The sequence below is a fragment of the Panicum virgatum genome, chromosome 7K (assembly GCF_016808335.1).
Source record: "Panicum virgatum strain AP13 chromosome 7K, P.virgatum_v5, whole genome shotgun sequence".
NCBI lineage: Eukaryota > Viridiplantae > Streptophyta > Magnoliopsida > Poales > Poaceae > Panicum > Panicum virgatum.
The window spans coordinates 16,709,252-16,781,340 of record NC_053142.1 but is presented as its reverse complement, the minus strand read 5'-3'; the positions used below and the strand labels follow the sequence as shown (position 1 = coordinate 16,781,340).

The following is a 72,089-nucleotide window of genomic DNA, read 5'->3' as shown; positions in this document are numbered from 1 at the left end:
AGCCCCGAAGTATCTCTTTGCTTTGCTTAGCCCCGAAGTATCTTGATCTTATCTGGTGGGCTTTGTCTTTTGGGCTTCATTGGAGGGTGGATGTGCATGAATGGGCCTCTAATCATCATGGCCTTCGATCCTTTGTTCGGGCTTTGGTCTTCGTCTTTCTTCGTGTCATCAAGTGATTGTGGGCCTCGCAATTTCATGCTCTAAAATTGGTCAAAAACCTGCAAAAACCAAGTACCTCCAAAATATATGTGCAAACGTGAAAACAAGCAATAATTGGGCGAGGTTAGGATGGTTAGTGATTTTGATATTCAATTCATGCCATTATCAAAGTTAAACAGGGGATAAAATGGATACTTAAGGAGCACCAACACGACTCAATCCCGGCATTTCAGAATACTCCCAAGCAAAACAATTGATATATTCTTTTAATAACTTTATCAAATCGGCTTTAAACTCAATCGATAAATTCTTGTTTACAAAAGTTGGCCTAGGAATAGTACCATCATCTAGATCTACCTTTTCTAAAGGATCAGCTGACGTAAAACCTTGGCCCAGATTGTCCATGTCTTCTGATTCTTTAATAGTTTCGCACATCTCGTTCGTACGCGCCCGATAGTGCTCAATGCGTTGCTGGAGCCACTCTGCGTTGGACTTGTCAGACCGGTCGGCTCTGATGGCCGATCCGAAGAGGACCGGTCTAACCGGTCGTGGGACCCGGTCTGATCGGTTGCACCTGAGTCGCCTGCTGGACTCATCTTTACAGCATTATGTGATCTAGCCAATTTTCCATCGGCTTTAGAGTTGCAGGAACGAAACTCTCCTTGGTGCAACTGATAAGCTCATAATCGGACAGATCCAAGCCCAATAAGCACTTGACGTTGTCATTGGCACCAATGGAATTGGAATCGGCGGTAGCTATGAAGGAAGAAGTGTCACCAGGCACTATCTCAACCTCATCACCGATCCACTGAATAAGATATTGATGCAAGGTAGACGGAACACATTGATTGGCATGAATCCAATCACGCCCAAGTATTAAACTGAAGTTACCTTGCACTTACGAGACGAAGAAGGTTGTGGCAAGCGTCTTACTTCCAACGGTCAACTCCATGGATGCAACTCCCATGGCACCAATGGGATCACCTCCACCTACACCACTAACCGTCATGTTGGTCTTGATCAGCTCCTCGTCCTTCCCGCCAAGCTTCTTATACAATGAGTAGGGCATAAGATCTACAATAGCCCCACCATCCACCAACATGCGAGAAATCGGCTTTTCCATTAAGATGTCCCCTCATGTAGAGAGCTTTCAAGTGGTTATCCGATTCCTTGGGCTTCTGGAACACATCATCACATGGCCCAAATTGAAGATGAGCCACCTCCTCTTCTGGAATTATTAGATAATCCGAAGACATGTGCACAACGTTGATCTCCAAATTGTTGCGCTCCGGGGACGCCTCATAATCCACCAGTTCTTCTTCTTCCGTTACTGGAGGAGCTGGTTCCACTTCATCAACTCTAGAAACCGAAACAGGCACTGCTGATTCGGTTGTACTCTCTGCACTGGGCTCAACTGGTCTGACCGGTGGCTCAGGGCGGTCTGACCGGTTAGAAGCACCGGTCTGACCGTTCGCCAGGGTCTGTTTGACCGGTCCTTCTGCTAGCTGGTCAACTGTCTTGACCTGCCACACCTTGACTTGAGGGATCATGGGTCTATATTTGTTGAAGTACTCATCCCTCGCCTTCTCTGCCTCCTGCTCTCTCTTTTCCTTATTGCAAAGACGTTGGAGCTTCCTCTTCTGGGTATGTGTCAATCCCTCAGGACACCAATGAGGTTGATGGTATTTGTCCGCCACCTTGCTGCCACCATCCTCATGATTGTAAGCAGTAAAAGGTTTCTGGACAGGAGGAGCAGAAGAAGTAGCCAATTTATCAATCACCATCGGCTCCTTACCCTTATCTTGCACAACCACTTTAATCTCGCCGATCTGAACAATAGTATCAGCTTTAGCCTTCTCTGGAGTAGCCTCTAATTGCACCTCTAACTTCTTTTCCTTCACGCAGTATTCAACCCGTGGAGGAAAGAGACCGGTCTGACCGGTGGCTCCTGCTGAGCTGGACTAGATTGGTATGCTCCCAATCGGTCGTGTACTGGCGTCCTTGATCTTTCCTCCCTCTGATATGGTGGTGGATATGGCACTGGAAAACACTGGAGCCAAATCCCCTCATGTTCCCACACTGGATTAACTGCATTTGACACCGGTGGGGACCAAGGCATAGTAGCATACACCTTCTGTGGAGGAAACTGAGGATAATCACTCCTGTGCCTGATGAATTCTCTCCTTGGAGGCGAAGTATTGCCCCGACGCGGTGGTGAATGAGGTCTCTTTTTTAATGGCCGATCTTGATGAACGGCCTTAGTGTACTTGTTCAGTAACTACCCAAAGGTAGGTCCCTGATTTGTACGCCTACCCTACAGTTTTGGCACATTTGTTTTCCAAGTACCCTCTTCCAGACATTTTGGCTTGAAAGTTCGGAGCTGCTCCCTGGGCCGGTCTGACCGGTCGTTGTACCCGGTCGGACCGGTCGGACTGGTATGACCGGTTGATGCTACCAGTCTGACCGGTTGCGCCTGGACAACAGACTGATTGGAGGAACTTGCTTGCCTCCCGGGCTTAGGAGCATTAACAAAAATCCTCAAAGTCGGCTTCCCATCAAGAGTCTTCTCAGCAACGACTTCTCGGGCCAGAATCTTATCATTTTCATTTATCGGCCTTGGATCTCCAATCTCCACATTCTTCCCTTGAGCCCCTTCGGCTTGCTCCGGCCGAAGGAGAACCTTTGGATTATTCAGTTCCAAAGTATGGACAGCGAAGGGAGTTTTGTCTACTTGCATCTCAAAAAGCACCAATAGTCTTTCATCTACAGCCGATTGGATCTGTCGACGGAAAACATTACAATCATTAGTAGCATGTGAGAAAGAATTATGCTACTTACAATATGCATGCCTTTTTAGTTCTTCCGGCGACGGTATAGCATGAGACAAACGAATGTTTCCATGTTTAAGTAATTCATCAAAAATCCTATCGCACATGGAAACATCAAAAGTAAATTTCATCTCATTTTGCCGATTCTTTTGAACCGGCTTAAGCGAAGGACACATAGAAGGTTTGTCCTTTGACGGCCAAACAAATTCAGCGGCGTACACTCCCTTTTCCTCATCGTCCGAACAGTCGAAATCATTCTCAACAACATGCGTGTTAGACCGATGAGGCTTAAAGGAATCTTTAGAATTTTTATACTTAAATTCGACACCAACAGCTCGCATTTGCAAATGATTAACTGTAATGAAATCAAAACCTTCAAGTTTCTCTTTCAAATAAGAACGCAAGCCATTAAATGCCAAATGCGCCAAATCTTTTTCCGAAAGAGACGAATTGAAACAACGGTTTTTCAAAGCTTTAAACCTCTGGAAATAATCCAAAACCGATTCATCTCGGTTTTGTCTAACCGATGTTAAATCTAGCAATCTAACTTCTGCTTCCCCACTAAAGAAGTGATCATGAAATTTGCGCTCTAATTGATTCCAATTTAAAATCGATCCCGGCGCAAGCGAGGAAAACCAAGAGAAAGCGGTTCCAGTCAAAGATAAAGAAAATAAGCAAAAGCGCAAAGCATCGTTAAGACCCGCTTCTCCCAATTGCAAGACATATTGGCTAACATGCTCACAAGTCGTACGAGAATCTTCACCATTAAATTTCACAAACTCGGGAATGCACCAACTAGTAGGATATGAAACAAAATCGAACTCTGGAGGATATGGCTTTTGATACAAACGCGACCCACCCATATCAATCCCAAGTTTAGATTTAAGCACACCGGCCAAATCCTCTTTAAACCTGCTGAAATCGGCCTGATAAGTACCGCTGGCCGATGCATGCGAAGAGGACGAAAAATGATGCGTGGTAGGACCGGTGTAAGTCATGTTTGCGTTAGGAATCGGACCTCGGTGAGGTCCAGATCCCTACTGCAATGCAGTATGAGGCCCGACATGCATCACTATCTCATTGGTTCGGCTAGAGACGGCCGAACCGGAAATAGAAGCGTGCGGTGCAGAGGGCACTGGACACTGTCCCGTTGTACCGGTCGTGTAACCGGTCTGACCGCCCGCACCGGTCTGACCGATCGTGTAACCGGGTTGACCGCCCGCACCAGTCTGATCGGTTAAGGAGACCGGTGGGACCGGCGGCGCGTGGACAGTAGATGGCAACGGTGTTTGCCTTGGAAACGAGTTCGGCGGCATCCCAAAGAATTGATCCTGGGTAGCAGATGTGCCAGCCGAATTCGCGTCTGGAATATAAGTGCCACCCTCGACACTTTTGCCCTTTTTAAGTGCCTCAATCTAATCATTAAGCCCAGCAAAACTCTCTCCCGCGACTACTTGTGCAGCAGATATTTTCGAATCTACCATAAGAGAGAATTGCTTAACTAATTCAGAGGGATCATTAGGAAGTACCACGACCTTGTCTTGGTTCAGCTTGAACGATGGCATCACGAACTCCCCGACCCTCTTGAATAGGCCTCTGTGTTCCTTCTTGAATCCCTGAAGGAAGTGCTCCCTCAGGTGCTCTTCAACGATGAGGTAGGCCTTGCGCTCGTCTTCAGTGAGCTCCTCCATGGTCGCCTTGATGACGTTGTTGTTGTGGATTTCACCATGAGTACCCATCTTTCCGGAGAAGTTAGATTAGATCGGTTTTAAAAACCAGATTAATCTATTCCCCAGCGGAGTAGACAAAAAATATGTTGACACAGAATCGCGCCAACACACTCGAATGCGCTAGAATGCGCGACGATCGTCAGAACGATCAACACAACGAAAACCCTGGGCGGACCGGTCTGACCGGTTTCGCCGACCGGTCTGACCGGTGCAAGCAGGGAACTCGCGAAGACCTAGAACAGCGAGCTCGAGAGGGACCCCGTCGGAGCTCGTGAACGTAGGGTTGCTCTGAGGTCGGCAGGCCACTCAGAACATTTTCAAACGCCGTCGAGACGAAGGAAGAAAGTAATCTAGGGTTGGAAAAGGCTAGGGTTTGAGAGACAAAAACTAATGCGATATTTTGATTTGATTCGATTGGGAATAACCTCAATCGGCCTTAGGCTTTATATTTATAGGCCGGGGAAAACGTACCCTTTCACGAGTAGGATTACATGAGGACTTTTTACAAAAAATCTAATTCTACTCGGACTGTATAGACCAGACCGGTCTAACTTGTCGACCCAACCGATTAGACCGGTCGGCCTCGGCAGGTGCCAAATTTGGCTGTCAGTCAACAGGGCCCTGGAAGGATCCGCCGGTCCTAAAAGGACTTCCCCTGGCGCCTTCTCCAGCTTGCCACCAAGTCCTCGGTCGGCGCAGTGGCAGAACAGGTCGAGCATGACAGCTGCTGCCGTTCTGCCACGCGGGACTGACGGAAGAGCATGGGCACCACGATGGTCAAAGCGCCTGGTCAGGCTCAGAGTAGGCGTGCCACGATGGGCTTGCACCCCTTATCAAATCAAAGGGGGTGGCATGGAGTTCGCCGCTGACATCCCTGAGCCTTACTGGCGCAACGAAGGACACGCGATGCATGGACAAGAGCAGGAGCCTCAACATCAAGCAAACATGCAAGAGGGCTAAACTCCAGCAATCAAGTACTCTACGCTATGGAGAGGGATCATCCTCCAGATGAATTCAATACAAGATCAGCGCCCGAAGGCACCGCTACTTCACAAAAGACAAAAGAAAACAAAAAGGATCTACGGGCCGGCGTTCGATTCTTCCTCCGAGGATGCGGGCTGTGCTGCTGGGTCGCCGCCCCTAGCTGGGGGGCCGCCGCTGTCTTCAGGCGTGAACGTGCCCACCACCTCCACCGCCAGGTAGCGGACGTGGTCGCGTGTCGCGGTCTCCTCGCTCGGGATGATCCCCAACAGCACATCGTCTAGAGGCGCATTGGGGACTCGGCTCCACAGGCTCGCCAGCGTGAACTCCACTGCCTCCATGGCAAGCTCCTGCGAGCTGTGCTGTACGGCCTGCCGGACAGCGGCGTCGAGTCTCCCCATCCAGTCACCTAGGATGCGCATCCTCGGGAGAAGGTAGAGCTCGTCCGGGGCATCCCCCCGGACTAGGAGCTCCAAATCACCCAGCTGAGCCGACGTCCAAGCCACCATGAACCAGTGCTCGAGGACGCGCACTCCGTCGGTGAGCTGGTGGAGTTGGCCACAGAGCGTGGCCATCTCCGACTCGTGGTCGGCGCGAATGGCCTCTTGCAGCTCCTTCTCCAGGCTGGCGATCTTCTCCGCAACGGCCTGGGTGATCGCCAGCGCGTTCGTCGCCGCTGCCTCCGCGTCCGCCACATGACGGTCGGTGATGCACAGCTAGGATTCAAAGGTGGCATGGGCGTCCTTGATCTTCGCAGCAGCGTCCAGCGCTGCCGCTGAAGCCACCTCGCACGCATCCCGCTGAGCGGCCGCCACTCGCTCGTTGGCCGTTGAGTCGGCAGTAGCCTCCCGGCGAACGATCTCCTCGCGGCGAGACAGGTCTTGGGCGCGCTCCTCCAGCGCAGCCTCTCGGGAGACGATGTCCGTCTCCTTCGCCTTGAGAGACCTCTCCTTCTCCTGTGGCTCGGCCTCCCGTCGCTGGAGAAGGGCCCGGTGCTCCTCCAGCTCCTTGGAGCGGGTGGCGAGGTCCTGCTCGCGGCCAGGAATCGACCCCAGCTCCTCCTCCAAGCATCGCTCTTGCGCGACCATGGACTCCTCCTTCTTGGCGGCGTCGGCCAGAGCAAGCTGCACCTGCTCCTCTCGACGAAGAAGCTCCTCCTCGCGGGCCCGGAGATCGCGCTCCCAAGCCGCCTGCAAGGAGGACGGATCGCCGAGCATGGCGCCGCCCGCCTGGAGACAGTGCAGCCCCTGGAGGGCCGCCTCCATCCTAGCCAGGGTTTTTGCCATCGTCAGGGAGGGAGGCGCCTCCCCCTGGGCCAACACGTCGTCTGCACCCGCGACCTCCGGTGCCTCGACGCCCTCTGGCGACACTGCCGCCATCGGATGGGGGTCGATAGGCCCCATCCCGGCCGCAGTGTCGGAAGGCACCCCCGTGCGCTCAGGGAGGCGCGTCGACACTAGAGAAGCTGCCGTGACGGGTGGGGCCTGCGTCGCCACCCTGGCCGCCCCCGCGCCGGTCGCTGCCGGGGGCGGAGAAGGTGCGGCCGCCGGTGCCACCACTGCCTCCGCCTGCGTGCTAGCCTGCGGCATGGAGGATGGCTTGCCAATAGAAAGCCCACCACTGCTGGAGATGCTCCTGTCAGCAATGCAGGGCATCACAACACGACACTCAAGAAAAAGGAACAGCAATGGCAAATGACCAGGAACATACCTCGTCGCAGAGAGCGGCCTCTGCCGCCACTGCGGAGAGAGAATCGAGAGCCGCTTTGGGGCGGGCTGCTGGTCATTGCGGCTGACGGGTGATGTAGGGGGCGATGCGGTAGGGGAGTCCACCAGGATGGGTGAAATCGAGCGCGGACACTTGGTCCCCCCACCCCCCGGCTGGACTCTGGCGCGTCCTTCACTGCCTTGGGGCCGGCACCCCCTCCGGGGGCCCGTGCGCCACCATCACCACCGTCGCCATCGGGAGGAGGAGGAAGTCGAGTCAGACCCCGCACATCTGTTACCGGGTGCCGACTGACGATCGCCTCCCCCTCCTGATCGTTGCACAAGGGCGTGAGCTCCCAGGGAGGAAGGCGACGGCGGGATCTTTCTCTCCCATGACCGGGTCCAGCCACCCGGCCATGGTCCTGTCGTCGGGGTTGAACTCGGCACCGCAGACCAGGCGGCTGGCGTCGTCGTCGCCGGTGTACAACCATGCAGGGTGAGGACTGTCGGAGATCGCCGGAGTATCGACGCCGCGATTGCGCCGCCGGCGAGCTCCCTGGAACACCACGCACACGAACTCACGCGAACGCCTGGAAGAACACAGAGACAGTCGTTTTGGTGCAGCCCGACTTGCTGCTTTTCTGAACTGTATTGCTGAAAATATAGCAGATTACAACCGGCCCCTTGGCCGAGAAACGCGCCACGATCCCTTGACGAAGCCTGCCATCCCAAACTCCAGGATCGCGGCACGCAAGACGCGCTCCTGTGCGAACGTGCGCACGTCAGAGCCCCACGCACACAGCTGACTACTTCAACCATGCGCACACAACCGTGAAACAAGCTAACAGCTAACTGAATGCTAACTATCTGCACAAGAATTATTTAACAAATCTCCTCCTAAGTCTTGTGCAATAGAACTACACTAAGCTACTCACCACAATGCAGGCCAATCTTGGTGCAGATCTCTTGAAACTTGATCCTTCCGAGTGGCTTTGTGAGAATGTCACCCAGCTGCTCACTTGTTCCAATAAACTTCACTTCGATTTGCCCATTTTGTGCATAATCCTGGATGACATGAAACTTGACATCAATGTGCTTACTCCGGTCATGATGCACTGGATTTTTTATCAATGATATGGCAGACTTGTTGTCCACCCGCAGCAAAGGCCTGCTGACAACTGAATCAAGCATCTCAGCTAGCAGCCTTGCCAACCATACACCCTGATTTGCAGCAGCAGCAGCAGCAGCAATGTATTCAGCCTCACAACTTGATTGAGCCACTACCTTTTGCTTAGCTGACTGCCAACTCACAGGACTATCCCCAAGAAAGAACAGGACTCCAGTGGTGCTCTTTCTGCCATCCAAGTCCCCAGCTAGATCACTATCACTGAAGCCTCTGAGTTCAGCCTCTTCTCCCTTCTTCCTTGGATAAAACAGGGCCCAATTCTTACTACCAGCAAGATACCTGAGTATATGTTTCACTGCTGCTAAATGCTCTTCATGTGGCCCTTCCATAAACCTGCTCACATACCCAACTGAGAAAGCCAGATCAGGCCGGGTATTCACAAGATATCTCAAGCTCCCCACAAGGCTTCTAAATTCTGTTGCATCGACACTCATGCTGCTACTTTCCTTGGTCAGCTTCACCTTGGGATCCATAGGTACCAGACAGGGATTGCAGTCCAACATCCCACCTTTCTCAAGTATCTTCAGAGCATAGCTCCCTTGAGACAAGGTGATTCCCTCCTCCTTTTGCTTCACTTCTATGCCCAGATAGTAGGAGAGCAGCCCAAGATCACTCATCTTGAATACTGCAGTCATTTGTTCCTTGAACTTCTTAATGCTGCAGCTGTTGGTGCCTGTGATCACAAGATCATCCACATAGACACCCACCACGAGCCTTTCCACTCCACTTCCACGGCAATAGATAGCATGATCAGAGGTGCTCCTCACAAAACCCAGTAAACTAAGCTTCTCATCTAGTTTCTGATTCCAAGCACGAGGAGCTTGATGTAACCCATACAGAGCTTTGTGTAGCTTGAATACCTTGTGTTCTTGCCCGGGTTGAGTGAATCCCGGCGCTTGCTCCACAAACACCTCCTCTTGAAGGTCGCCATTCAAGAACGCCGTCTTGACGTCCATATGGTGCACCTCCCAGCCCTCATGAGCAGCAAGGGCTAGGAGCAACCGCACCGCTTCCATGTGCGCCACCGGAGCGAAGACTTCATCATAGTGGATGCCGTGGCGTTGCGCGTACCCTTTGACGACGAGCCGCGCCTTGTGCCTCACCACCGCACCGTGCTCGTCCTTCTTCGCCTTGAACACCCACTTGAGCCCTATGGCACGCCGGCCTTGAGGTAGCTCAGTGAGGGTCCAAGTGCGGTTCTCCTCAATCGACCGCAGCTCCTCCTCCATGGCGCGCCGCCAACACACCTCCTGCTTCGCCTGAGCCAGCGATGCCGGCTCCTCCGTGCTCACTGCTAGCAGCCGCTCGCTGCCCAGGTCACACACCGCAAGCCCCAGCGTCGTCGCCGGCCCGACGATGTTCTCCAGCTTCCTGAAACGTGGCGGCAAGTCGTCGTCGTGGTCGGCATCCAGCTCGTCCTCTCCCAGCACTACCGGGGGTGAGGCAAACTGGACAGCTGGAGCTGAACCAGAGCTCGGTGTAGTCATGTCCTCCAAGCCGGGCGATGCCCCCTGTGTCGCGGCCGCCATGGTCGTCGGAGTTGCTGGTGATGAGGGCCCAGCAGGTGTTGTAGGAGATGTGGCCGAGGCAGTAGGGGCAGCAGAGTCCTCCGATTCCGACGCTGATGAAGCCGGCGACACCATGTACTGGACGGTGAAGTCGTTCGCGTCGCTGCGTGCCATGTCGTCGTGCGCCGCATCTCCTGACCATTCCCACTAGCCACCTTCATCGAAAATCACATCCCGTGTCACATGGACACGGCCTGTGCGCGGGTCTTAGGCCCTGAACGCCTTGGAGCCGCGCTCGTACCGATGAAGATCATCTTCACCCCACGGTCATCCAGCTTCTTCAAGTGCGGCGCCATGTTTCGCACGTACACCAGGCAACCGAACATCCTCAGGTGATGGACAGTCGGCTTCTTCCCATACCATGCCTCAAACGGGGTCATGCCCTCCACGCTCTTCGTCGGCGCGTGGTTCAGCAGGTAGACTGCTGTCAGCACGGCCTCTCCCCAGAACCATCCCGGCAGCCCCTTTGCCTTGAGCAGGCTGCGCGTGGTTCCGACCACCATGCCATTCCGGTGCTCCACCACACCGTTTTGCTGTGGCGAGTACGGCGCCGTCAGCTGGCGCTGAACCCCATCGGCTGCGCAGTACTCCATGAACGCCTTCAAGGTGAATTCGCCGCCGCGATCCGTGTGGAATGCCCTCAATTTGCAGCTAGCCTCCGCTTCTGCTCGCGCTTGGAACTCCATGACAGCCGCTGCTGCACGGTCCTTGGACGGCAACAGGGTCGCCCACATGTACCGGCTTCTATCGTCCACCAGCAGCAGGAAGTAGGCGTTCCCGCTTGGTGTCGCCTGTGCCACCGGCCCACAGAGATCCCCATGGACCAGCTCCAATGTGTGCTTCGCCCGCCACAGCGCTTGGTCCGGGAACGGCGTCCTCCTCTGTTTCCCGGCGATGCAGCCCGCGCACCAACTCCTCGCATGCCATCCTGCGGAGCGCCGGCATGTTGATGTGGCCGAGCCTGGCGTGCCAACGCCAGGCATTCTCCTCGCCGCGAGTTGCCAGGCCAGCTGGCCGCGCAATGTCGATGTCGAGGACGTACAACCGGTTCGCCCCCCTTGGTACACGCGCCAGCAACCGGCCATTAGGCTCGCGGACCCGCATCACGCCGGACATGACGTGGATGTCGTAGTCGACCTCGTCGAGCTGCCCCACGCTCATGATGTTGGTTGTGAGCCGGGGAATGTAGTAGACGCCGGAGAAGGAGCGGTGCTCGCCGTTCTTGCACGTGAACACGACTGTGCCGCATACCTCGATCCGCACCACCGAGTCGTCGCCGAAGCGCACCGTGCCGCAGATCGCCGGGTCGAGCTCCGCGAACGCCGCGCGGCAGCCCGACATGTGGTTCGTGGCCCCCGTGTCGAGGACCCACGATGTCGCTTCGTGCTCCTCCTCGGCTCCAAGGTGCACGAGGACCTTCTGCTCCCGGAGATGGACAGAACCTCGTGGTCCCCCTTGCCCGGATCCCGCTCCGCCATCCGAGGAGAAACAGAGCGCCCGCGACTCCGGCTCGTCGAATCCGCTGCTCGAGCCTGCCGGGGTCGCCCGCCGCGCCTGGGACGGGCCCTCACCCGTGGCCGGACTGCCCGCAGAGTGCGACGCCGGCGGATCTGTTAGGGACAGCGATGAGGAGGAGATGCGTACGACAGGCGTTGACCGCACGAGGAGCAGGGAGGCCTCCTCTTCCTGGGCAACATGGGCCTCCTCCTTCTTGGGCTTTGTTGGGCAATCACGGGCCCAGTGCCCCTTGTCACCACAATGGCGGCGCTGGTCCTTGCCCAGCTTTCCCGGCCCAGAGGACGACGACGATCCGGAGTCGTTGCCGCGTCCGCGTCCACGCCCTCTGCCGCGGCGTCCCGAACTCCCACTCGCGCCGTTGTTCTGGTTCTCCGCCTCGCGTCGACGTCACCGCGCCTCCCACTCATCCTCCATGAGGTAGAGCTTGCCGCCGATGGTCTGCGCCGGTGCCGGCTCGTCGTCTGTGGCCGCCTTGAGCCGGCTGGTGACCTCCTCCACCGACAGCGTGTCGATGTCGAGGAGCGTCTCAATCGAGACGACCAGCTGCCGGTACCGCGGACGGGCGACGCGGAGGTACTTGGCCACCACCTTCGCCTCCGGCTCTGGATCACCGAGAATCGCCAGCCTCTGCACAATGTTGGACAGCCGCAAGGCGAAATCTTCGACGGACTCGTCGTCGCGGAAGGCGATTTGCTCGTACTCGGTGTGGAGGTTCTGTGCCGTCGACTTCCGCACTCGCTCGTCGCCGACGCGCATCGTCCGGATCGCCTTCCACGCTGCCTTGGCCGATGGCATGGTCGCCAGGGTGGGAACCAACTCCGGCGGGACGGCGCTGCAGATCGCCTCCAGTGCGGTGCGGTCATCGTGGAACTCCACGTCCCCGTCCTCGACCGCTTCCCAGAGGTGCCTCGCCTACAGCTTCAGCTTCATCAACAACGCCCACGAGTCGTAGTTGGTCTTCGTCAACTGGGGCCAGTTGCCTACGCCGCCGCTCCCCCGGATGACGCGCTCGACGAACGACCTCCCGGCGCGGACGTGCGTCTCGGGTGTGCGAGCGGCGTGGTGGAGAACGGCTCGGCGATGGAGTACGCAGCGGCGACTTCCCTTTTGGCGATGGCGTCTTGTCGCTGCCCGACGTCCCGACCTTGGTCGACGGCGGCGATCGCCCGCGGCGACCGCCCGAAGTCATCCCACGGCGCTAGTCCCTCTCAACCGGCTCTGATGCCACTTGTCGGAGATCGCCGGAGCATCGACGCCGCGATTGCGCTGCCGGCGAGCTCCCTGGAACACACACGCACACGAACTCACGCGAACGCCTGGAAGAACACAGAGATAGTCGTTTTGGTGCAGCCCGACTTGCTGCTTTTCTGAACTGTATTGCTGAAAATATAGCAGATTACAGCCGGCCCCTTGGCCGAGAAACGCGCCACGATCCCTTGACGAAGCCTGCCATCCCAAACTCCAGGATCGCGGCGCGCAAGACACGCTCCCATGCGAACGTGCGCACGTCAGAGCCCCACGCACACAGCTGACTACTTCAACCATGAGCACACAAACCGTGAAACAAGCTAACAGTTAACTGAATGCTAACTATCTGCACAAGAATTATTTAACAAGGTTGGGCCTGCAGCCGAGACAAACAACGGTGGAAGAAGTAGACGGCGACCTTGGCGGCCATGTGGCCATTACGCCGGAGCAACTCGAATCACGCCAGCATCGGCGCCCATGCCGCAGCCATCACCAGCGCCTCAGTCCACCGGGAGTTGGACGCTGGTGGTCCTTGGGGGAGGCGGAGGCACGCAGGGGCGTCATCCACCTCCATGTACAGCCACTGCCGCTCCCAGTTCTCCCACTTGTCCCTCGAGGCCATGGGAAGGAAGCTCGCGCCACGCCGCCTAAAGAATGCCCACGGTGCGGGATTAGCGAGCCGTGTCGGGGCGGTGGAGATCGACCCCAACCAGCAGGGAGCAAAGAAATGGTGGAATAATTCCACCAATGGCCGCAACCCCACGAACATCTCGCAGGCGTGGGCAAAGAGTGCCAGCGTAAGAATGGCCTTGGGGGTGAGATGCACCAGATGGAGGGCGAAGTCCTCCAGCACCGCCACCAAGAACAGCGACAATGGCGGCGCCAGCCCTGCCATGAGGAGCGGGCGGAAGACCACCACCTCCCGGCCATGGCGAGGAGCAGGGAAGGCCCCGCCGCAGCGAAGCACAGTGCCCGACAGCACCATCTTCCGGGTGACGGCCACCCCGTCGTCATCCACCACTGATGCTGTGAAGTCTAGAACACGGGGGCCGCTCGCTTGGGCGTTTCGGCGAGGCATGGCAAAAGCGGCGAGAAAGAAGAGAAGACGGAGGGGGGTAGCAAGCGAGCGTAGCCGCCAGCAAGACTCCCTCCCCCGCCTATATACCTATAGGGGGGAAGTTGAATCGACAAGAGGATCAACTAAGGCGATGCCTCGTCTCCCCCGACTGATTCAGTGCGACTCCTCACGATGGCGCAGTGGGGAACGCGGCCGCCTGATTGATGACGGTAACTTTGATTGGCCCCACCACCAATCCATTTTCCCCAGCGTGATGTCAGGCCCGGGGCCTACAGTCAGCGTAATGGGAACGGGGGTACCCATAGAGCCGGACAAAATGGGAGACTCCTCGGGAACCTGAAAATGCCCCACGCCCGGCGGTGGGCCGAGCCCATCTTCCCGGCCCCCGGTGGGGTTGGGGAGTCAGGGAGGACGAGCGTGTCATTGGTGCCGAAGGATCCTCCGCCTGTTCGACTTCACCATGGCAGCGGCATGGTAACTGCGCCTCCAGTGTGGTAACTGTGTCGTGTCCCATCATCACCCTATCCCCGTAAAACATCATGATTATGGGCGGCGTGCTGCGGGGAAGAGATAAGAGCTCCCCCCTCTCACAAGCATCACATCATGAACCCCATGGACAGGGGAGAAGGGGCCCATTGCCTACAGCGGGCTCCCTCTGGTCAAGACCTCAGGGTCCGCAGGCGACCCCGGGACCTGCTGAGCGGAAGGCCCGGGGGCCCACGGGACACCCCGGGGTCCAATGGCGTGACCCCGGGGGGGGGGGGTGGCGGCCGCGCGGTCAGACCTCGGGAGCATGCGACACATAGCGGTAGGAGGAGCAGTGCGGCGCCCACCTTCCCGAAGACGTGTTCACACCGTGAAGAAGTAAATATCAGTTAGTAAAAATGTAATAACAAGGGCCCTGATGCCTCTATAAATAGGAGGAAGAGGCAAAGTGTAAGGGCAGATAAAAAAAAGAAAGGAGGTCAAAAAAAAGAAAGGAAGTTAAAAAAAAGATCAAGAGGGGATAGGGTCAAAAGAAGAAAAGAACAATCACAATCCCTATACATGACGTAGGGTGTTATGCCTCTAGGCGAGGAAGTAAAAAAAAAGATCAAGAGGGGATAGGATCAAAAGAAGAAAAGAACAATCACAATCCCCATACAGGACGTAGGGTGTTATGCCTCCGGGCGGCTTGAACCTGTCTAAACCGCCTGTCTCACACTCTCATACTCTAGTAGCTTTTGTGTAGTACTCCCCTGGTCGAATCTCTAAACAGAGGTTCCCACGAATCCCTTCTCGCGGTACTCACCCACCGTCAATGTATGTCAAAACCATGGCAAATCAGCATATGCAAAAAGTTTCTCCTCCAAATAATTAAGGTTACACCAAACAACAAAGTCAATGTGGCCCAAAGTATTTAATTAAGACAACAATTTCAGCTCATCAACATCACTAGCAATGTGAAGAAAATGTCTATTTTCAGCACAAGTATTTGATTCCAGTACACATATGGCATGATCTTTCATTAATGGTTGCAGGGGTATAATTTAAGTATTATAATGCATGTCATCATTCTCACAAGGAACATCAAGAAAATCATCTTGTGACAAAGGTAAATCAAAAGAAGTTTCCACTAATAGTTGCTCTAGAATTGCACGCTTGGTGGAAAATTTCAGCACGTCAACATAATGCTCACCTTCTGTGAGTGTAGTAGAACAAAATTCAATACCTTTGGTCGCCTGCTCAGCTATGATATGTGTGACAGCAATGGATGGCTCTTGTATTAAATTTGGTGCAGCAACCATGTCGTCTCCTGTTATGCCATTTGTGTCTTTCTCATATACTTGGTTGGTATGCAAAATGTTAGACATAGAAGGGCGTACAACAAGGGAGGTATCCTCCAAAGAATGCACCTTATCTTCACAACTAGATACATAAATAAAAGTTTCTCGCATAAGGGTTTTCATGTCGTTTTCCATGTTCTAGGTTTATCAGATTGACACAACTTATCCCACCAAACTGATGCACTATCTGTTAAAATACTAGTGGCATTCTGAATTTTTCTCCATTCACAAATACAACATTGTGAAAAAATATTATCAATTGCAAGTTCCCACTCAATGTATTTTTCCGCACATATACCATCATAAGTAGGTGGGGGTGATCATTTAGAATGACCTGTTGGAGGAACTGTAGCTATAGTGGTGGTGCTGTCATGCAACTTTGTAGTCTCATAGCGATGAGTGCTATAACCTGCCATTATTAGTAGCAAACAAAAAAAACACAAATATATATTTTCCTATAATCTACTAGGATGTGGTCAAGGGGCAAAGTCACACACTCTCAACCATCTTACCACGCGCTCTTACAAGTGTTCTTACCAAAGCAACACAGGTGGTACAATCGGTGGCCGGTTCATGATACCTGTTGTAGCTTGAGTGTAACAATTGCAAGGTGAACCTGTACTGATCAGAACTATGTGGAGCTTGGATAGGCACAATATGGTAGCAAGGATGAGCAACATTTCAATTCAAAAATTGTATGACTGAAAAGTAATCCCAAGCTAGTCTACGTCACTGGCCTATACTCATATGAGACGTAGTTTAAGCAAGCAAAGGATACAACTCAGTAGAAGGACTAAAAAAGATGTAAGTACTTCGGAATTTTTTTTTCTTCCCTTCCCTTTTTTTGCTTTTGGGGTGCGGCTTTTTCTTTCATTTTCTTTTTGCACCTCTTTGCCTTTTTCTTACTGATTTTTTTAATAGAAGAAAGTGCCACAAGAATTGTACATGTACAGCCAACATAGACTCTTAAACTTTTCTCCACGTGCGTAGGTGGAAAATTTTGCTGCTGTTTTTGTTTTTTTTGGCACAACTTGGTACTAACTAGAAACAGCCCTTGGAACCTTTTTGTTCACATATTTGCATGAACGCACACAATAGAACCAAAGTGTGAGACACCACAACACAGAGACACAACTTGACTCAAGCTGGACTCAACAAACCTAGACACGGCAAACACAATGACAACGGAGGGACTAAAATTCAGTGAAGCAATCTGAAAATAAAAAATTGCAATGGCACAAAGGGTGATAGGACAGCGATAAACAATACTGTTTATGTATGGCTTTTCGTGGACTCTAGGTAAGTGAAACACAAAATGAATTTAAAGAGGGGAAAAACAATGTAATACCTCACGGCAAACCCAGAATCTGATACCAATTGATAGCGCCAAGCATGGCGATCTTCCGAGAGGTATGGTAATTTCGATTTGTGGAACACTCGACTCAGGATCAAGGCTTGTAACCAGCAAGGATTCGAAACCCACCACCGTTACACCGTTGCTCCAAACGTGATCAACCGAGCACAACCCAATTGAATTTTCTGCAAGCGAATCGATGTACACAAGCAAGAACGATAAGAACGCAATCTGAAATTGCAGATGTAAATAAGGAAAAATAGGATAATAAAAGGTTCATGCTCTAAACATGAAAGGACTAATCGCCACGGTCGAGTAGAACAAGAACAGGGCCCCGGATCACTTGAAAAGGACTAATCGACACAGTTACAATGAACAATTCAGTTTCTCGATGAAAACTAAACTCAAACAAAACCCCAAACCCTAATGATTCAGCGGCTCCTGATTATATGCGGTTTAGGGTGTGCATAACACACTGGACACGTCCCTAATGGACCCAAAAGATGGTGTCGCAACACCTTGACAAATTCTGGACGTCCACATGTTTTGACGATTCCTGTCGACTCTGATGGAATTTGGGCCTGAAACTAGTTCCATTGCAAGCTCTACGAAATTATCCTTCCATGCATATAAACAACGTCCAAATTAGACTCTGTATGCGGCCTGGGCATCATTTTTAGTGCGTGCTGCTACTGAACTCCGAGATGGACTCAAACATGATTTGGGCCTCCGCGACTCGAACTGGATAAGCTTCGGGCCTCCATCTCGATTTGAAAATCCATACTAGTCTCTTTGATCTCTATGCCATTCTCCAAGCATGGTCGTATGCACGGAGGTCATGTCCTCACATGCTACAAATAAGATTTCTAGCGTCACATGCATATCGTCAATTGCTTTCCCGCAGCTACAGATCATCTGGAGCCGACACTACACACGTGTACCTCTATTCCCTTTACATGCGTCGTGACTTCCAAAACTATAATAATCTAAATACAATATATGGTATGATGACCCAGCTGAATCAGTGTCTATACGAGTGACTCAAACATATCTGCAATCGTCATGAGTAATCATCATGTAGCAGACATATTAAATCAAATTGAAACAAGGAATAGGGACGAGGCACAGTCGCTTCTCTTATCTTTACCGTTATCTTTCTGTGTTCACAGTGGCCTATAATTTTGCCTATTTTTTCAGACTTGTAGGAGGACTCATAAATCATATTCAGAGTCACGTAGATACATCTACGACAGTGTGATCCGAATTAAAACTACAGACAATTTCTTTAGGTTCAGCCAAGTGCCCGTGACGGCTTATGTAGGAATAGATCTTTATTATATTATTACACGAGGTCCCACGAGTAGACAACCATAAAGCTAATTGAGCTTGTCATCGTCCGATGCGAAGAACTGCAGCAGCTTGGTTGACAACTCCGGGAACACACGAGTTGGACGGTAGTCTTTGTTGAGGCAAACGAAGCTGCCCACCGCTTTTAAAACTACCTGCATGACATGCATACGATGAATCAATGATCGAGGCGTGCATGGGGCGACTGATCCATATTACTCTCTTAAGCCATAAATAAATGTCGTTTTGGTCTTATCCGTAGTCAATCATACCATTCGTTCTAAGATTTTAAAGCAAATTATTTTTATATGCTGAGTTTAGATATTTAAAAATAATATGAGTAGATATATCTATGTTGTTTTATAAAATTATACATTTTGACCATTTATAATATTTTTTTGTAAAAAGTATTAGTCAAGATTATCATAGCTACAAAAATGGCACTAGTACCGGGCGGCAAGCGCCATTAGTACCGGCTGCCGCAACCGGTACCAACTGGACGTAGACGAATGCCTCTTTTTCTGGTAGTGTATGTTTTGACGATGGTGCATCAAAATCTACAATATCACTTATTTATGCCTCGAGGGAGCTTAAATATACTTACATTACGATTTGGCAGCGTTTCTATAAAATACTCTGCAAATATCCGTACACCCTTGATTTCGACTGGCCTCATCATTACCACAAACTTGTCTTTATCCTAGAAATTATGCACTTCAAATGTGTTAATCCGTTATGATCAAAATGGTAAAATATAATTGAACAGGCTAATCTCTCATCTACGAATAAACATACCTTCAGAGGTGCAAAATACTTGAGGTTTAACTCTGACGTTGCCAAAGCACAGCCCCTGGATGCTAGCGAATCTGTGCTGAAACCGAGGCCCGCAAGCAGCATTTCTCGGCCTGTTTTATGAAGATCAATCACGGTATATGAAGGAAGGAAAATGACAGAACTTGGGCTAGCACGGTATATACACTACCCTATGTTTGAGACTTATAAGTGCCAACCTTTATCGATGTAACTAGCATAGATGGCATTATTGACAACTCCATATTTGTCAAGATCACAATCACGTACAGTCATCTCCACTTCGAAATATTTGTCCAACCTATATTGCAATAAAAACCAAATATAAATAAGCAGAATTAGTGGTTTGGTTCGGAAGAAAACATGTAAGTGAAAATGGTATGTTACTATTGAAATGTATGCAATAGCCGGTTGACCTCAAAATCCAAAATCGATCAGGAAAGACGTAGAGTACACTTATACACCAATACCCACCTCACATGGAGGCTACCTCGTACTTTAGATATGAAATAGGAGTGGCCAATAACTGTTTTAATAAATTGTAGAATTCGAATTTGGGACCTTCAGCTTGGATTGCATATTAAAAGAATAAGCTAACGGAGGAAAAAGGCCTTGTTTGCGTTCTTATCTAGCGGATATCTGAGCACTATCCCCACTCCATTCGAGGGGTGGGTCGAATCCTACCAATGCAAGAGAAGTGGGAGAACCTTAATTTTCTCTCTGTATCTAGGATGGCATGAAGCGGACGACAGAGTTTGGGGGCAGCACGCAGGGCCCTCCGTCCACCAAGATGTGCCGTCTGGCCAGGAAAGGCGACCTGGCAGCGGCCGGAGCGAGGTAATGCTCGCGCTGTTATAACGCTCACCAAGTGAGGAATTGCCTGTTTGGCGTTTGCAGGTAGCTGATTACAAGTCTGAGGCATATTGAACTACTGCTATATTGTGCAGGACCAGCAGCTCGCTATTGCCTTTCTGCTGTGCTCACCTGTCCTAATATAGGCACAAGAGCGCGATCAGGCTCGTACAGCGCGGTGGTTAGCTGTGGCATCATGATTAGCAATGCTGACGCATGCATGAGCACCAGTCATTCGGTGGAAACAATATGTATGTCCAAACAAGTAAACAAAGCACTACATAACATAATGAAATGTGTAAGAGAAAAATATATACTGTACCATTTACTGTACTATAAACAAAGCTTCTTCATGGAAGAGATGTTCACGTGGTTTTGAGAGAATATCTAAACTACAGTTTTTGGCCAGACTGCAGTTTACATAACAATAAAATCTGTGTAACCAAACGATCAAAAGTGTTCAAGACCAAAGTATCCAATTGTCGATTCATGTATTCATGCACGCCCAATTTTGTGGAATGCTACAGTATATATAGAGAGAGAGAGTGACAACACAGCACTCAAATAAGGGCATATATCTGGTCCAAATGTGCTAAAAGTTGGAAATTTGAAAATTCTTTGAAAAAAAGTACTTTAAATTTTGTTTTTTTAAAAAACTTGGCACATCCACAGTCTATTCGTAGATATACTTTTTCAAATTCACAAAATTTAAGATTCAAATATTTCTAGATTAATTTATACAAAAATAACAAAATTTGGGTTCTTCTGCACGTACTAAATGAAAAATTGTGTCTTCTAGTACAAAAGAGACCAATATTTAACATTTTTGTACGAAATAACCTATAAAGATTCTGGATCTTAACTTTTGCAACTTGTCGTAACATGAACTATAGATGTGCCAACTTTCAACATTTTTTAAACTTTAAAGTACATTTTTGAATATCAAAACTATCTCAAATGAAAAAGTTGTCAGCTATGAAGTTGTAGATCCTATCAAATACTACAACTTTGATGTTGACATTGTTTCCATCTGACGTTATTTGATTGCAGAAATTATATTAAATATTTGGGCACCTAAACTGTCACAAATGAAAAAGTTGTCACCAATAAAGTATTAGATATCATTCACCTCTACAATTTTGATAAAAAGTTTGTCTTCTTCCCATTTCATATGTAAAAGATAAAGTTTTCCATGCGGATGGGCTTTCCAGTACTGCCGTTCATGTCATGAGTCTGCAAATTATCACTTCCAGCAAATGTTACATCCCGGTGGTGAAACCACCAGTTTGAATCACGAGCCAGTGGCGATAATCATTTTCATCACCAGTTCCAACATCCACTACACCCACATACTTTCGAACCAGCGGTGAAAACATTTAACAAGCAGTTTTTTATGAACCAGCAGTGGAAATGGCATTGCAAAAATGTTTCTGTAATAGTAAATACAATACTCAGCATAATAATGTATTCAAAACGCTACATGAGGCAAACATTAATTCCCCCCACAAATTTTTCATTGAAGCTTTCATATTAGTGTCTGGTGCATATCAAGAAGAAAGAAATGGCCAAATCTTTGAAGCGAAAGTCCCTAGAACATATATAGCTTCATGGAAGACCCTTTCCGAAGGAAATTATCCTGCACTTACACGTGATGAAGATAAAATCATCCTCCCCTTCATTTTTGTTTATATTAAATAATCACCCTTTGGGTTTTTTTTCTCGCAACGATTTGGTAACAAACTATATTAGGAAAAGACATATGATTAGATTAGTTATGAGGTCAAAGAAGTTAGTGTCAAGAGTTTCTGGATATAAATAGAGATGATGGACTGGTAAAGTGGTTGTGCGTTACGATAAATGATGATAATAGTACTTTGAATAAGGAAAATGGCTTAGACAAGGGAATCTTTTATCATTACAAAAAATGATGGCTAAGGTTACCAAACAAAGGTTTAATCGAAGCCTCGATGCCTATTTGTAAGGGAGATATCGTGTACCTTTAATATGCTGATGCTACGTTTTGTTTTCCCTACAGTGATATTGAGATAACTACTAACATTTAATGGAAGATGTCTTGTTTTGAACAGTTATGAAGTGTGACCATCAACCACAATAAAAGAGACCTCATGCCTATAGGGCTAGATTGGGAAGGGGCTCATTAGCCAGTTTCCTTTCAGGGGGTGCTCCTTTGCATTCTTGAAAACTTTGAAAAGATATTCAACAAATAGTCAACAAAATCATAAATGTGTAAACACAGTTATTTCTGATGTTGGTTGTCATACTATCAATGCGGCAGTAGAGAGAAGTAAAGGATAAATAGCCATTAATATATCTTATGTTATCACGGAAATGTCTGGCATTAGAAGAATCTGATCTTGACCAGGCCGCATGAGTTCAGGTGGTGTATTTTGGATGGGCAAACTAATCTTTCCCTCATGGCAACAGTTACCTTTGACTCATCCTCAATCTTCTTGGCATTGCAAAATTCACAATTTTTGACAATCTTCAGCATGCATGTGGGTACTTTGGTGTATGTTGCTATGGACATGGTCGTACAGATCTAGGAAGCTAGGACCCTTATCAAAGGCACTGTTGTCCTCTAAATTGATCTTGATGTCCATGCCACCTCCTCATTTGCACAATTTTATCTCCAAGGGGTCAGACAAAGATTTACAAGATGATGGAAACAGATGCAAACCAATAAAAGTTCCTTGACCAAACATTTAGTATTCCTCATTCACATTATCTATAAATTAATATGGTATCATCACCACCTTCATTGACTGTATTGCAGGTAGTGTAGTGGTGGCCTCTTGTGAGATAGAAGAAGGATTTTCAGACAATAAGCATGCTCGGTTTAAAATTAACTTTTGCAATTTGTCATAACACGAACTATGGATGTGCCAAATTTCAACATTTTTGAAATTTTAAAGTATGTTTTGAAAGAATTTTTAAATTTTCAACTTTTAGCCTATTTTCAATTTGCCATGTCCCCATCAAATAAAGGTCAATGCTATTCCTTGATCACCAGAAAACGGCCTCTTTTTCATGAGACGAAGAATAGCAATCAAATAATGGGAGGTTCATTTTGAAGAGTGTAGTGTCAGCTCATAAAATTATTCATGGGGCTACTAGCTAGAAGTAAAAGTAGGGCATTCGTGCAAAATTTGGGTTAAATATAAGGGGTGTGTTCGGTGTAGCTTGCTGCAGCTGCTGCACCAAACCAGGAAGAAGCAACTGTAACAAATACTTGGTCTTTTTGCCGCCACAGCCAAAGCTGCTGCAAAAAATGGGAATGAACAGGCTAAAGCATAGTTTGAGATGAAGCAATGCTGATCTAGAGCTCCAGTTATAACGTAAAAATTGATACTGAATTTGTTGCCCCTTTCATTATGTATGGCATGTGTGTCAATGGCACATGGGACCATTTGAATCAATGGCATGGGGGCCAGAGCATCAAATGAAGGAAGCACATTTTAATTAGGGAGAGCCAATATATATGCACAAGGCTCAATTATAAATGGTCAGTTGCTTGAATTAATGGGAATAAATGACATACTACATGTTTTTGAATGTTCAAACTGTGTCACAAGTTGGTTCTTTATTGGAATTCAATCATGTTCCCACACAAAGCTCACCGCCAGCTCGAAACCCCTATCACATTTCTTCAAAAAAAAAGAAACCCCCATCACCGTTGGTTTTGGGCTTTGCTAGTGAAAAGTCGGCAGAGATTTCCAGGGCCACGCGGTGTATTATGTATTATACCAAAAACTACATAGAAAATATACAATGATAGAAAAATATTTCATTTACCCAAGCAACCACTGCTTGATTAGCAATCGCAACATTGAATTGCCGTGTATTATGAATTATACCCAAAACCTACATACAAAATATATAATAATAGAAAATATTTCATTTACCTAAGCACCCACCGCTTGATTTGCAATCAAAACATTGAACCCCTGACCTCTTGGGTTGCGTTACACCCCCTGCAAACCACTACACCACACAATCATTTGACTAGTAAAGAGATATTGTCCTGTATTAACCTTTTAGAATCATATACTGATTTAATATTTGGATATCACAACTATCTCAAATGAAAAAGTTGTGAACTATGAAGTTGTAGATCCCGTTAAATACTATAACTTTGATGTTGACACTGTTTCCATCTAAGGTTATTTGATTGCAGAAATTAGATTAAGTATTTGGGGATCTAAACCATAAGAATTGAAAAAATTGTCACCAATAAAGTTTTAGATCTCATCCACCTCTACAATTTTGATAGAAAGTTTGTCTTCTTCCGATTTCATATGTAAAACATAAATTTTTCCATGTGGATGGGCTTTTTAGTACTGCCGTTCAAGTCATGAATCGGCAATGAAAATGAATGATCGCTTCCAGCTAAGGTTACATACTGGTGGTGAAACCACCGGTTTGAATCACGAGTCAGCGGTGATAATCATTTTCACAACAAGTTCCGACATCGACTACACCCACCTACATTTGAACTGGCGCTGAAAACATTTAACAAGTAGTTTATCATGACCAGTTGTGAAAATGGCATTGCAAAAATATTTTCTGTAGTACTGAATACAATACTCAGCATAATAATATATTCAAAACGCTGCATGAGGCAAACATTAATTCCCCCCACATATTTTTCATTGAAGTTTTCATATTACTATCTGGTGTATAGCAAAAGGAAAGAAATGGCCAAATCTTTGAAGTGAAAGTCCTAGAACTAATATAGCTTTGTGGAAAGCCCTTTCCAAAGGAAATTATCCTGCACTTACACATGACGAAAAAAATCATCCTCCCCTTCATTTTCTTGTTTATATTAAATGATCACCCTTTGGGTTTTTTTTTCCTCGCAATGATTTGGTAATAACAAGTGTATTAGGAAAAGACATATGATTAGGTTAGTTGGGAGGTCGAAGAAGTTAGTGTCAAGAGGTTCCGGTTATAAATAGAGAGGATGGATTGGTAAAGTGGTTGTACATTACGATAAATAATGGGAATAGTACTTTAAATAAGGAAAATGTCATAGACCTGGAGAATCTTTTATCACATCTTTTGCTTAACGTAGTTCCATAAGTGTTCACAAAAAATGATGGCTAAGGTTGCCAAATAATGGTTTAATCGAAGCCTGGATGCCTAATTGGGAGGGACACATTATATGCCGCCTTTGATATGCTCATGACACGATATGTTTCCCTACAGTGATATTGAGAAAACTGATTATTAATATATCTTATGTTATCACGGAATTGTAGCATCAAAAGAATCTGATCTTGACCAGAGCCTCATGAGTTCAGGTGGTGTATTTTGGATGGACAAACTAATGTTTCTCGCACGACAACAGTTACTTCTTTGCATCGCAAAATTCACAATTTTTTGACAATCTTCACCATGCATATGGGTACTTTGGTGTATGTTGCTATAGACATGGTTGTACAGATATGGGACGCTAGGACCCTATCAAAGGAACTGTCCTCCACTAATGCCAGACAGCCGTTCTGTTTCCCGTGCTTGTAGATGTCGCATCCGAAACAGTCCAGACTTAAAAAGCAAACACCAACATCAACGTTCCGCACAACCATAATACTTTTATCAAGTGAAAGGGAGTCCATTACTAAACCGCCAACCAAAAGAGGTGAACAACTCCATCGCCGCCGTGTCAAGCACATGGTACCCACATTGAATGAAGGGTCTTTCTTCCTCATTTTGCAATAGCGGCAAAAAATGGGTCCAATGCGTCCCTCTAAACACCACCTGCAAAGAAGAAAAAGCTTGTACTCTGTTAAAAACCTCAACATTTCAATTGAGCCAAATTGCCCAAAGGAAAGCACAAACACCAACTAAGGCCTGATAACGCTTCAAACGTGGTATTATAGGTGAGTACCATATGACCTTAGCATGAACGTTCTTCCTGGGACGCTCCCCCTCGACATCCTCAGAATCATCTTTTCTAATCTTGTAACGTAATGCACCACATACGGAGCATACATCCAAATTCTCGTACTCATCACCACGGTAGTGGATGCTGTCATTGAGACATGCATATATCTTCTGTACCTCCAATCCTAGAGGGCAAACATGTTGTTTGGCTTCGTATGTTGTGCTAGGCAATTCGTTGTTCTTAGAAATCATTTTTTTAAGTTTCAGCAATTCACCAAATCTCTTGTTGGATACACCATGGGTTGCATTCCATTGTAGCAACTCCAGGGTGGTGCCAAGCTTCTTCAATCCATCTTCGCAGCCTAGATATAACAACTTGCAATGGTCCTCTAACATCAGCTGGAACTTCATCCTCTCTTTTTCACTCTCACAATCTTCCCGGGCACCGCGCAATGCCTGCCAAAGATCGTCAGTGGGATCATTTTCTATCGCCTCTGCTTCAGGCTTTTCCATGGTAGTACATCGTCAAAGGTACCGAATCCAGCATGGCCAAAAAAGTGGATGTCACAATCAACTTCTTCATTGTCTTCCTTCCCTTTTTCTCTGTGCTTGGTCCAACAGATGTATTTGGGCATAAAACTATGAGAAAAATGTGCTATGAAGGGTTCTTACAAAGGAGTAATCCTTCTTGTTTTGGCAATTTACGCGCGGGCAGCATATGAAACCATTCTGCTAGTTTGCCTCGGCTACATCAAAAAATAATGCAGGCCATCAATAAACTCATGGGTATGTCAGTTAGCTTTGGACATCCATTGTCAGTCCATCTGCATTGTTTTCAAAAAATAAAACTAATTTCACAAATAAAATTCTCATATGCATATATAGTTCAAATGCATAGATTTCATTACACGTATCAATAAATTAAGCTTCACCAAATGAATAAATTCTCATAATTAAAATAACATGAATAATTAAAAGATCTACATAATCCATTACAGAACATGATAAAATTAAACAGTACAGATTAAATTACAGGATAATAGGATACATGCTAATACCAACTACTCACAGGGCCAAATACAAAGATATGAAATGCTTTCTTAATCTAACGATGAATGGTACTGCTAACAAGTGCAAGATGCTCCTCAGGGCGGAACTCAAGGGGTGCGCTTCAGATTATTGCGTATCGACGCCTGAGCGGACGCACGGCGCGCCAGGACCGTGGGGTTCGGCCGGCGGCACCGCCGCGTTTGCCCGCGCGCCGCTGAGCATGGGGAGCCAGTGACAAGCCTGTAGCGGCCGACCGCAGCTCGCCGCCGGGTGTCGGGAAGCAAGCAGCGAATCAGACGTTGGCCGTCCGGCCACATGGGCGGCGGTGGATCTGCACTTCGATTCCGCAAAGGGGCTTCATTCGGCTCGGCTCAGCGGCGCGTGGCTAGGTGCGGGGGAGCCGGCGCACGTGGGCAGCCGCGGCCGGCGGGCATCCTCTAGTGGCGGCGCGGGCGCTCTCCGGTGGGCAGCCTCCCGGTTGCCAGAGTGCATTCTCCGGTGGCGGCGCGGGCGTTCTCCGACCGGCGACGTGCGCAGGGGGAGGCGAAGTGGGGCCATCGGGGTTGGAGGCGGGGATCTGGATGTGGGGATGGAGACGGCGGCGGCGCGAGGGAGGGAGGGGTGGATTTGGGCGTGGGAAAAGAGAACGGGTGAAAAGAAAAAAGAAAAAAAAGGAGCGCCTAGTTCGAACCGCGGGCAATGGTCGGCATCGCGCGAGGGGAGCAGTGGGGTGGGTTGCGTTGAAGCCCGACGTGAGGCTTCAACGCGCTTTGAATGGTCTGATTTGATAGGGCTGCAATCTACACCGTTTATTTTGATGTGTGGGATTTTTTGGGTAACTTTTTTCAGTAGTCGTAGAATGGTTCTCTCAGCGGGTGACAGATCGCAGGTGGACGTAGCAAATTTTTCATCCATCCTTTGGTGGATGGATATATATATACCGTGCTAGCCAAGTTCTGTCGTTTTCCTTCCTTTACATACCGTGACTGATCTTCATAAATTAGGACGAGAAGTGCTGCTTGCGAGCCTTGGTATCAGCACAGATTTGATACTATCCAGGGGCTCTGCTTTGGCAACGTTATGGATAAACCTCAAGTATTTTCCACCTCAGAGGGTACGTTTATTTAGTTGTTGGTGAGAGATTAGCCCGTTCAATTATATTTTACCATTTTGATCATAACGGATTAACACATTTGAAGTGCATCATTTTTAGGATGAAGCCAAGTTTGTGGTAATGATAAGGGTAGTCGAATCAAGGGTGCACGGGTATTTGCAGAGCATTTCATAGAAAAGCTGCCAGATCGTAATGTAAGTATATTTAAGCTCCCTCGAGTCGTAAATAAGTGATATTGTTGATTTTGATGCACGATCGTCAAAACATAAACTTGAGTAATACTTTTTACTACAAAATATTATAAATAGTCAAAATGTACACTTTTATAAAACAACATAGATATATCTACTCATATTATTTTTAAATATCTAATCTCAACGAATGGTATGACTGACTACGGTTAAGACCAAAACGCCATTTATTTATGGCTTCGTCCGCCTCAACAAAGAGTACCGTCCAACTTGTGTGTTCCCGGAGATATATATCAACCAAGCTGCTGCAGTTTTTCTCATCGGACCATGACAAGCTCAATTAGCTTTATGGTATTCTATTCGTGGGATCTCATGTAATAATATAATAAAGATCTATTCCATATATAAGCCGTCACGGGCACTTGCTTGAACCTAAAGAACACTGCTAGAAAACTTGACATCAGTACCAAGCGGGAACCCCCGGTTATTACCGGTCACCCGCCCGGTACCATGCCATTTAGTACCGGTCAAAACGCTCGGTACTAAAGGGGCGATTTAGTACCGGTCAGTAACACCGACAGGTACTAAACGATTTTGTACCCAAAAAATAAAGAAAAAAATGAGGAACAGCTGGGAGCCTCCCGCACACACACATCATCGCAAGTCACAAGTCACGCAAATTTCAGGCGTAATTTGTGCGTGCGCGATTCCTGGGATTCGATCTCACGACCTCCAGCCTTGCGCAAATTTTTAAAACTAGTATCTCTCTATTTATTTCCCGGTATGTCGACATTGTTTCCAGCTAAGGTTATGTGATTGCAGAAATTATATTAAATATTTGGGCATCTAAACTGTCACAAATGAAAAGGTTGTCAATAATAAAGTTTTAGATCTGGTCAATCTCTACAATTTTGATAAAATATTTGTCTTCTTCTGATTTCATATGTAAAAGATAATTTTTTCCATGCGGTTTCAATGAAAATGAATTATCACTTCGAGCTAAGGTTACATACCGATGGTGTCGGTCTGAAACACGAGTCGGTGGTGATAATCATTTTCACCACCAGTTCCAACATCCACTACACCCCCACCTACCTTTGAACCGGCGGAGAAATCTTTTAACAAGTGGTTTTTGACGACCAGCGGTGAAAATGGCATTGCAAAAATATTTTCTATAATAATGAATAGAATACTCAGCATAATAATGTATTCAAAACCCTGCATGAGGCAAACAATAATCCCCCCCCCCCCACCAGATTTTTCATTGAAGTTTTCATATTACTGTCTCATGCATATCGAAAGGAAGAAATGGCCAAATCCTTGAAGTGAAAGTCCCTAGAACATATATAACTTCGTGGAGAGCCCTTTCCCAAGGAAATTATCCTGCACTTGCACATGGATGAAGAAAAAAATCATCCTCCCCTTGTTTTTCTTGTTTATATTAAATGATCACCCTTTGGGTGTTTTTTTTCTCACAACGTTTTGGTAAAAAAAAACTATATTATGAAAAGTTATACGATTAGGTTTGTTGGGCGGTCGAAGATGTTAGGGTCAAGAGGTTCCGGTTATAAATAGGGAGGATGGATTGAAAAAGTGGTTGTGCGTTATGATGAGATATATTAGTTAGCAGGTAGTCTAATGGTTTAATACGATGATATGTGCGTTATGATATGATGAGATATATTAGTTAGTTAGTAGGTGCCTACGGCTTCAAGGGGCACCAGGCACGGCCGCACGGGTGGAGAGGAAGGTTGGCCAGGCTTCGCTCGGGACCTCGACTTGCATGCTCACGTGTGCTATCTGGACTCAGGTCGGATGGTGCTGGGCACTGGTTGGGCCTAGAGACAGGTGGACCGGGTCGTGCACGAGCGTGGCCCACGAGGACTCGCGGAGCCCACCTGATTGGAGTGCTGTGCGGGGAGTCCGAGCTCTCCCCGTGCACGGTTGGGCCCTGAACAAAAAGAAAAGAGGGAAACAAGAAGATGACATGTGGGGCTATGACATCGGACAGGTTAGGAGAGGAGGGATAAGCTGGCCACTATGCTGAGGAAGAAAGAGGCAAACAAGAGGTGCAGAGAGAGAGGTGTAAAGAGTGAAGCAAAAAGATTGGCAGGGTAAGGGAGATTGGGTTGAGTCTAGGATTCGGAAAACGATAAAATCAAGTTACAGTCCTGTTTCGAACTGATTCGATTGTGAAGCGAGATTAAAGAAGAACTTGACGGGGCATAATAAGTTGAATCCAGTCCAGGAATATAAAGAGAATAGGATTTGAGTAGCTCAGAATATATTTTTAGATTTAAAACAAATCTAGATAAATCTTTTAATCTAAAAAAAGTACCCAAAAAGTTTGAAAGTAATTCCAAGGAAAATCTTGGAGATAGTTTGGGACACGAGGAGTCCAAATAAAATACTAGCTTCCACTAAATGGATTTAACTCTAAGGAAAAGTGAGAATAAATGACAAAAAATTCTGGAAAGTTCTCGAAATATTAAGAAGATGGATAATTTTATTCGAAAAGATATTCACAACCCAAAATTGAAATTTTGGGGTGTGACAAGTACTCTACAAAGGCCTCAGCCACCATGAACATCCACATTTCTATTTTGGGGTGTGACAAGTACTGTACAAAGGCCTCAGCCACCATGAACATCCACATTTCTATTGTCACCATGGTTCTTTCAGCCACCATAATCGTCATCGTAATATGCTCACGACCTCCAGCCTCGCGCAGCCCTTCCTTACCAGCCCACCTATGCACAACATGTGATTGGGTGGGAGATGCATTCCTTTTGAAGTAACCTGTGGATGACCATTTAGTACTGGGCCAAAACATCGGCCGGTACTAAATGTCGCATTTTAGTACCAGGCCACGCTACGGCCCGGTACTAAGTAGCAAAATTATATTACCTAACATTTTCTTTAAAAAATCAAATTTCAACAGGCCGGGCCGTCCGCCCCCACAGGCCGGATCATCGTCCGGTCAAGATGTTCGGACATCCGAAACATCTGCATGTATGTCCCAATGGCAGACGGGACATACATGCAGATGTTTCGGATGTCCGAACATCTTGATCGGCGGACGGTCCGGCCTATGGGGGCGGACAATCCGCCGGCTAACGTTCAAACGGGCAGCTCTTTTCGGACGTCCGAACTTACATGCAGACGTTTCGGATGTCTGAACGTCTTGACCGGTGGACGGTCCGCCCATTGGGAGCGGACGGTCTGCCACCTATGGGGGGTTCGGCCAGCCTACTTCTGGGCCGAAATTTGGTCAGTGATTCCCTGCCATGGTTAGTTCTCAAAATATATGGTGCAAGCTATTATTTGAACAAAATTTAAATTTAAATATTTAAAACAAGTATCTCTCTATTTATTTCCCGATATGTCGACATAGTTTCCATCTAAGGTTATTTGATTGCATAAATTATATTAAATATTTGGGCATCTAAACTGTCACAAATGAAAAGGTTGTCAACAATAAAGCTTTAGATCTGATCGATCTCTACAATTTTGATAAAATGTTTGTCTTCTTCCGATTTCATATGTAAAAGATAATTTTTTCCATGTGGTTTCAATGAAAATGAATTATCACTTCGAGCTAAGGTTACATACGGATGGTGAAACCATCGGTTTGAAACACGAGTCGGCGGTGATAATCATTTTCACCAGTGGTTTCAACATCCACTACACCCCCACCTACGTTTGAACCGGCAGAGAAATCTTTTAACAAGTCGGTTTTGACGAACCGGCGGTGAAAATGGCATTGCAAAAATATTTTCTGTAATAATGAATAGAATACTCAGCATAATAATGTATTCAAAACGCTGCATGAGGCAAACAATAATCCCCCCCCCCCCGATTTGTCATTGTAGTTTTCATATTACTGCAAAAGGAAGAAATGGCCAAATCCTTGAAGTGAAAGTCCCTAGAATATATAGCTTCGTGGAAGACCCTTTCCGAAGGAAATTATCCTGCACTTACACATGGATGAAGAAAAAAATCATCCTGTCCTTCTTTTTCTTGTTTATATTAAATGATCACCTTTTGGGTGTTTTTTTTCTCACAACGTTTTGCTAAAAAAACTATAGTATGAAAAGACATATGATTAGGTTTGTTGGGAGGTCGAAGATGTTAGTGTCAAGAGGTTCCGGTTATAAATAGAGAGGATGGATTGATAAAGTGGGTGTGCGTTATGATGAGATATAGTAGGTAGTAGGTAGTCTAATGGTTTAATACGATGATATGGCGAGAGAAAATGTTTGCTATCGTTCATGTACAGTTCTGCTGAGCCAAGGTTGCGGGTTGCCTTGTGTCTTTAAATATCGGAAACGATTGCTTGCTTTTCTCAGTGCCATTCATCTTCACTTCCACAGATATAGAGTTCAGCATATATTGTATATATTCGACACGCGGTGACCCATTATATCACTCAAAGTACTCTACAAAGGCCTCAACCACCATGAACATCCACGTTTCTATTGTCATCATGGTTCTTTCAGCCACCGTAATCGTCATCGTTACCAATACCGAGCATGCCACCCTGCCTATGACACTTGGCAGCCTCCAACCCATCCAACTCTTGCTGGTGGCATGTCTCCTTGCTGGTGTGGTCCTTCTTGCCGGTGTGGCCGGTGTATACATGAAGAACCACCCCGTAGCATATACCTCGTTGACTATGCCTGCTATTATGCCGGCCCAACCTGTCGTCTCCCCATTTCCAGTTTCATAGAGCATTGCAAGCTCATGCCATCATTCTATGATGATCGTCACTACTACAATAAAGGTTTGTAGGGGCGGGTAAAAACGTATTTTAGGGGCAGGTAGAAAATCCATGGCTAGTTCTCGCTGCTAAAAATACCCTTTTTTCAGGGACGGAAAACGAACCTGCCCCTAAAAATCCATTTCTAGGGGCGCGCCACCCCCTCAACCGCCTCTGGAAATGCATTTGTAGGGGCGGTCCACAAGCCCACCCGCCCCTACAAATGATTTTCCCGCCAATAATTTTTCAAATTTGAAAGTTTCAATTATGTTTTCCGCTATTTTTTGCAATTTGCCACCAAATCAATTCATTCAATGTAGTAGGCGATCCAAACATAGAATATATTCAGTAAATAAAAATTCTTAAGCATACAAAATTAAATTATATGAAAACTAAACATCATTACAGTACAAATTGTTAAAGTGTATATTGAATACATGTTTTTCTCCTAATCCTCCCTAGGACCGCTACTTGTGGTGGCACGGTGTTGTTGGTTCTCCCATTCACGAAGCCCAATGTATATATCTTCGATTGCCAAATCTTGTACTTCATGGAAAAATTTGCCCCTCGCATTGACCACTTCATGCATAATGAAACAACACAAATCGTCGACTACATTTAGAAGTTGTTTCTCGTGGAGCTGGCTACCGTATTCTTCAGGATGAATCTGCAATTATGGAAATTATGGTAAAATTATGCAAGTGTTAGTGATAGTAAAAAAAATGTGTAGACATATGTATATAACCCTAATAAAGAGTAGCCCCTTACACGTTCTGGATCTGTAGTATATCTCCCTTGCTACCTCATATTCTTGCACATGTAGTACCCAGAGTACACCGAACCTGTGGGTTGCTTGTGGCACGGGAATCTTGTGCGCAAAGTCATTTCAATAGGTTTGTCGGCAGGATGAGCTCCTCCTTTACGAATGTAGAACTTGTAAGCCCTGTTTTAAAATGAATGAAAAAATAAATGAAAGTTAATTTATATATGTATATTTCTTTAGAGAAATAAACATGATGTGCATGGGAAAGATAAAAAGAAATTCACTCACAATTATATAATTTTTAAGAATTCTTCGTAACGCTTGGTTGACCAATCCAAGGTGTCGAAAACTAGAATTTTTCCGAGCTTTGGTTGTATAAGGAAAGCAATCCAGTGATTTCTGAGGAAAAAATATTATGTACATTTTGTAGGCATGGATCGGAGCAATGGTTTATTATGAAGTGGTCGATATTAGACTTACTGGATGTGGTATGGAGCATATATGACATCCATGTCTTCCCATCGCGTCATCATAAGCGATATGTAGGCCGCAACATTTGTGATGGTCTCATCATGAAATTTTTTTCGTTCCTTTTGTTTTTCAATCTTGGTTGGAAATGACTTTAGGTAGTCATCAGTGTCCGGCATCCATTTTGGCGAGGCGTGCGCAGCCTCGCAAATCGTAGCAGGGTCAAGGTATCGAACCTTTTTATTTATAATAATGGCATCATATGTTTGCATCCTATAGATAATAATGTATGACAATTACATATTTATGCACATAACATAGTTCTTTATGCGGTAATACAAAATGAATTAGTATCATGAGCACTTACATGCACCAGAGTCGAACCATTTCAATACCAAGTTGTTGGTGATGGAACATGTGTTGTATATATGCAAAATCGAACATGATATCAAAGATTCCGGGCCCCTTAGGTCCGAAAACATCCGGATGGTGCAGAGCATATATGGTTTTAAGGCCAAGTATACATGCCCTCTTGTACCAATGATGAAGCCTCCGCATATAAGGAGGACAATCCCTTAGTGCCCAGTCCGGTAGCAAGTCCTTTCCATACACAAACTTTAAAGGAGCATCCTCCAAGTCTTGAATTTCATCAACCCCAATTGACAATTTGAATTCCGTGTCAGTGCATGGCGTAGAAAAGCCGGATAGTCTGCTGCCACTAGAACTTGCTAGATTATCCTTGGACTTAGCCTTCTTAGACTTTGCATCAGACTTTATATTTGTGGTGTGCCATCTATTAACGATCTCTGACCCTTCTTTGTCCTTTTGGTATGGTCGCAGCATTCGAGGCAGCAATGATCGAGCAATCGAAGTCAGGTTCAGTGATCGAGTCTGTGGTGCATGTAGTGATGGCTCTTGTGTTGGTGATACTCTGGCCTGTGGTGATGGCTCTCGTGGTTGTGGTGATACAGGGGCATGTGGGGATGGCTATCATGATTGTGGTGATACGGGGCTTGTGGGGATGGCTGTTGCGGTGGTGGTGATACGGGGCCTTGTGGGGATGGTTGTTGTGGTGTTGGTGACACGTCGGCCTGAGGGGATGGCTCTTGTTGTGGTGGCGATACGGGGCCTTTGTGGGGGTGGTTGTTGTGGTGGTGGTGATACGTCGGCCTGAGGGGATGAGTGTTGGGAAATTGGAGCCGCTGGTGATGGGGTGGGCCTGAGGTGTTGGCTCTCGTGAAAATGGAGCAGCTGGTGATGCCTCTTGTGGTTCTGTTGATGGCAGGGCCTGAGTAGCCAAAGGTACCTGATCAACCAGTAAGATATCTCGTTTATGTCATTGGATGGTGGTACCAACACATTCTCCAAGGCAACTCTTTCCATCTGCAGTGGGGAAATCTATCTCGTTATCCTCAAAGCTTGATTTTAAGAGTTGCTCTACTTGTACGCATGCATATCTGATGGGGATCGGTTTTCCCTCAAATAAACCCCTAGCCGGATGCACCTGGGCCTTGGCTACTTCCTTTGTCTTTCCAGCCCTACCGACCGGATATAGCAACAAGCAAGGAGTAATAGTCATTATGGTATCCACCGGGTACTGCTGAGCTGTGGGGGCACATGCCGACCGGATATAGCAACACTACTCTGTGCACATGCCGAACTTGGTTGGCCAAGTACTGGTGGGGGCATGACCACCATCTGTTGCTGCCCCACCTCTTGGGAGACAGGAATCATAAGTCGGCCCGACTGCTGCTGCTCCGCAAGAGTTGCAAAAAAATAAATCCTTGAACCTTGCTTCCATTGCACTCCCTGCTGCTGCCACAATTTCTTCGTTATAGTGGTCATGGCTCCTATACCTAGCCCTGTCCTTGTCGAACCCATCTCTGATGCTCAACTTAGAGGACATACCTCTAACACGGCCTCCATGCTCTTTAGACCCAATGGCTGTACTGAGCACATCCACCTCCCTATTGGGTTTGAACTCTCCTTTTTTTTTGTAGTTTGACAAGTTTTAACATTCTTTCTGCCACTACTTCCGTCTCGGGTTGATCAAATTTTGGTTTGCCTTCAACTATCTTTGGCTTTCTCGCTTCAAGCCACTGCCATCCATGGTCGTCCAATCCATCATAAGGGTCGGGTTGGCCGGCAGCTATTGCCGCCTCTCTTTGACGCCTCCACTGGTCGATCTTCCTTTGGTACCCACCTAGCCCAAGACAGACTTTATGTATGTTGCTCTTTGCTAATTTAGTCTGCTTCTGGCTTAGGGCTACAACTTCTTCTGTGGTCTTCTGCCGAACAAACTCTTCCATTGTGCTGGTGTGATGTCCCCATAATCTGCGAATGGCGTTCCACCCTTCTGGACATACCGTGTATTCAGTTCGCTCTTCCACCGGCGGAATGTTTCACCCAGCATCTTCAGAGCATAACGCCTAACTTGTTCTCTAGTTCCTCTAGGAAGAATAAAAGTTCTGCTCAACATTTGCCACATCGCTTCAACAAGGGGCCAACTTGGGATCGTTGGATCCAAAACCATCTTTGTCCTTATTATAGCACCGATAGCATTCCAAAACTTTGCAACAATCTACGGAGGTTCTATGGGCTCTCCTGCCATGCTAATTACATTAACAGTAAATTGCCTTTCGGGGTACTGGTTTCTGCCTCGCTGACCCTGTTTCCTTTTGTTTTGTACGTTAGAGGCTGTACTTGCATGTTCGGGGCCCGAGCTTTCATTGTCTTCCTCTATGGGGCTAGGGGCTTGGCGTCGGCACTTACCCCTTCCTATCCGCGCCTGCATGGTTCACGATTCATCAAGTCCTAATGCGTAGTCTATGAAAATGTATAGAATTGCTTCATTGTAATTTGTTGTGTTTTCATTACCTGCTTTTCTGGTTCATAATCCAGATCAAGCGCCTCCATTGAACGATGTTCTCTTTGCAGAAATGGGTGTGGATCGAGCGGATCCTGCCACCTGCCGTCCACCCAAGCCCCTTGTCTAACCCTAGGGCCACCCTCGTCCCCACTTTCAGACTTATCCGTCGCGGATTGGACATCGACGTCGGCTTGGGTCTCCAACTCCATTTGGGATGCAATTTTTCGAAGCTTGTTTTGCATCTCTACGTCATCCCTTCGAGGGGAGGATGACAACGCGGGATCCATCTATGACTTCTACACAGATCACGACGAACATTTCACATTTAATATATAATTGCTTGAATAGAAATGCTATAAATGCAGATTTCATAAGTACAATATGATTCAATATTACTACAAATATATATATATATATATATAAAGTACAATATGATTCAAATTACAATTAAACCATAAATGAGAAATGCAACAGAATATATATAAAGTATACGCCATTCAAATTACAATACTTGAAAAAAAAGAAATAAATAATATTAGAGTGTACATTACAATATCATGAGCATATGGCTTTCAAATTACAATTATCTTGAATAGAAATAATACAAATGCACATTATACAAATATCATGAATAGAAATAATTACAATTATTTCTGGAAAACCCTAAACCCTAAACAGGGGCTGCCAGCTGGGCCCCACTGGTCAGTGAGAGGCCCAGCCCAGCCCCAGCTCCCGCACACCATGGGCATGGCCATGGCCACAGCTAGGCACGACGACGGCGGAGTTCGGCCGGTGCAGGGCAGGGAGGCAAGGCGGCGGTGGGGCGGCGGTAGGGGCGGCCCGCGACGGGGGCGTGCGGCAGTGAGCAGCTGCGGCTGCGCCCTGATGGCGGCGGAGTAAGAACCCAGGGGGAATGGGTTGTGGAGGAAGAGGAGGTTACGGGGAAGCTCACTACGGGCTCGATTTGACGGAGGGCGGCCGGAGAACGTAGATCGACGAACGGGCGGCACTCCGGCGGAGGAGCACAGGTGGCTTCGGCGGCGCAAGCCCCGATTCGGCTGGGGTAGGGCTCGACCGAGTTCGGGGAGGGGAGGAGGACCCCGAGCGTGAGGAAGAAGAGCAGGCCCACGGTCGGTGAGGGGGCCGCTGCGCGGAAGGCGCTGCCGGTCGAGGAGGGGTCGCCACGGGTAGGCTCCAAGGCGCAGGGAGGGAGGTGCGGCCGCGGATGCTTCGGCGCCGGCGGGGATGCGTGGCGGCGGTGTAGGCAGCTGGCGCAGCGGTGGGGCGGGCAGGAGGCGCGGCGATGGGGGAGAGGCACGAAAAATTTCGGCAGCCTGGCGGCGTCCCGCTCGCTCGATCCGAAAATGTTTCTAAGTCCCGGCGGGGAGGGTATTTATATAGAACCATTTGTTGGGGCGGGCCGAGGCGCCACCTGCCCCTACAAATCAATTTCTAGGGGCGGGTGGCCCGCCCCTAAAAATTGTTTTCCATTTATGGCTGAAAATTGTAATAATACAAATAAAATAGTAAAATAAATAATAAAATTGTGAAAATTTTACTATAGAGTTATTGTCACTTGTGTAACATAAGAAAAATATCGAAGACACATTTCAGTGAATATATTAAATAGAAGTGTTGAAACAACAAAGTATGGCTATGTCATACTTACATCTCATATAACTTAAGGCAAAATTTGTGTTTTGAACACTAAACATGTTGAATTATATTGCTTATATTTTTCATGTGTTCTACAGCTCACTAATTGGCAATGGTAAAAATTTCAATTTTTTTTGAAATGTTTTGCAGCTCCTTTTGAATTAAAAGAATTACCCAAATTATTTTGAAAATAATTTGTAGGGGCGGGCCGGGGCGCCACCCGCCCCTACAAATTATTTTCTATTTATGGATGAAAATTGTAATAATGCAAATAAAATAGAAAAACAAATAAAAAAATTGTGAAAATTTTACTATAGAGTTATTGTCACTTGTGTAACATAAGAAAAATATCTAAAGCACATTTTAGTGAATATATTAAATAGAAGTGTTGAAACAACAAAGTATGGCAATGTCATACTTACATCCCATATAACTTAAGGCAAAATTTGTGTTTTGAACACCCTTGAACACTAAACATGTTGAATTATATTGATTATATTTTTCATGTGTTCTACAGCTCACTAATTGGCAATGGTAAAAATTTCAATTTTTTTTAAATGTTTTGAAGCTCCTTTTGAATTAAAAGAATTACCCGAATTATTTTGAAAACAATTTGTAGGGGCAGGCCGGGGCGCCACCCGCCCCTACAAATTGTTTTCTATTTATGGTTGAAAATTGTAATAATGTAAATAAAATAGTAAAACAAATAAAAAAATTGTGAAAAATTTACTATAGAGTTATTGTCACTTGTGTAACATAAGAAAAATATCTAAAACACATTTCAGTGAATATATTAAATAGAAGTGTTGAAACAACAAAGTATGGCTATGCCGTACTTACATCTCATATAACTTAAGGCAAACTTTGTGTTTTCAACACTAAACATGTTGAATTGTATTGATTATATTTTTCAAGTGTTCTACAGCTCACTAATTGGCAATGGTAAAAATTTCAAATTTTTTTGAAATGTTTTGCATCTCCTTTTGAATTAAAAGAATTACCGGAATTATTTTGAAAACAATTTGCAGGGGCGGACAGGGGCGCCACCCGCCCCTACAAATCGATTTCTAGGGATGGGTGTGGGGCTGGCCCGCCCCTACAAACTGTTTTCAAAAAATATTCCTGTAATTATTTTAATCCAAAGAAATAGCAAAACACATGATAAAATAGTCTTATGTCACACTACTATCCCATACATTTTAAGGCTAACTTTGATTCATAATTTCATAAACAACAATCTCAATATATAATACAAAACTAGGCTAATGTTTGAACAATTGTATTACCATAAACAAATTACAATCACTTTCACACATTAATACAAGAATGCACGATATATATAAGCGGTAACAATTCTCGATTCACCATCTTTGCGCACCCAAGGCTTCTCATCTTTTCTGATGCCCGCTTCTATAATTTTAATCTTCTGTGGAAGGTCTGTGAAGAGGTTCATTTGATCATACTGATTGTATTCTTCCACATCATCGATTCCCTCAACTCCTATGATATCTTGTTTTCCAGGGACAACAACATGTTTTGTCTTCTTTGCGGGATCAGCTACGTAGAGCACCTGTGCGACTTGTGAAGCAAGTACCCATTGGTCATCTTTATATCCAATATCGGTCGTCTTTATATCCAATATTGTGGAGGTCTACAACCGTGAGTCCATATCCATCCACCTCAACACCTTTCGGATGTCTGACCCAACGACACCGAAAGACCGAGATTTGTATAATGGAACTATAGTGCACTTCCCATATATCTTATATGACACCAAAATATGTTGCATTTTGTCCTGTTCTCTCGTCTAAGGCTTCAATACGAACACCACTGTTCTAGGATACGGTCTTCTTGTCCTTGGCTACAGTATAGAATAGATATCCATTAATATCGTACCCTTGCCATGATGTGACCTGGCTAGATGGACCCGCTGCCAATCTTTTGATTGTTTGTTCCTCCACGGACTCCCCATCTGGTAGATGCAGGTCCTTCAACCGTGCATGCAGTCAGTCTCTCATGATCCAATTAGCCGAGCGACCATTACTTTCTGCACGAATCATGCTCAAGTGTTGATTGACTAAAGGTGTCATTATCGTGAGGTGTTGCAATATGCTATAATGTGCTTGTTGCACACCTTTGAAATCTTTGTCAATGAAGATTTTTCTCCCAACCATGCCCACACCTTCCAACCTCCCCAAAAAACATGTAATTGACAAACCAAGGGACACGTTATCCTTTAGGTAACCTAGACAAGACTCGATGACTTCCTCAGTACTGTATCCCTCTATCATGGACCCCTCGGGATGAGCACGATTCAGTACGTATCGGTTGAGGATGGACATAAAACGCTCATACGTCCACATTTCATGAAGGTAAAGTGGGACAAGTGCCCGTATCTGGTCGACCATGTGAATCAATAGTTGTTCGGTTATGTCAAAAAACCCCGGAGGGAAGCACATCTCGAGCTGCGCCATAGTTTCCACAATGAATTCTTTGAGATCCTGCAACTCGTCTTCATTTATCACCTTTTGTGAAATCCTATTGAAGAAGTAACACAACCGAGTGATTACCATCCTCACATATACTGGCTTGATTGCTCTGATTGCAATCGGGAGGAACAACATCAGCAACACATGACAATCATGACCGTTATAGCCGCATAGTGACAAATCTTTCATCGACACTAGTTTCCTTATGTTGGACGTGAAACGACTAGGGACTCTGATCCCTCTTAAGCTCTCGCACATTGCCTTCTTCTCATCACGTGTCAAGTTGTAGCTAGCTGGGGGAAGTTCGTACCTACCATTCCCTTTTTCAACAGGGTGAAGATCTTTTCTTATCTTAATGGCTACCAAGTCCTGTCGTGACATGTACGTATCCCTTGTTTTGGCAGATGTCTCCAGGAGGAGCCCAATTGTGTTACCAAACACATTCTTCTTGAGGTGCATACCATCGATTGCATGGCGTACCTCAAGATCTGCCCAATATGGCAAGTACTTGTAGAAAATGGACAGTTTCTTGAATGGTACGCCTTCGATAGGTTCCTTATCTCACTTTCTCTTCTTCCCATCTTCCTTCTTCTTCCCATAAATAACCTTGATGTTTCGGACCATATTGAAAACATAATGCCCGTCTCGTCGTTCTGGAGTAGAACGGAATTCAGGGTTGCCATCAAAATGATTATAGAACTTCTTACTTCGGTACCTATGCCCCTCAACCAAGAAACATCTGTATCCAAGGTAAACTACCTTCCGAGAACCCTCAAGGAAAGACGATACGGTGTCATCCACGCACACCGTGCATCCCGTCCTTCCTTTGATCTGTCCTGACAGGACAAACAATGCTTTATAATCATGGATAGTGACGAATATAATAGCTCTAAGATTAAAGGGATGTCGTGCAAAACCATCATATATATCGATACCTTCCTTCCATAAAGTTTCCATCACTTGCATCAGAGGCTCAAGAAAAACGTCTATATCAATGCCAGGATGCTTGGGGCCCTGTATAAGCACGGATAGCAAAAGATATTTCCTCTTCTGACACAGCCATATAGGCAGGTTGTACATTGTTAGTATCACTGGCCATGTGCTGTGGGTGCTACTTCTTTCACCAAATGGATTCATTCCATCTGTACTCAATGCGAACCAAACATTTCGTGGGTCGTTCCCAAATTCTAGACAGTATTTGTCATCGAATTTCTTCCACTGCCGAGCATCAGCTGGATGTCGGAGTTTTCCGTCACCCTTTTTGTGCTTATCTGAATCCCACCATCGCATCAGCTCAGCATCCTTTGGGTTTGAGAAGAAACTCCTAAGGCGATCGGAAACTGGGAGGTACCACATAACGATGGCGGGAATTCTACTCTGCTTCTCAGAAATGCCTAAAGTAGAGTCATCTGGCTCAACGAAGGCCCCCTTATTCACATTGGTTGGATCTTGATTGCCATCATCACAGTATCCAGCATTGTTTTTGTACCGACTTGCGGAACATGCAGGGTATTTCTTCAGGTCTTTAAAAGTGTCCCCACGATACAATATACAGTGATTAGGACACGCATGGATTCTTTCCACACCCATGGTGAATGGGCTGACAAGCTTCTTTGCTTTGTATGTGTTGGCTGGCACTTTATTTGGCTTTGGAAGCAACCAAGCCAAGATAGGAAGCAGATCATTGAAACTACCATCTAACCAACTATGCTTAGCCTTCAGAGTCAACAGCTCAAGTATGAAACGAAGCACGGTCTAGTGTTTCGGGCATCCCTTCGAGCGGTCATAAATAAGTTCCTCATCTGATTTTTTCACCGTCTTGAAGTTTGCTAACCCCCGGGCACTAGCAACCAATACCTCCGCTTTGGTGTGGCGCAACAACTGGCCGAGAAAATCACCATCGTCAAGTTCATCATCACTACTATCACCATCCATGGGATAGTCGACGTCATCACCATGGGATCCACCAATACCACCACCATCATCATCATTGTCGTTGACATCGTCATCATCTCCGCCGCCATGAAATAAGAATAAACCAATCTGTTAAAATCCTCGTCTTGTACGATTTGAACAAGTGGATTATCTGCCTGAGGTGGAGCATCCGTCTCGCCATGTTTCTTCCAGACCGTGTAGTCCTTGACAAAACCTCTCACAATCACATGCGATCTGATTGTAGTTGGTTCACTGAATACTCTCAAATTCTGGCAGTCATTGCATGGGCAATGCATCAGCTGTGTCTTCTCATTTCTTGCATGGTTCTCGGCAACTTGAATGAATTTGTTAAGCTCTGCACAAAAATAGGCGTCTGTCCTTTTTATAGTGTACATCCATGTCCTATCCGTCTCTGAACAGTAACAAATAATTCAAATGAATTAAAAAAGCAACTACTTACGTAAATAATTAGGAAAACATAAATTCATTTCTCCAAAGTATAATAACCATAAATGACATTGCAAATATACATACTAATCTATAGGCGTAGATATTAATAAAATGTAATTTAGATAGTACTAAATAAGAAAATAAAACCAAACATATTATTGTAACACAATTTCTTGCAAAAAAAACTATCATGCATGTGAGTGAAAATATGGAAAAAAACAAATCTTCTTCTCTCTCCTCCATAGATCTAGTGAGTACTTTACTTAGAAATGAGGCTAAAATATGTAGATCCAATACTAATGATTAGATAATCTTGTTCTCCATCTAAAATAGCACAACTTCATCCAAAAGTTTGAGGTAAATGATGTCTAAAATGGCTAATCCACACCATGGAGATCTAGAGCTAGTTAGAGGGAAAGAGAGCACCATTTGAGTCACAAATCTAACAAAAGAGCTTAGGAATGACAAGATATTAGCGTCAACTTACCTCCTAGGGCCCCAAACATCAAGGAAATCGAGTTGAAAACCTCTCCTCCCTTTTTTCCTTTTTTTCGATCTTGGGGAGCACCTCTCCCAATCCAATAATGGAGGGCCAGGAGGAGGAAGAAGCACCCTGATTTTTATATACCTTTTTAGGGGCGGGTGGGGGTGTCAGCCGCCCCTACAAATAATCATTTTTAGGGGTGGCTGACCCCCTCAGCCGCCCCTAAAAATGCCCTGCTTTTTAGGGGCAGGTGAGGGGGGGTGGGCCGCCCCTAAAAATGATAGTTTGTAGGGGCGGCTGACCCCCCCCCCCCCCGCCGCCCCAGAAAATGTCTCCTATTTTCAGGGGCGGCAGAGCGGGCCAGCCGCCCCTACAAATGCCATCTTTAGGGGCAGACCGTTTCTACGGTACCCTCGCTCTATTTATAGGGACGGGCGACTTTTTGGTAGACCCCTAAAAAAATGAGGCGTTGCTACAAATCATTTTTGTAGTAGTGCGTGGTATCTAGTTCATAGAACGCACACTGCACCGTAGCGACATCGGGGAAGAGACAAGCCTTCCTCTGGCAGTCCGGTACATTCCACCCTCTAGCAGCTTAGATGACGCCCGTGCCGTGGCAGAGCTTGTCATTTTCTCGGCAATCGATGACCTACTAGAAAAAACAGGCATAGCTCCCAGCACCATCGATATACTAGTTGTCAACTGCAGTGTCTTTTCACCAGTTCCATCCTTGGGTGACATGATCCTGAACCGATATAAGCTTCGAGATGACATCCACAATGTGACCTTGTCTGGGGTGGGTTGCAGTGCTGGATTAATCTCGGTGGGGCTTGCAAGAGACCTCCTTCGAGTTCGACCAGCAGCACAGCATGGTGCTCACGCTCTGGTTGTGTCTACAGAGACCATAACGCCCAACTTCTACAAGGGAAAGAACACTAGCATGCAAGTTACCAACATCCTCTTCCGCATGGGCGGCACAGCTGTGCTGCTATCTACATCCAAGTCTATGGCGCGGTTTCGGATCGCACACCTGGTCCGGACCACCACATGTGCTGATGACAGTTCTTACCACTGCATCTTTCACGAAGAAGATGTTGATGGCACGCTAGGCATGAATATATCTAGAAACATCTTAGCTACCGCTGCATTGAAGGCCAACTTCACTGCCATTGGGCCACTAGTTCTTCCACATTCAGTTCAACTATTTTACAAACTGTTTCTCATCATGATAAAGTATTCCAATGGACGGGTCAAGCAATACCATCCAGACTTCCGAAAAGCAGTCCAGCACTGGTGTATCCACCCCGGGGGACGACCAATGATCGACAAGGTTCAGCACAGCCTTGGTTTGTCAGACGAGCAGATGGAGCCGACGCGTATGACACTCCATCGGTTTGGAAACATGTCTAGCAGCACAATTTGGTATGAGTTGGCTTACATCGAGGCTAAGGGTCGAATGCGCAAGGGTGACCGGGTGTGGATGCTTGGCATTAGCTCTGGCTTCAAGTCCAATAGCGCTGTTTGGGACTGCATCCGACCAGCAGAGGTGGACAAGGCGTGGGCTAGCTGCATCTATAGATACCCAGTGGCTACCCCCACAGAAGCTTTGAATACTGTCTCGTGAAAAAAAGGCAAGAAAATAAATAATGGAAGTGTTATTGCTACTATGGCAATATTAATAATCATAAGCACTGGTTCTAGCCTTCTAATGCATGCATGGCTTGCGTCATTTATGTAACTGTGTTAGGTGACTAGTATTCAAACTTGTACTCAGTTTGGTCTTTTATAGTGTCTGGCTTATATCTATACCTACGTAGCGTGTATGGTTGAGTATACAAAGGGCAGCCCCAAATATGTGAAAGGGAGCACCAATAGCACAACCAAAAGAATCAGCTAGCTGTTGTATGTTCTTCCAAAAGAAACGTTTATTGGAATCAGATTAGACTTTCTATAATTAATTTTCAGACTAGTGGATTTAGCAAACTTTTGTAGAAGATCTTTGAGGCGCATGAGTTGTGATGTGTCAACTTTCATGACTATTAAGGTATCATCAGCATACATATTGCACTATGGGGAAGTCTACCATCTTGTATGGAAGTGGTGGCTGAAATAAACCATGTCTTTAAGCTGTCCAGGACTTGTGTATCCACCCGGGGACGATCAGTGATCGACAAGGTTCAGCACAGCCTTGGTTTGGCAGTCGAGCAGATGGAGCCATCACGTATGACACTCCATCGGTTTGGAAACCTGTCACTACAACAGAACAGGTGGTTTGTCCCGGTTGGAAAACCCCTGTTGTCCCGGATTCCCAACCGGGACCGCCAAGGCGGGACAAGGGGGGGGGGGGGGGCTGTCAGCCCGGGTTAGGGACCTGGGACAAAAGAGTACCTTTGGTCCCGGTTGAGAACACCAACCAGGACCAAAGGTGCTGCCAGGCCCGACGGTGATGGGAGTTTCGAACTGGCGGTGATGAGCTTTGTGTGGGAACATGATTGAATTCCAATGAAGAACCAACTTGTGACACTGTTTGAACATTCAAAACATGTAGTATGTCATTTATTCCCATTAATTCAAGCAAATGACGCATTTATAATTGAGCCTTGTGCATATATATTGGCAATCCGTAATTTAAATGTGCTTCCTTCATTTGATGATCTGGCCCCCATGCCATTGATTCAAATGGTCACATGTGCCATTGACACACATGTCATACATAATGAAAGGGGCAACAAATTCAGTATCAATTTTTACATTATAACTGGAGCTCCAGATCAGCATTTCTTCATCTCAAACTATGCTTATTCAGCCTGTTCCATTTCCTACAGTTACTTCTACCTGGTTTGGTGCAGCAGCTACAGCAAGCTATACCAAACGCACCCCTTGTATTTAACCCAGTTTTAGCACGAATGCCCTACTTTTACTTCTAGCTAGTAGCCTCATGAATAATTTTATGGGCTGACACTGCACTCTACAAAATGAACCTCCCATTATTTGATTGCTATTCACTACTACAAAGCATAGATATTGTAACACACACTTATAACACATAAGTCAATATGTTACAAAGAAGTTTTACAGTAACACAAAATTAAGTGTTCCGACAAATCTAGTAACACATAGTGTTTGGTTTGTAAAGTTGTGTTACTGATAAAGATTGTAGTAACACAAAACTAATGTTACACCTAAAGTATTACAAAGACGGTACTATCTTGTAACACAAAAAGATGTAAAAACCTGCATAGACACATTTCTTATATAGTAACACAAAATAATGATACATCTGTAATGTTACAAGGAAACATTCATATCTTACATCTGGCTTTAATTTCTAGGTAATATCATAAAGGCAAACACATATGAAAAATATTTTTTATTAATAATAAAGACTAGTTATTACTACAATCCTTGATCAATGCGACTAACACTTATAGTGCATGTTATCCATACCTACTGCTGGGCTAGCATGTGTAAGGATATCTTTATTAAGACTTGTTGCAAGTCAGCATGGAGAGTAACAATATTACATTGTTGCGTGTCAGCACCATTTTTGTTAGAAAAAAAGAAAAAATTGGCCAAAAAGAAAACACACGTTATTTCTAGTTCTAGGCTTTGAACCTACAACCTCTCTCCTCACATGATCCATTCTTACCATCCCACCTATATATCTTTTGCTCAATTATATGGAGTTTTATTTATTTTAGCTTCTATTTTCTTAAATTTTGATCAACTATTTAAATGTCAAAACCACATCAAGTCAAAAGCTTTTCAATTAAAAAATCGTAGGTCTTTTCGCAAACCCAATAATTTCCATATACAAGTCTCTACGGGTAGCTATTAATTTTCGAACAAGAATAGTCTCTATGAAAAGTTATCGTGCATGGATGACTGATCTATGCTAGGCTCCAATTTCACAGGCACGGATGAACAGTGATTACGCAACAGAGTAAAAATAGACACTTAACTATATGATGGGTTGTGAGAGTTAAATCGATCACTGATATGTTAGTGCCTTTATTACTAAAATTTGGAAATCTTTACCAAATTGTTGTATTTTAAAAATAGGTTATTATTTAAATTGATGTTTCCAAAAAATTACTAAATTAATGTTGAGGCATTGGTGTGCCAATAGTCCTACTCGTAAGACACATAGCCACAAGTCCTTTGCAGCATTTTATTTTTTTCTTCAAAAAATTAGTTGATGAGTGTGATTACTATTTAAATTTCCAAAATAAAACTTGGGAGAAGTATGAGTTGAACGATATATGGGCACGAATGTTTAAATCACTCAAACTAGTCACGTTTGTTATTTTGTGAATAAAGGTAATATTTTTTTTGGTGGGACCATTCACCTACATACTTATATTTAAAATATTTTATTCAAATTTAACACTAAAAAATATGATCGAAGTTGTTCTGATAATCGGTCGGCCCTGAAAGTATCTATTTTTTATAATTAAGTAAATACATTATGATAACACTATGATGGAAACTAAGAGAAATTTAAAATTGAGTAAATGCTTATCAAATTGCTGCAACTGCTCTGGCTTGGCCACACATCCCTCTCGATCTGCATCACATCCCGCTCTGCAGCGCGGCCGCCGCCGCCGCCGCAACCAAGCCCGCATGAGGCCCTTTACACCTGCGAGTCCTCCCCCTCTGGTTGATCGCTGCCGCTGATAACCGCCCGCCCGCTCCCCGATGGATTGATGGACGGCCGCCGGGCTGCAGCCATGCTCGTGGATCCACAACCGCAAGCACCTGTGCGACCCACGACAGTGGCACTTCCAGCATCCTCGGCGGCGGGGCCTTGGGCTTGCTCGTCACGGTGGTGATGCCTAGCCCGACGTCCCGACCTCAGTGGCACCTCCGGAGAGGTGCTCTGGGCCGACGCGGACGGGCCCTCTGGCGACTTCACAGGCGAGCGGAACAGCATCCACGGAGGCCACAACACCTCCTCTCCCTCCTACCGTCCTGCCCCCGTCCACCATGGCCTTCGAAAATTCTGGCGAGGTCAACACAGATGACGGGCTCAACATGTTTGATGAAATGCCCCAAGGTATACCGTACACCAAAGCTGCTATTTTCTGACCTGCACGTCCAGCCACTGTATTATCATTTACCTGAATTGTTTGTCGCATGTGTTTGCATACAAGGACAGGTGAAAAATTAGGAATTATGGTTAGCTTGTGGTCCAAACTGTTTGTATCTTGTGTTCTTGGTGACAAATGTTTTGCTTCAGGGAGCTCTCTCCATACTGAATGAGATAGAATAATTTCCTATATTCATTGTGTTTATGTACATGTGCATGGAGAAAATAGAATATGGATTATTGGGAAAAGATTTATTTGGAGACCGCGAAGGTAACTCCCCCAATAGTCCTAAATTTGGTATTGGGATATCTCCCAATTCTAGTTATTGGGAAATGATTATTGGGAGAGTAATAGAGATGCTCTTACGCTGTAATATAATAATGGTTGTGCTCCTACTTTTGAGTGTATAATCTCTTGTGATTATTCTCAACCAGCTTTTAGAAATTACGATGACCAGGTTTCAGAAATTAATCTTTGCATTTTCAGTTGTACCGTCCATTGTAGCATGTTGGTTCAGTTGTATTATCATTTTCACTTCTGGTCATGGCCTTTCTATCGTGTAACTAGGTGTATGCCACAGATCAGCGCACACAAGAAATCATTTTCCATTACCAGAATGAATGCCCCCTACCCCGAGGTACTACCTGTCCGTCTTTTCTTCCTTTTTAGAAGGGTGGATTACCTGCTTATGAATGCTTGATTATGCGAACTAGCTGTTACATTCAGTTAAATCTTATACATGTGCTTCAGTTATACATGTCGTGCTTACTCAATGTTTTTTTTGCAGTATTCGTTGAAACCTTTTTATCCAAAATTTAAGTATCCCTTAAAATAGTTAGATCAAAATGTTTTCTCCATACTGCCTGCTACATGACTGTACAGTTACCATGTTTGAGAAAAGATATTTCAGCCATTCCTGTCAATGTAGGTTTTATTTCATGGGGGATGTCTTATATGGTCATTGGAGAAGTAACAACCTTTTGGTGTACTGAGTACCAAACAGAAACACATAATGTCATGGGTATCATTGAAAATAGATTAGACCGAACTTAAGTCTTACTCTCACATAAGGAACATCTTTCAGATTTGCCTCTCAGCAAAAGGTTACCTCGAATTTCAGTCAGCCTTCCTTCAAATGACATGGTAAATATGAGTACCACTATTCTACTTTCTATCTAGTGCCACATGGAGATTGACTAACTCTACTTATATGAACAATGATATCAGCATGGCTGGGGAGGTATTATATTAAGTTTGATATTTTTTTCAAATTTCTTAATATATAATATAGTCGATCACCTGTTGATCATGCTAAAGGGGTATTAGTTGCATAGCCTTCGAGTTGTGTATGATATAGTTGATTTTTTAATATGTAATATTACAAGTAGCTTAATTTTTCTACATAGTTTGAATTGATACATATTAAAGCTATATTTGTGAATGCAGGTTGAAATGACAATGATTGAATTCTTATGTTTGTATGCATTCAAGAATGGATCAAGAAATAATGAATATTAGAATTTCTTGATACTGATGCTTAATTTTTTATTTTCACTGATACAGACTTTGTACACTTCACTACAATGTATATTTTCTCTGTACAAATATACTTTTATGTATACTATATACATTCAATTCCTTTCTACAATCAATGTACCTTCTTGTGATTATTGAAAATTATAATTTTGTGTGATTGTGCAAAATGTCATGCTTACTCCAAGAAAATAGTGTCAACATTACTTGCTATATGCAATGTGTAATAATGCTATTTTTATTTGAAAATTTGAATGTGTTACAATATGTAAAAGAAGTGTTACGAACCATATGTTCCTTTTTCAAAACTATGTTCTCTATCATAATGTGGAAATGTTGCTAAAGCTAAAAAGATATGTCTCAAAAGATAAAGATGTAACACTTGAGAAGTGTTCCACTAGATCAATAATTGTGTTACAAATTAGTAATATTTTTTTGGGATATAAAACAACACATGTATTTTGTTCCAATAGATTAGGCTATAGTAACATCGCATATAGTGACACTAACAAGATGTGTTACTAGGAAACATAGTAACACATTTATTGAGCTATTGTAACGTAAGTTGGTGTTACTAAAACCTTGTTCTGTAGTAGTGATTCTTCTTCCCATGAAAAAGAGGCCGTTTTCTGATGATCAAGGAATAGCATTGACCTTTATTTGATGGGGACATGGCAGGGTGAAAATAGACTAAAAGTTGAAAATTTGAAAATTCTTTCAAAACTTACTTTAAAGTTTCAAAAATGTTGAAACTTGCACATCCATAGTTCATGTTATGACAAATTGCAAATGTTAGGGTCCAAAATCCTTCTAGATTATTACATACAAAAATGTTAAACCGAGTATGCTTATTGTCTGAAAATCTTTCTTCAACCTCACAAGAGGCCACCACTACAGTGCCTGCAATACAGTCAATGAAGGTGGTGATGAAACCATATTAATTTATAGATAATGTGAATGAGGAATACTAAATGTTTGGTCAAGGTACTTTTATTAGTTTGCATCTGTTTCCATCATCTTGTAAATCTGTGTCTGACCCCTTGGAGATAAAATTGTGCAAATGAGGAGGTGGCGTGGACATCAAGATCAATTTAGAGGACAACAGTGCCTTTGATAAGGGTCCTAGTTTCCCAGATCTGTACGACCATGTCCATCGCAACATACACCAAAGTGCCCACATGCATGTTGAAGATTGTCAAAAATTGTGAATTATGCAATGCCAAGAAGATTGAGGATGAGTCAAAAATAACTGTTGCCGTGAGGGAAAGATTAGTTTGCCCATCCAAAATACACCACCTGAATTCATGCGGCCTGGTCAAGATCAGATTCTTCTGATGCCAGACATTTCAGTGATAACATAAGATATAGTAATGGCCATTTATTGTTCACTTCTCTCTACTGCTGCATTGATAGTATGACAACCAACATCAGAAATAGCTGTGTTTACACATTTGTGATTTTGTTGACTATTTGTTGAATATCTTTTCAAAGTTTTCTAGAACGCAAAGGAGCACCCCCTGAAAGGAAAATGGCCAATGAGCCCCTTCCCAATCTAGCCCTATAGGCACGAGGTCACTTTTATTGTGGTTGATGGTTACACTTCAGAACTGTTCAAAACAAGACATCTTCCACTAAATGTTAGTAGTTTTCTCAATATCACTGTAGGGAAAACAAAACGTAGCATCAGCATATTAAAGGTACACGATATCTCCCTTACAAATAGGCATGGAGGCTTCGATTAAACCTTTGTTTGGTAACCTTAGCCATCATTTTTTGTAAACACATATGCAACTGCATAAAACAAAAGATGTGATAAAATATTCCCCTGTCTAAGCCATTTTCCTTATTTAAAGTACTATTCTCATCATTTATCGCAACGCACAACCACTTTACCAATCCATCATCTCTATTTATAACCAGAACCTCTTGACACTAACATCTTTGACCTCATAACTAATCTAATCATATGTCTTTTCCTAATATAGTTTGTTACCAAATCGTTGCGAAAGAAAAAAATCCCCAAAGGGTGATCATTTAATATAAACAAAATAAAGCCTAATATATAGTCATATCTATTAATTGGAGTATGAGTGAATAATTGCCCTTTTTTCTCCATTAGCTTGTGCTTTTAATATGCAATCCAAGCCGAAGGTCTCAAATTTGAATTCTACAATTTATTAAAGGAATTATTGCCCACTCCTATTTCATCCATCCACTAAAGCACGGATGGAAACTTTCCTACATCCACCCAACAAAATATCCCCGCTGAGACACCTAGAACTTGTGTACCCAGCAATATGTACCCAGAAAAACAACTATATTAAAATCTACGACTAGCAATCATCCAACAAAGCATCGGATGGCTACGGATCGGAGGCTTCAACACGCGCGCTGCATGCTTCAACGCGCACGCTCGCACCGTCATCAACACCCCGCGATTGCCGTCGATGCCCACGGCTCGATTCCCAGCCGCGACAACTTTTTTTACTTTTTTTTCCTGTTCCAATCCCTCCTACGCCACCTCTCCCCCTCAGGCCCTCCTCCACGCTTCCTCGCTCTCTCCTGACAGGGCCTAGCCTTCCTCTCGATCCAATCGAGATCCACGGGTGCTCTCCTCGCGAGCCGCCGCATGAGCCGCAGCTCAAGCAGGCGCGTGCTGTGGGGCGGCGAGGGGCACGGCCGGCAGCGGCCAGCGCGTGCTGCAGGGTTTTTGCTACAAAAAGGATTTTTGCTAAACCAGAATTACACCCCATCCATCCACTAAAGCACGGATGGAAACTTTCCTGCATCCACCCAACAAAAAACCCCCGCTGAGACACCTAGAACTTGTGTACCCAGCAATATGTACCCAGAAAAACAACTATACTAAAATATACGGCTAGCAATCATCCAACAAAAGCATCGGATGGCTACGGATCGGAGGCTTCAACGCGCGCTCACACCGTCCTCGACACCCCGCGATTGCCGTTGATGCCCACGGCTCGATTCCCAGCTGCGACAACTTTTTTTCTTTTTTTTTTTCCTGTTCCAATCCCTCCCACGCCACCTCTCCCCCTCAGGCCCTCCTCCTCCTCGCTTCCTCGCTCTCTCCTGACAGGGCCTAGCCTTCCTCTCGATCCAATCGAGATCCACGGGTGCTCTCCTCGCGAGCCGCCTGCGTGCTGTGGCGGCGATGGCAGACGCGGCTCAAGCAGGCGCGTGCTGTGGGGGCGGCGAGGGGCGCGGCCGGCAGCGGCGAGCGCGTGCTGCAGGGTTTTTGCTACAAAAAGGATTTTTGCTAAACCAAACAAGAAATTGCACCCCACTGAGAAGAGCGCCAAGAATATAGCCTACGAGGACATGCTCAACTGGTAATCAATGGTGAGTATAATCTAGGCTTAACTGCAGCTCTTATTTTTCGGTCTATAATATGAGTTTGCTTTCCAGATTATATTCCGGATATTATTGACTTCTCTGTATTATGATAATGTCATCCCAAGATTATTATATCGATGATGATGCTATTTCCGAGTCCCAAATGGCAGCTTCATGTTTCCAGTTGGGATGGAGGCTAAGATGATACTCACTAGCTAAAGAGAAATTGGGTGCGGGTGCCACTGAAAATGTCCTACCTTGTACATAATTGCTACTGCTCCCTTATATGTGTTCATGTGTTGCCTACCATGTGATCCTCAGCGCTGAAATTTTTATCTCATACAAGTGAAAGTGATGACCAATACTTGTCTTGCGATTGTGTAAATTAACATTTCTCATTTTTGTTTTCTTATCCAATTATAATATCGTTGCAAGTAGATGTGGTTGGATTATCCTACGATCACTTCATTTCTGGCAAATGAGGCAAGTAGGATACTTGATTGCAGCTCGGTTGATGGGTGAATATCCAGCAAAAGGACTCGCAAAGGTCCCCCTTACTCCTCTCGCCACGCGTGCTGTGTGCATAAACTTGTAACAGCTAATATCGTATTTTCTCTTTCTGCATTTTCTTATATCGCTGTTTTCTCCTAATGCAGCTCGCTGCTCAAGCAGCTTTCTGTGTGCAATACGAAGTTGAGTTCCACCCAAATATACTTCACGTTGACATTCTTGGATATATTATCATATATATATGGGCTATGAAGTGAAATTTGATGAGTTCCAAATCGTGCAGAATGCCTGGAACATACTGATTGGGACAGATAGTTCACAAATCAGTAGACCTGGATTCTGATGCAAGTCTGCATTTTGGCTGGCTATAGGAACTTCATACCTGTACTTGGGTTAAATATGTAAACTGGAATGTGCTGATGCCTAATTTATAAGTCACAGAAAATTGTGTATATAAAACAATCATGGTCCGTTGGGAACTTGGCAAAGGCCACGGCGCACAGGCAGAGCCACTGAGCACGCGCCGGCTGCTGGCGACCAGTCCGCTCGCCGCGTCTTCGGACGGTGCGGGCGGAGACGGATGTGTTCATCAGAGACGATATCTACTGCTGCACTCCTACCAAATCAATACCCTAATAGGTACGCAGGCATACCGTCGCTTCGCCTTCATCGGCGTCGCCACGACAAAAATGGCATCGCCTCCACCTTGCTATTAATCCGTGGTGTTAGCACGGGCACCTAACTAGTATCTAAAGTACGAGGCACTATTACAAAAAACATTAACCGAGGCGGGCAAAAAGCATTAACCGAGGCAGTTTTTGCAAACGCCTCGGATCTTCCATCACGGTTAATCCAGCATTAACCGAGGCAGTTTGCTGCCCGCCTCGGTTAATAAAATAAAAAAAAACAAAAAAAATAGGAAGCCTGTGGACAGGCCTGCCAAGCCCATCCAGGGCCCGCCGAGCCCATCCATGGAAGAGGCCGCCGCCACTACTCGCGCCGCCGGATCCAGCCCCTGCTCGCCGGATCAGGCGTCGCCGCCGCACCCCACTTCGTCGCGCCCCAGCTCCGGGCCGCATCACCGCCCCATCGGCGGATCCACTCGCGCCGGCCCTAGGGCCACCGGGATGCCGGGAGGGAGGGAGGGAGGCTGTCGCCAGGAAGGTTGGGGAAGAGGCCGCCGGATCCGCAACATCCTCATCCTCGGACCGCGCCACCGCAGCTGCAGGGTTGGTCCGCCGTGCCGCCGCAGATCTGTAGGGAGGAGAGCACCTCGCGCTAGTGGAGGAGCTCAGGGGGAAGGGAGCGCTGCCGCCGCGCCTACGCCTGTGCCGCCCGTCGCGGCCGTACCTGCTGGAGGAGAGGGCTACCCTGCCCGCGCCGCCCTGGGAGAGGGAGAGGGAGAAATGAGAGAGGGGCGGCGGCGGCGGGCCCTCTTGGGAGGGGAGGGAGGGCCGACCGGAGGGGAGGGTTAGGGCCGGCATCGGGGCAGGTCAGGGGTAGGGGTGGAGAGAGAGAGGGGTGCGGTGGCAGGGGTGGAAGAGGAAGTGAGGAGGGAGACTTAGGGCATGTTTGGTTGTTGGGCACGTTTCATTATATACTCCTTCTAAATAACTAGGCTCATTGGGCCTTGCTTGGGCCTGGTATTAACCGAGGCGGACACTTTAAGACGTCCACCTCGGTTAATAGATTTTGAGAGGCGGTTCTTCGTAACCGACTCGGTTAATAAAAAATGACCGCCTCGGTTAATCACAGGTATTAACCGAGGCGGTTTTTTAATGTGCCCGCCTCCGAGCTGTTTTCAAAGCGCCTCGCAAAATCGTTTGTTGTAGTAGTGAGGGAGCCTCCACGTGAGGTGGGTATTGGTGTATCACTACGTGAAAATAGCAAATAGGTAACACGACATTGGTAACAGGCGCTAGAAGCCCGTTACAGAGAAGTACAACAGTAACAGGCACAAAACAACGCGTGTTACCAATAAACCTGACAGGCCCGAGCCCGACCACGCCACCACGATGCCCGTTACTGTTAAGTCACTATGGTAACGGGCGTTTAATGTGCCTGTTACTCGGAATCTACACGTAATGGTTCTTAAATACAACCGTTACGAATAAAGTCATCATCAGTAATGGTCTCTTAACGTCTGTTACGAAAAGAACCAATAACCGTAACGGTCGGTTAATGACCGTTACGAATAGCACGACTATGAATAATGGACGACTATGCCCGTTACCGATATTCTGTTTTTCTAATGTTAGTGAATGGCCGTTACATATACCTACTTAACGCCAGTTACTTGTACGATAGCAATAATTGGCATGAGCACTGTAGCAATAATTGACGTGACCACTATAGCAGCGTCATCGTCCTCCTATCGCTATCGCCACGAGAGGCGCGCTGCGGCAGCCGGCGGCGCCGGCGGTCCTTCGCCGCTGCGACCGCCGGCGGTGCCTCTGCTCGCCCGGGGCCCTCCACCTCCTCCACGACCCTCAATCGTGGCTGCACTTGGCTCCAGCTGCGCGCACTCGGCTCCGGCCACCACGCGTGGCTCCGGCGCTCCTGCTCCCCGTCACGCCTACGTGCGGTGCTCTCCGCAGCAGTGATCGCCGCCTAGCTCTTTCGTCTGTGCGCGCCTCCTTCTTCATGTGCCACCTACTCTGGTGCCTCTGCTCGGCACTCTGCATGAGCACGCGGCTCCACCCGGCTCTGCCTACACTGCGGCTCCTTCTACGCATGTGGTCGTCATCACCGTAGCAACCGCCCGTCGACCATCGTCGCTGACCGCAACCGCGTGGCTCCACCCTCATTTCCTCATCAAGGTATGGAATTTGCCCCTCCCAATTAGTAGACATCTCTAGTGTGTAGAAATTTTCAGGTTCATTGTAGAAATTTGACCAAAACAAAAACAACAAAACAATTTATTTGTTGAACTTGTAGATGGCGGCTGATCGGGCTTGGATATATAAACAACCTCGAGTTTGGGAGACGTTCCAAAGTGGGGTTAATGGTTTTCTAGCTCAAGCTGAGGCGGACATGAGAAATCGGATGTGCCCACAATGTATTGCCCATGTGTTGATTGTCTCAGCCAGAAGAAGTTCGGACAAAGGGACAACATTTTTCATCATTTGATCACATGTGGATTCAAAGAGAATTTCACGTGTTGGAACAAGCATGGTGAGGAAGGCCTTAATGAAGTTGAAGAAGGTTACCTTGCTTTGACCTTCTTGTCAGGTCTGCTCTTCTTATCCTCTTTGCTTTCGGACTTATTACCATCCCGCTTCTCAGCCCTCTCCTCTTCTAACTTCTCCTTCTCTACTTCCTGCCCCTTGCTGTGCTCCTTCTCATTCTCAGTATGCTCCTCCTCAGCCTTCTTCATTTCTAAAACCTGCCTCTTGCTTTGCTCATTCTCAGCATCCTCCATTTTTTCCTAGTCAGCACTGCGCTTCTCATCCTCTTTGCTTTCTAACTTATTACCATCATCCCGCTTAGCCTTCTCTTCTACTTCCTGCTCCTTCTCAGCATCCTCCTCCTTAGCCTTCTTCATTTCTAAATCCACATCCCCCTTCCACACTTCGGTCGCCATCCATTTCTACATCCACATCCCGCTTCTCAGCCCTCTCCTCTTCTTCCTTCTCCTTCTCTACTTCCTGCCCCTTGCTGTGCTCCTTCTCATTCTCAGTACCCTCCTCCTCAGCTTTCTTTATTTCTAAAACCTGCCTCTTGCTTTGCTCATTCTCAGCATCCTCCATTTTTTCCTGGTCAGCTCCGCGCTTCTCGTCCTCTTTGCTTTCTAACTTATTACCACCATCCCGCTTAGCCTTCTCCTCTTCTTCCTTCTCCTCTAGTTCCTGCTCTTTCTCAGCATCCTCCTCCTCAACCTTCTTCGTTTCTACATCCACATCCCCCTCCACACTTCGGTTGCCTTCACCGTAGTATTGACTGAAATTGTGAATATAATTGTCATCTATACTACAGTCAGCATTTGCAATAGCAAATTTCAATTTATCCATAGTATATGTGTAATTCTCCAAACACACAACATCATCATTTCTTTCAGGTCTATCTTGCGAACTTTTTCCAGCAATGTTGTCAACATTGTAGATGAGGTCTGTTGAAAGCTCCTTGCGGAATCTTTTCACCTTTTCCTGTAATTTTGAGGCATAATTAATTCTTGCAAGTATGGATATAACTGTTATAGTTACTGAAAGCGTATTTACCTTGTCAATGCTACATATCATTCTTTTGTCGTCAAATTCTTTTATGTACAACAAGACATGATATCCGCTGTCAAAGTTGCAAAAGAAATCAATCAGAAAATTTGAGGAAGAAGCAGCAGCAAAGAGCTAACAAGGTTATTTTTTGTAAAGCTGATGACTAACCTATTGCCTTGGTGCTGAACCGGTAGTATCGGCCACTCGTAATTGGAGATATCGAACTCTGAGTTTGAATCCAGAAAATACTGCTTTAGTCTTGAGTAAATTTCAACAATCAGTTGAAGCCGGGATTCACTAGGAAATGAATCCAGAACATATATGTTTTCCTCCAAGATGGAGATAACAATCAAAAACCAATGGTTCGAATGAACGACCGGGATAAATATTTGGGAAAAATATCCAGTTGCAAAACTCAGTAATATATACAAAAAACTATGTAACAAAAACAAATCGACATACCAACTCCGCAGCATTTAGCTTTTCCACTGGAAGATCAACCTTTAGTGCTCTAGGTTCACAGTTCGGATCCATCAACTCAGCCTAGAAGAAAATTGAACAAAGTCAATCATGGTAAAAAAAATAGAACACAAGAAGTATCAAGTGCTAAGTTCAAATAGTAACTTACCACTGCCCCTTGGGATAAGATAATTTTATCCTTCCACTCTTTATTCCACAACTCGTATTGTAGGAAGAATATGGAGCTATGCATGTGTCCTGTTGGCTAGAAGGCTTCGATGAAAGTTGCTTCAGAGACTTTGTGGCCAAGTATGTCCAATTTTATTTGGTCTCTTGCTCGTTGAATTACATGTTTGCGTAGACAGTCTCTGGATCCCTGAAGAGTTAAGAAAACAAGCCATAAACTTAAAAACCTTAGTGACGTATCTGACGAAAAGAAACCCAGATCTATGTTTTTTTACATGTTTTCACTAGAAGCCGGAGCGTCCTTGTTTTGTCGTAAAGTAGAATTCTCTTCTTCAGGAAAACAGACATTTTCCCTATTTCCATAGCAAGTGTCTTCCCAATTCTTAAACTGAAATGGACAGTATGTAGTTCATGTCATGTTCAGAAATCATGTTATAATTAATAAAGAGTAGTTCGTGTCATGTTCAAAAATCATGTTACAATTGATAAAGGCAATTGATCTATACTTACATCAAGATTATCAAACTCCTCCATGTCACCAATCAAATGATTAATTAAATTATTGTCGTACTGACATATTCTTGGAATCACAAAGGGATCATCAAGCTCCCCCTGAAGCCTCTTTACGTTATCCAAAAAAAGAATCTGATTCAAATGCAATTAGAGTGTTGCATCAGTTCAATTCCCACTCAGATAATACAATACATAAATACTATTGTACACAAAAGGAGAAAAGCAAGATACTTACAATCAACAGATACACACAGCCCATGATCTGAGGATTCTTTGTTTCCACATACTTTTCCTTCTAGCTCCGAATACCATCCCTCAATGCCTTATAGATGATGGTACACCAGTCAACAGCCTTTAACTTTTTAGTATCTATTACCGCTTCAATTACCGGTTTTGGTATTTGGTTGCCGGCTGTTGGAAGCAGCAATTTGTTCAACACCAGAATGCAGAAAAACTTGATGGCCAATTCATCGTTAACTTGATTCTTCATTTCTTTATCATTTTTATGTTCAAGAACATGTTGAATAGCCTTCGTGGTTAAAACTTTTCTTTTATATGCCTTTGTCAAATCTTTGGCTTTTACCTTTCCCTTGTCAGCATCACTTGCACCTTTCTCCTTATCCTCCTCGTCCTGATCATTCCCCATAACCCTATTGGCATGACTGGTACTCTGATGATCAACCTGACTTGCACCTTTCTCCTCACTGGTACTCCGAGGATCAACCTTTTCCTTTTCCTTCTTCTGTGGCAGAATCCACTTGTCGTGAGCATATTTCAAAATTTTGAATAATTCATCGTATGCATTATCATATTGGGATTGACCCACTGTTGGAAGCTTCTTAAGAGAGCCACGCTGCTTTCCAATGCCCAGAATTAGATAGACATCTTCTGGTGTAAGGCGTAGCGAGGTTCCATCCTTTACATTCAGTTCAATATGATCCCCCTCGACCATTGCTCTATCCATAAGCCACGCTGCAAACCTTCTGTTTGGAAGCATGTTTGGCATCTTCATCAGCATGCTTCTAAACCCAATTTGTTTGACCATAGCCTTTGATTTAGTTGAAAGTAGCAGAACTGCTTTACAGATGGCGTTAGGAGAGCAATTCATCTGCAGACTTTCCTTATCTCCCCCTGGATTCTCTGTGTTATCTCCCCCTGGTTTCTCTGTGTTATCTATTTGCTTCCTTTTCATCCCTCTATTCTCTGCATTGCCTTCTTGTTTCCTTTTTCCTCTTTTCTTTAATTTGGCGTGCCTCCCCCTGCCATGACTACCTACTTCTGCTACAGCATTAGCAGAATAATTTGGAGGATGAACCATTCTTATAATCAGATAAAATCTAAAAGACCGAGCCAGAATGAATCTACCAAGTTTTAAGACCAAGCCGGAATGAACCTTCTAGAGTTATCCAAGTATGAAGCCACCGGGAATTATACGAAATGTAATCACAAACTACATTTTGTATCAAGAAAAGAAACACCTGCAGCAGCGTCGGCGAAGGGGGCAAAGAAACATGCAGCCTAGAGCATCAAGCTAAGAACATGCTAATGGCCTGTTTTATCATGAAGCCAGGAGCTCAAGCAGGAAGAACAACCAAACAGCTTTACTTTATGTAGAGAATAAACAAGATAAGCATGCTATCACTAAAGAATCAAACGAAAAACGTGGCATGCTAATTTCTAGGTTAAATTCAAAATAATTGTATTTCAACTCAACAATAAATGGATGATTGGGAGAAACAGAACCCAGTTAGTTACTGGAAGGTTCAAGCGTTGAACTACAGAAGACAACAGCAACATTTTTAAGGACCAATATGCTCCCCAAATTTTTGGCTTTGACAGCTATAAATCGAAACATCAAACCCACCTCAGCAAGAATGTGACAAAGCTTGCTACTTCACTGTTAATTCAACGTTCTTAGAAGCAAAAAAAGAAAAAAAAGGGGCTACTTCATTGTTGAGGCTACAGCAAGGGGCAAACCAAATTGTCAATACAAGCATACATTCATGACTAGAGTAAATCAAATAAGCATGGTGATTTTTGAGAGAAAAATCCACTAACTGAAGGGGCATTCCAATTTCCGAGTAAGTTTAACACAACATTGCACCTTGAATCACAATTTCACACTAAAAATGACAAATCAAATATTCTGGACCAAATCTTCTGAGAAAGTATTAACCAATTTTAATATAGACATTTGAATTCACAATTGCAACCGCGTAATCTGAAGAGCGGGACATGTATTTCACATGGTTGTTTTTTCTATAGAGCAGTACATGTTTTTCCATCAAGGAAAATACCAGCCAAATCAATTAATTATTGACATGCACTCAATTCATTGCCATGGAGACAACTGAATCTAAGTTGCACTTGCTACTGAGAAAGATCCCAGTAGAAGAATTTGAACTAACACAGGATAAATTGTCAGCAACAAATTGAGAATTATGTGTATGATGAAAAGTGTCTTAAGGAAATATTATCTGTTCAAGAAATAAACCTGAATATCTCTGATCAGCAGTAAGGTTGCAAGTGAGAACTAGAGTCAACTTCGATTACTGAATCTTCTACAGATTCATCTGCCAAAATCAGGATATGCATTTTTCTTTAAAGCATCAGCCAAGGAAAGGCAAGCGGCTTATGAACTACTGAGAATATGAGGTCCTACCTCCAGAGGCGCACGCCACGCGAATCGTGGATGTTTCTATTGAGGGGACTGCCAAAGGCCCTTGCCCCGCTCGTCTCCCCTCTCCTCAGCCGGAGGCTGGCCGCCGCCGCCGCACCACGCGAAGCCGCGTTTCACATGCTGTGTAGTGCTGGAGCTTGGGCTTCCGTGCGCATGGAGGCGGCGAATCGTGGGTGTTTGTTTTGAGGGGACCGAGTGTTTCTTCAAACCCTAGGCGGCAAATTTGAAGGCAGTCGAGGAGATCGAATGGGTTCTTTGGGAAAGGTGCTTCTTGGGGATGAGGAGTCGAGATATAATGTGCTTTGTTGGGATCGAGGAGTCAGGATCGATCGAGTGGGAAAGGTGTTTGGGATCGGTGTATTAAATTCACGGGTAGACTATTTGTATACAACCCATGTGCTTCTTTGTATACGGCCCCGTCAGCCCAAACTGTGGCAGCGGCCCCTGCTCCGTGCTCATCCAAACGAGCCCGCCCGACACGCCGCCGCCGCTCCCTATTTCCTTCCCCTACCCAGAGCTGGGAACCCCTGCGCCGTGGGCGTCCGAGGGAGCATAATCACCATAAAGTTTGAAGGGATAGTTATTTTTCAGTGGATTCATGTGTATCCTGAGAATTGGTTGTTCCGAACCATGGATTAGTGTTTTCTGAAGGACTGGTTACACTTAATTCGTTCTCACTAAGTACTTTAAGTGAATTTGAAATATTCAAATTCAAATAGTGATATCTCACGGACATACCGTTTAGTCTATCAACGTCGATCAAGTGTTCTGCGCTGGTGTTGATCGAGCTGGCCATGGCACCAATGTTGCACGAGCTGAACGAGACCGCAAGGAAGTGGCGAGGCCCGCAGACCTCTGTGGTCCAAAGGCTTAGACTCTTATACCTATATAAGGTGGTGCAGAACACTTTTGATGAACACTAAGACGATACACAAAATTGATAGGCTCTGGGGAGAGGATGATCATTATCAATGATATCTTTGCCAAAGGCATGGCTTGACGTTGTGGAGTAGTGTCGGATTTCTACGACCGGCATTCTACCAGGGGATACCTTAGGTTGTAGGTTGTTCGGTAGGGGACTATTACATCCCCCAAGCTTCGATATAATTAGAATAATCATCTTGAAAGGAATAAAATTATTAAAACCCAAATGTCTCTGGACCAATTGCGAGTTAAGCCATCGAGGCAAGCATATTCAATTTCAACATCTAGCCCCTAGGAAGGCACACCGAGTACTTGAGCGCCTAGCCCTCAAGCAGGGTGCTTGCAGAACCACAGAGGCACGTCGAGTACTTTATATCATACTTGTATTTTATCAAGGGAAGTTCCACAATCTCAATTCACACATCTCAATACATTAGTCTTCCATGAGTTCATACAATTTATCATACTTGGATTTTATCAGCAAAGGTACTTAATTAAACACATGCTACTTAATGAATTCATCAGAACATCAGTTAAACAGATAGCAACAACACTTAGTTACATTAGATCACAAAAGAAATATCACACTTTCATATCACTGAGCTAACTTAAACATTACATAGGCTAGAATGGAACATATGAACTTTCAACGTGTTATCTATAGAACCACCTCGTGTTATTTTTTTTAATTTAAAGATATATCATTTGTAATTTCAGAGCAGTTTTGTGGGATGTAGTTTACCCGCTTGTTTTTGCCCAATGCAATCTTGCATACCCGGCTTGAACTAGAAAATACTCTACGTGGCTCCTACGGCTGTTAGGCTCCAGGGCTAGACACCACAAACCTAATTCTATGGTACATGCAGGTAGTTCAAATTTGAAACACAAGGAGAAAAAGAACACAGGTAGGGCTTGATTCCACTTGTTCAGCTTTCTCCATCATCGCATCCACTGTCACCACTCACCTGGGAAGGACAAGAAACACAGGGTAGAAAAAGGAACACAGTCCACGAAAAGAAACAGATACGTATGAAAAGAAACACATGATGTTGCTTTCCTCCGATCGTATTACGTACTTTACCTTCATGTTTCTTTTGACATACCATGTTCCTTTTGTGTCCTCGTCATTCTGGTCCGATCCAGACGATGCTCCTCTTCGCCCAGGTCCGATCTAATCCAAGCATATTTCTTTTGACCCGTGAATGTTACTTAGTCCCTTCACGTTCGTTTTCTTATCCTTGAATATTTCTTTTCCACCTCCTGCATTCGCATCCGCTGTCATCACTAACCTGGGAAAGAAAAGAAACACAGTCCATGAAAAGAAACAGATACGAATCAAAAGAACCTTCATGTTTCTTTTGACATAGCATGTTTCTTTTTTGTCTTCGTCGTTCCGGTCCGATCCAGATGAGGCTCCTCTTCGCCCCGGTCCGATCTGATCTAGGCATGTTTCTTTTGACCCGTGAATGTTACTTAGTCCCTTCACGTTCGTTTCTTTTGATCCTTGAATGTTTCTTTTCCACCTGCATTCGCATCCGCTGTCATCACTCACCTGGGGAAAGAAAACAAACACAGTCCATGAAAAGAAACAGATACGAATCAAAAGAAACACAGGATGTTGCTTTCCTCCGATCGTATTACGTACTTTACCTTCATGTTTCTTTTGACATAGTATGTTTCTTTTTTCTTATGGATGTCTTCATCGTTCCGGTCTGATCTAGATGATGCTCCTCTTCGCCCAGGTCCGATCTTATCCAGGCATGTTTTTTTTGACCCGTGAATGTTTCTTAGTCCCTTCACGTTCGTTTCTTTTGATCCTTGAATGTTTCTTTTCCACCTGCATTCGCATCCACTGTCATCACTCACCTGGGAAAGAAAAGAAACACAGTTCACGAAAAGAAACAAATACGAATGAAAAGAAACATAGGATGTTGCTTTCCTCCAATCGTATTATGTACTTTACCTTCATGTTTCTTTTGACATAGCAGGTTTCTTTTTTGTCTTCGTCGTTCCGGTCCGATCCAGACGATGCTCCTCTTCGCCCAGGTCCGATCTGATCCAGGCATGTTTCTTTTGACCCGTGAATGTTACTTAGTCCCTTCACGTTTGTTTCTTTTGATCCTTGAATGTTTCTTTTCCACCTGCACTCACATCCACTGTCATCACTCACCTTGGGGGGCCCTATTTGGCGGTCGTGCGCCGCAGCAACAAAGCGGCGAACGAGCGCCGTAGCTAGCAACCTGCGCACATGCAGTTCCAAAAGTAGTAGCAAGTAAATATTTGACTTGCTAGTTCCGTGCTCTACTCTACCTTCTACTGTATTCTTTTTTTTTCTTTTTTCGGGACAGTGGTTGTGTAGGTGAGTGAATGGGCGTGGGGTTTCACATCTATATGCATGTAGAACTAGCAAAACTGAGAAAAAAATAATTGTATTTAAAATATTTTTCTACAAAAAAAATAATGAAAATAAAAAGAAAAAAGAGAATGCAAATGCACTATGACTTTTGGGAGCTTTGTATTTCGAGATATAAAATCTTGTTATTCTTAAACTATATATTTAAATACATAAAAATTTACAGCTGCTAAACCTTTAAATTAGAAAAATTAAGTTTATACTAGCACATTAATAACTTTATAGTTGTAAAAATATTTCAAATCTGAAAATTGTGAAACTTCGAACTAGCACATTAATAACTTTGTAGTTCTAAAAAATTATCAAATCTGAAACTATAAACTTTGTACTATTGTAATAACTTGTTAGTTCCAAAACTTTCGAACTTGATGCTGTGAACTTTTTACTAAAACATTAATAAATTTTATTATCTCCAAAAATCTGCTATTAGCCCACTTTAAATTTTGTACTCCACTTTAATTCAAACCTTGCACTCTCAATTCAGAAACTTTTTACTAATATATTTTCAAACTTTCTACACCAGACTCTGTGACTGTGTAATTCCAAAACTTTCTACAATTAAATTTACAAGTCTATAAAACTAGATACAAAACTTTATACATGGATATTTGAAACCTTTTACAAATAGATATAGAATTTTTTACATAAAAACTTTCTACTAAAATAAAAAATTAACACTAAATTCAATAACTTTGTACTTTGCATCCCAAATTAGACAATTTTCTACTAGCATGTTATAAACTTTATATTCTCATGAATCCAACTTTACTCTTCAAAAAATCTGGAACTTTTTGATAGAACATTTAAAACTTTGTCCTTTTAGATCTAATACTTCATAATAAAAAACTTTTGTATTCTCATATTGGGAAGTTTGTCCTAGCCTATCATAAACTTTGTATCTCTCCATTCTAAAATTTTATCTAGACGATCCAGATGATGCCCCTCTTTGCCCAGGTCCGATCTGATCAAGGCATGTTTCTTTTCACTGTGAATGTTACTTAGTCCCTTCACGTTCGTTTCTTTTGATCCTTGAATGTTTCTTTTCCACCTGCATTCGCATCTGCTGTCATCACTATCCTAGGAAAGAAGAGAAACACAGTCCACGAAAAGAAACAGATACGAATCAAAAGAAACACGGGATGTTGCTTTCCTCCTATCGTATTACTTACTTCACCTTTATGTTTCTTTTGAAACAGCATGTTTCTTTTTTGTCTTCGTCATTCCGGTCCGATCCAGACGATGCTCCTCTTCGCTCAGGTGGTCCGATCTGATCCAGGCATGTTTCTTTTGACCCGTGAATGTCACTTAGCCCCTTCACGTTCGTTTCTTTTGATCCTTGAATGTTTCTTTACCACCTGCATTCGCATCCGTTGTCATCACTCACCTGGGAAAGAAAAGAAACACAGTCCACGAAAAGAAACAGATATGAATGAAAAGAAACACAGGATGTTGCTTTCCTCCGATCGTATTATGTACTTTACCTTCATGTTTCTTTTGACATAGTAGGTTTCTTTTTTGTCTTCGTCGTTCCGGTCCGATCCAGACAATGCTCCTCTTCGCCCAAGTCCGATCTGATCTTGGCATGTTTCTTTTGACCCATGAATGTTACTAAGTCCCTTGACGTTCGTTTCTTTTGATCCTTGAATGTTTCTTTTCCACCTGCACTCGCATCCGCTGTCATCATTCACCTGGGAAAGAAAAGAAACACAGTCCGCGAAAGCAACACAACCCAGTGCGGGAAACGAAACATAAGTCTTTGAAGGAAACAAACGTAGTGAAACATCTGTCCACGATATTCATCTACCAAAGGTGAAGTAATCGAAACCCCTGCTCGCACGCATCACGCCAGAACGGATGCACTTCATCCGTTCTCGCCTTTGGTACATGAATATGCTAACAAAAGCTACACAGTGCGGGAAAAGAAACAGATATGTCCGCAAATAAACATAGTCCGGGGAGGGAGACTTCATTCACATTAAATGAGGTGCCACATAGGCAAAAATGATGACATGGCAAGAAAAGCCACACAACTGTACCCTGGACCGAAACAAGATACACGGGGAGGAAAAGAAGCATAGTTATTTTATTTTCATTGAACATATATCATACACACAATCACAGGTCTTCGAAAAGAAACATCTTAGTATGAAAAGAAACACAGGGAGGAAAGGAACACAGAGGTAGGGCTTGATTCCACTTGTTCAGATTTCTCCATCATCGCATCCGCTGTCACCACTCACCTGGGAAGGAAAAGAAACACATGGTAGAAAAAGGAACACATTCCATGAAAAGAAACAGATACGTATGAAAAGAAACACAAGATGTTGCTTTTCTCCGATCGTATTACGTACTTTACCATCTTGTTTCTTTTGACATAGCATGTTCCTTTTATGTCTTCGTCGTTCCAGTCTGATCCAGACGATGCTCCTCTTCGCCCAGGTCTGATCTGATCCAGGCATGTTTCTTTTGACCCGTGAGTGTTACTTAGTCCCTTCACATTCGTTTCTTTTGATCCTTGAATGTTTCTTTTCCACCCGCATTCGCATCCGCTGTCATCACCCTCCTGGGAAAGAAAAGATACACAGTCCATGAAAAGAGACAGATACGAATCAAAAGAAACACAGGATGTTGCTTTCCTCCGATCGTATTACGTACTTTACCTTCATGTCTCTTTTGACATAGTAGGTTTCATTTTTGTCTTCGTTGTTCCGGTCCGATCCAGACGATGCTCCTCTTCGCCCAAGTGGTCCGATCTGATCTAGGCATGTTTCTTTTGAACCGTGAATGTCACTTTGTCCCTTCACGTTCGTTTCTTTTGATCCTTGAATGTTTCTTTACCACCTGCATTCGCATCCGCTGTCGTCACTCACCTGGGAAAGAAAAAAAACATAGTCCACGAAAAGAAACAGATACGAATGAAAGAAACACAAGATGTTGCTTTCCTCTGATCGGATTACGTACTTTACCTTCATGTTTCTATTGACAAAGCAGGTTTCTTTTTTGTCTTCGTCCTTTCGGTCCGATCTAGACGAAGCTCCTCTTCGCCTAGGTCTGATCTGATCCAGGCATGTTTCTTTTGACCCGTGAATGTTACTTAGTCCCTTCACGTTCGTTTCTTTTGATCCTTGAATGTTTCTATTCCAGCTGCACTCGCATCTGCTGTCATCACTCACCTGGGAAAGAAAAGAAACACAATCCTTGAAAAGCAACACAACACAATGCGGGAAACGAAACATAAGTCTTTGAAGGAAACAAACATAGAGAAACATCTGTCCACAATATGCATCTACCAAAGGCGAAGTAATCGAAACCCCTGGCCGCACGCATCACGCCAGAATAGATGCACTCCATACGTTCTCGCCTTTGGTACATGAATATGCTAACAAAAGCAACACAGTGTGGGAAAAGAAACAGATATGTCCACAAAGAAACATAGTCCGGGGAGGGAGAGTTCATGCACATTAAATGAGGTGCCACATAGGCAAAAATGATGACATGGCAAGAAAAGCCACACAACTGTACCCTGGACCGAAACAAGATACACGGGGAGGAAAAGAAACATAGTTATTTTATTTTCATTGAACATATATCACACACACAATCACATGTCTTTGAAAAGAAACATCTTAGTATGAAAAGAAACACAAGGAGGAAAATAATACAGAGGTAGGGCTTGATTCCACTTGTTCAGCTTTCTCCATCATCGCATCCGCTGTAACACTCACTTGGGAAGGAATAGAAACACAGGGTAGAAAAAGGAACACAGTCTACGAAAAGAAACAGATACGTATGAAAAGAAACATAGGATGTTGCTTTCCTCCGATCGTATTACGTGCTTTACCTTCACGTTTCTTTTGACATAGCATGTTCCTTTTGTGTATTTGTCATTCCGGCCCGATCCAGACGATGCTCCCCTTCACCCAAGTCAGATCTGATCCAGGCATGTTTCTTTTGACCCGTGAATGTTACTTAGTCCCTTCACGTTTGTTTCTTTTGATCCTTGAATGTTTCTATTCCGGCTGCACTCGCATCTGCTGTCATCACTCACCTGGGAAAGAAAAGAAACACAGTCCTTGAAAAGCAACACAACATAGAGCGGGAAACGAAACATAAGTCTTTCAAGGAAACAAACGTAGAGAAACATCTGTCCACGATATTCATCTATCAAAGGTGAAGTAATCGAAACCCCTGCCCGCATGCATCACGCCAGAACGGATGCACTCCATCCGTTCTCGCCTTTGGTACATGAATATGCTAACAAAAGCTACACAGTGCGGGAAAAGAAACAGATATGTCCGCATAGAAACATAGTCCGGGGAGGGAGACTTCATGCACATTAAATGAGGTGCCACATAGGCAAAAAGGATGACATGGCAAGAAAAGCCACACAACTGTACCCTGGACCGAAACAAGATACACGGTGAGGAAAAGAAACATAGTTATTTTATTTTCATTGTACATATATCATACACACAATCACATGTCTTCGAAAAGAAACATCTTAGTATGAAAAGAAACACAGTGAGGAAAAGAACACAGAGGTAGGGCTTGATTCCAGTTGTTCAGCTTTCTCCATCATCACATCCGCTGTCACAACACACCTGGGAAGGAAAAGAAACATAGGGTAGAAAAAGGAACACGGTCCACGAAAAGAAACAGATACGTATGAAAAGAAACACAGGATGTTGCTTTCCTCCGATCGTATTACGTACTTTACCTTCATGTTTCTTTTGTCACAGCATGTTCCTTTTGTGTATTCGTCGTTCCGGTCCGATCCAGACGATTCTCCTCTTCGCCAAGGTCCGATCTGATCCAGGCATGTTTCTTTTGACCCATGAATGTTACTTAGTCCCTTCACGTTTGTTTCTTTTGATCCTTGAATGTTTCTTTTCCACCTGCATTCGCATCCGCTGTCATCACACTCCTGGGAAAGAAAAGAAACACAGTCCATGAAAAGAAACAGATACGAATGAAAAGAAACATAGGATGTTGCATTCCTCCGATCGTATTAAGTACTTTACCTTCATGTTTCTTTTGACATAGCAGGTTTCTTTTTTGTCTTCGTTGTTCCGGTCCGATCCAGACGATGCTCCTCTTCGCCCAGGTGGTCCGATCCAGACGATGCTCCTCTTCACCCAGGTGGTCCGATCTGATCCAGGCATGTTTCTTTTGACCTGTGAATGTCACTTAGTCCCTTCACGTTCGTTTCTTTTGATCCTTGAATGTTTCTTTACCACCTGCATTCGCATCCGCTGTCGTCACTCACCTGGGAAAGAAAAGAAACACAGTCCACGAAAAGAAATAGATACGAATGAAAAGAAACACAGGATGTTGCTTTCCTCGGATCGTATTACGTACTTTACCATCATGTTTCTTTTGACATAGCAGGTTTCTTTTTTGTCTTCGTCATTCCGGTCCGATCCCGACGATGCTCCTCTTCGCCCTGGTCCGATCTGATCCAGGCATGTTTCTTTTGACCTGTGAATGTTACTTAGTCCCTTCACGTTCGTTTCTTTTGATCCTTGAATGTTTCTTTTCCAGCTACACTCGCATCCGCTGTCCTCACTCACCTGGGAAAGAAAAGAAACATAGTCCTTGAAAAGCAACACAACACTGTGCGGGAAACGAAACATAAGTCTTTGAAGGAAACAAACGTAGAGAAACATCTGTCCACTATATTCATCTACCAAAGGTGAAGTAATCGAAACCCCTGCCCGCACGCATCACGCCAGAGCGGATGCACTCCATCAGTTCTCGCCTTTGGTACATGAATATGCTAACAAAAGCAACACAGTGCGGGAAAAGAAACAGATATGTCCGCAAAGAAACATAGTCCGGGGAGGGAGACTTCATGCACATTAAATGAGGTGCCACATACACAAAAATGATGACA

The 72,089-nt window shown here is 44.9% G+C and overlaps 2 protein-coding genes and 2 long non-coding RNA genes across 15 annotated transcripts; all 4 read left to right on the top strand.

Annotated features, from left to right (window-relative positions):
• The first annotated feature begins 32,782 nt into the window (after positions 1-32,782).
• Positions 32,783-35,958, top strand: LOC120639922. Of its 11 annotated transcripts, none has more exons than XR_005661732.1 (4): positions 33,065-34,460; positions 34,599-34,667; positions 35,281-35,316; positions 35,412-35,958. XR_005661732.1 is itself a non-coding variant. In XM_039915839.1 (3 exons), exons 1-3 carry the CDS (start codon positions 33,041-33,043, stop codon positions 35,612-35,614), a joined length of 432 nt encoding a protein of 143 aa, XP_039771773.1. In that variant the 5' UTR covers positions 32,783-33,040; the 3' UTR covers positions 35,615-35,958. The 11 variants fall into 11 exon arrangements, 1 of the variants encoding a protein (XP_039771773.1); XR_005661731.1 differs by having other exon boundaries at positions 33,065-34,514; XM_039915839.1 differs by lacking the exon at positions 34,599-34,667 and having other exon boundaries at positions 32,783-33,233.
• A 120-nt stretch (positions 35,959-36,078) lies between these two features.
• On the top strand, positions 36,079-37,756 carry LOC120639923. Its single transcript, XR_005661736.1, has 2 exons — positions 36,079-37,276; positions 37,378-37,756. It is a non-coding gene; the product is annotated as an uncharacterized LOC120639923 (long non-coding RNA).
• A 7,306-nt stretch (positions 37,757-45,062) lies between these two features.
• On the top strand, positions 45,063-45,947 carry LOC120639961 (3-ketoacyl-CoA synthase 5-like). Its single transcript, XM_039915870.1, has one exon. It carries the CDS (start codon positions 45,063-45,065, stop codon positions 45,945-45,947), a length of 885 nt encoding a protein of 294 aa, XP_039771804.1.
• A 2,902-nt stretch (positions 45,948-48,849) lies between these two features.
• On the top strand, positions 48,850-51,090 carry LOC120639919. 2 transcript variants are annotated; one of them, XR_005661725.1, is made up of 4 exons: positions 48,851-49,379; positions 49,981-50,050; positions 50,342-50,556; positions 50,860-51,080. It is a non-coding gene; the product is annotated as an uncharacterized LOC120639919 (long non-coding RNA). The 2 variants fall into 2 exon arrangements; XR_005661724.1 differs by having other exon boundaries at positions 48,850-49,379; positions 50,342-51,090.
• The last annotated feature ends 20,999 nt before the right edge of the window (positions 51,091-72,089 follow it).

Bases quoted from the DNA above. Each gene is read 5' to 3' on its own strand.
- LOC120639961 (XM_039915870.1), top strand. From the start codon at position 45,063: ATGATCCTGAACCGATATAAGCTTCGAGATGACATCCACAATGTGACC.
- LOC120639922 (XM_039915839.1), top strand. From the start codon at position 33,041: ATGTCTCCTTGCTGGTGTGGTCCTTCTTGCCGGTGTGGCCGGTGTATA. The intron at 33,234-35,280 runs GTTTGTAGGGGC...GTATGGTCGCAG, and splicing joins TCGTCACTACTACAATAAAG to CATTCGAGGCAGCAATGATC. The intron at 35,317-35,411 runs GTTCAGTGATCG...GTGGTGATACAG, and splicing joins GATCGAGCAATCGAAGTCAG to GGGCATGTGGGGATGGCTAT.